The following is a 72,089-nucleotide window of genomic DNA, read 5'->3' as shown; positions in this document are numbered from 1 at the left end:
GAAGCGCGCCGAAATTTTTTTTTACCCCCCCCAAAATTTTTACCCCGGGGGTAAAATTTGATTGGGGAGTTAATTATTGTATTTTTATGTTCTAAAGAATGAGATACTACTATATATTTGAATAGTAGTGGCGCCCTTAGCATCTAAGAACTCGTGTTTTCTAAAGGGTAAAAAGGGAGGAGAAAAATAGCCTAAAACCACTCAAAGGATTGACCTATAATAGTGTGGAACCATCATGGGATAATTACCCCCCCCCAACAGACTTTAGGGGGGGTAATTACCCCCCCTAAAGTCTGTTGGGGGGGGGTAAATACTCCCCCCAAATCTGTTGGGGGGGGGGGTAATTACCCCCCCCAAACTAATTTACCCCGGGGGTAAAATTTTTGGGGGGGGTAATTTAATTATGTAAAAAAAGCACCTACCTAATCTATTAAGTTAATAATTAGTACTATCCTATAACATAAAGTAGTCACGGTTAGACCCTCAGATGTCAAAACTTTATTTTAGTGTTTGGCCAAAATGACTTAGCAATTGTATCTGTAAGTACGTCTAATAACACCCTTTGCTATTTTTAAAATCCTAGAAAATTTTTTTTGCAAGAAAATTGCATAAATTCGCAACCTTTTTTAGAACCACTACATAACTCGAGTTTTAAAACTTTTTATATAAAATCCTTTTTACAAAAAATATCAATATTTACTTAAAATTAAACCTGAAAGAAAAAAAATCTCAGTACACGTGTTAATTTGCATGTTTTAGGTCTTTTTTTGAGGAAAGTATAACTTCCACATTTTTGACAATAATATATTTTTTTAACATTTCAAAGTAAAATATAATAAAACCTAAACGATTTTTCTTGAATTATCAGTTGAAAATTTCATCAAACATGCAATTTAAGTGATGAAAATTTAATAAAATCATTTTTTGAATGTTTAGAATTACCAATTTTCTACATTTAAAACAAAATGTTAACAAAATTTAAAAACATTCTAATATATAACTTTAAAAATCAATAACATTTTATAAAATGATGTTTTAAAAAATAAATCATTAAAAGGTATTAAAATGCATTTTAAGTTGCTTAAAATTAAAACGAGAATATCTTTTTACACTTTATTCTTCGTAATAGAGATTAATCGTCATTTGCTGAAAATGAAACATTTAATAAACTAATTGAATCTTTTTGTGACCATGTTTAAACTTTTTAATTTTTACACTAAGGTGTTTTTTAATGAAAATCTTTGTTGAATTCTCTTTTGCGACAAAAAAAGAAAGGGAATTTTTTACTATTTCTAGGTTATCTTATGTAATTTAAACTATATAATATGAAATAATTTTTAATTGTCTTTCTTTTGAGCCACAAAACACTGTAAAATGTAACATATATACAAAAATAACAATTTTTTTAATGAATATTATAATATCCTTATATGACATTGCGTCAGAGCTTATTCTTTATATCATATGTTCATGAAAAGTAGTCATTAACTTGGAGGGTTGCGCTATTTATTAGAATATTAAATAAACTTGAATGGTAAAAATATTAGCATAGCCTTTGTCAATTCAAATGCTTTAGGTATATTATTCGGAAAGTTAGTTAAAAAAGAGAGAATTTGCTGTGTATACTGTTGAAAGACTTTCAAAAATGTAAATTACAAAGCAATCCTAAAAGATCGGGTCGTAGGCGAGTCTTAGTCGGGGGTTTTCTGATAGCAAATATTGCGTTATACAATGTAAAAAAAAAACATTTTAAAGAAATTCTTTAAATAAAACCCAACGTGTATTGGCAGTACAAACATCTTAATGCTAGCAGACATATGTTTATCAACATTTGCAGAAAACTATTTCCACAAGAAAAATTATTCAGGTTTCTACTTCACAATTTTAAATATTTCTTTCTGATAAAATGTTTGACATATATCGTATAATCATTTACCAAAAAAAATATTTTGATAATTTAGATTTCAGAGAAGATTAATCCTTTCAAAAAACTAAGACGACATTTTGCATCTTCTGTCATGACATTTTAGAAAAAAATATAAAAAAACAAAATTTAGTATGAAAACTATTTTCATTGATTTTTCTGAAGGTATTATCGTATTCTGTGGCTTTCTTATTATCATTTACTTATATCGAAAGTGCCAAACATTGTACCCTAACTTATTCATTTAATAAAAAACTAACCGTGTAGTAAGTAAGGTTTATTTGACTATAGCTTCAGATTTCATTACTTTTAATACTGAGTTCTCCTTTTTAGGAAAGCTTCACATAGATCCCATGATGGTTCCACACTATTATAGGTCAATCCTTTGAGTGGTTTTAGGCTAATTTTCTCTTCCCTTTTTACCCTTTAGAAAACACGAGTTCTTAGATGCTAAGGGCGCCACTACTATTCAAATATATAGTAGTATCTCATTCTTTAGAACATAAAAATACAATAATTAACTCACTAACCAATGAACCAATATGATTATACTTTAAAGTGAAGCGTCTTATAGGTCCTGGTAAGTTTTATAACTAGTTTTGAGACACCCTGACATCCTCCCAAAAGAAATCGCCTATAGAAATTCTTTTTCATTATTTAATGAAATATTTAATTTAGTTAGGTATCTATTTTATGGAATCTTCAGTGCTTTACAATTACATCATAGATCCCCGGGATGGTTTAGGGGGGGGGGGGGGCGGGGATTACTCCCTTCCCCCCCCCAAAAAAAAATTTTCAGTAAAATTTTTTTTTTAAGAACATTCAATTTGGGGGGGGGGTAAATACCACACTATTATAGGTCAAACATTTATTTTGGGGGGGGGTAATTACCCCCCCCAAAATCGTTTGGGGGGGTAAATACCCCCCCCCAAAATCGTTGGGGGGGGTAATTACCCCCCCCCAAAATGGTTTGGGGGGGGTAAATACCCCCCCCCAAAATCGTTGGGGGTGCCTACGGCACCCCCAAGGTAGGGGTAATTTTTTTTTGGGGGGGGTATTGTTCAAAAATTTTTGGGGGTGCCTACGGCACCCCCAAAATCGTTTGGGGGTGCCAAATGGCCCATTACCCCCCCCCTTGGACGCCTATGGTTGGCCCGTCTGTCTGTAACGGATAGCTCTTATTGTCAATTTAGGTATGTTGGAATTGTCCGTTCGATTTCAAACTTTGCATGGTGATCCTGTCATAGTTAGTTACAATTTTGATAGCGTAGCAACTCTATAATCGTTACTAGAATGTTTGTACGTTCATTTAAAACATATTGCTTTTGAATATTTTTTGATAACATTTAATTATCCTTTTGAAATACTGAATCCAAGGACAACAAAGTACAATATTAAAAGCAAAGCATCAAGCCCTAAGAATGTAAGTATGTTCTTAAACAGTAACCTCAGTAGTGCAAAAAATACTCAAAATTTTGTTTAGACTTTTATATCATGCTTATTCAGTTTTGACACTCTACCACCGCTCATGTTTGCTTGTCTACCCGTTTTATAGCTTCATGTTTATGGATCTTGTCATACTTGTTACATTTTGTTTTGTAAATAAAGAGGACTATCCACGAACCAGAGCAAGTGATTCTAAGCATCTTCCATCATTGACCCATAGTATTCTTAAAAGCGAAACTACAAGGTTTATGTTTAATATTTGCTTTATCGACTAAAAAGTTAGGTTTTACCACGGTTTTATATGAAAAAAACTTTGAAAGGTTAAGCATTATTTGGTGTAATATCATCGAATGATGAGTTCAAAAAGTTGTTTAAAAGCTTTGACACATAAGTATATTATTGTGATTAAAAATGTATATTTAGAAAAAAGGTTGGTAACTTGTAAACAGTTTAATTAATGTACTTTTGCAATTTACAACATTTGATGCTTTTCTGCAGTGTTATTTTATTTTGTCCTTTGAACTCAACAAAGCATTTGATGATATTGCTTTAAAAATTGATTTACATTTCAAAGTTTTTTTCATATAAAACCATGGTGATACCTAACTTTTTAGTCGATAAAGCAAATATTAAACATAAACCTAGTATATTCACTAAAAAAATACTATGAGTCAATGATGGAAGATGCTTAGAATCACTTGCTCTGGTTCGTGGATAGTCCTCTTTTGGTTATTTATCTCACAACTTTTATAATTAATCTTTATTAGCGATGCTTTTCTTTTCATAGGGTTGGTCCGTTTGTAAGTATAGTTATTTCTCGTATCGTATTATAAACGGCTTTCCGCGGATATAGAATGTACAATTATAAGATTAAAACTAGTTTTTTTAGCCCCGTGGTGCCGAAGGCACCGGCTAAAAAAACTGGTTTTAATCTTATGATTGTACATTTCTATATTCGTAGAAAACTGGATATAATACGATGCTAGACATAGTTTTTTCGTATGGATGAGAACCGGTTCCTATCCACCGGATTCGAATGAATACGAGAAAAGTACATACAAACTTATAAATTTGGCTATTAAAGAATATCGATTTTAGAAGATGATTAAAGTCCCTCAACAGAATATGACGTCATACGATGGAATAGCCAATGAGAGGCTGGTATACACTGTAATTGACCAATATGGTAAAATTTACGCTGGCCTCTCATTGGTTATTTTATCCCATGACGTCATAATCTGTTGAGGGACTTTAATCATCTACTCGATTATATGGTCAGTTATTTAAAAAACAATTCTGCTTGATAATCTTAAAAAATGAAAAATAAAGAAATTTTCCGCCAATTTTCTTCTATTTGTATGGTATAGTAGTAAGAATTGTTATTTGAACATTAAGATCTGGTTAACCACATCTCCGATTGAGTTCTCCATTTTAGGTAAGATTTACAGGTCTCGGGATGTAATAAACCTATTTTTTTTACATTCAAGTATTAGTATGGTTTTTGGCTATTTTATTCACAAAACGTAAGTAGGTCAGCCGTTATTTTTGTATCATCTTGATCAGTGGCGTGCGAAGCACTTTGTCTAGGGGTGGGCATTTTGAAGATTTTGTAAAATTTTGCCCCCCCCTAAATCAAAGTGCCCCGGGGGGGCACTTTGCTTTAGGGGGGGGCATTTTGATTATATACTAATTTTAAATAAGGGCGTTTTAAGGGGTGGGATTATTTGATTATGGGCCTTCTAGTCCTTATCCCTTCTTCCCCATCCCTATTTCCCATTGATTCTATCCCCCATCTCTTCCCCCCTCTCTTCTCCCCCATCCCTTCTCCCCACCCTGCAATGACCGAAGGGAAGGGAGCTAGAAAGCATCTTCGAAAAAAAAGTACAGAAGATAATTTAACCTTCCACCCCCCCCCCTCACCACAAAACATTTTTATGGGTGGAAGGGGATGTTATAAAATCTCAGCAGGAAGGATGAATAACCCCATTAAAAAAATTTGGGGGGGGGGGGAGATAAAAACACTCATTTTGGAAATAATTTACCAAAAATAAACCTAATATGTAGAACTGATTTTAAATATTTCTTTATTGTATGACAACAAGGATGACAACATCTATAAGTAGCAAAGCACAAAAAATCATTAATAAGAATATAGACAAGAAGATTTAAAGAGCATTAAATAAATATATATTTTAGGTAGAAAAAGTCACAAATCCTTTTTCTTGAATGTTGTGTGATGACAGTCAAAGTAAATTACATACTAGATGCTTGGAACAACAAGAGATTTAATTTTTTTGATATTATAATCCACAAAAAAATTTATTGTGCTATAAAATCCAAAGATATAAAGAACTTTGTAAAAAAATAAAAAAAAATACTTGTCCTTTCATCTACAGATATGAAAATCTCTTAGAAATATGGAAAACTTTGGGGTATAGTCTCTTTTGTGGCAACGCCTCTTAAGGGGCATTTCGTCATATTTTCATGGTAGCTTTTAATAGTTTATTATAGGTTAAGTTAGGTTAGGTGATTTTCCCGCAGGGTTAGGCAATTGGCCCCACAGGGGCTATAAATAGGGGAAAAGCTACTGTGAAAATATGAAGAAATTAAGAGGCAATGTCACGAAAGGGACTATACCCGAAATTTGATTTTGATACCCTTAGCTACAAAAATTTTGTGAATTGGACCAAACAATGGGGGAATTGTAAAAGATACAAAATTGCCAAAAACGTCCTAAAAAGCAGTCCGACCTCCAGAAATTTAATTATACTCCATAATTGCAGTTAAGAAAATTACATTTCCCCATTAGCATTACAAACTGACAGCCATAGTTATTATAGAGAAGATAAAAAGTTATATCAACATATCCTACCCTCTCCAAATGGCAATTTAACAATATGTCAATTTTTCATGAAGTGGTGTTTTCAAGGATTTATTAGGGCAGTGTGCAAAGCGCACCGAAAAATATTTATTTCCTCTTTGAACTAAAATCAATTAACTACAACAAGTTAGGAATATAGAGTGTAGTTAGTTTTAAGGCTCTTTAATGAAAATTGCCATAAAAAAACATGTCTTTTTGTAAGGGTATGTACACAAAAAAATTATAAACTTATCCTGAACATCATATGACATCATATATAGTTATTAATTTAGACAGACATACAATGCAATGTTGAAAAAAAGGCTTAGATAAATATCAATGCTGTTTCATTTTTATTTAAATAACTTTTTGATTAAATATTTGATTTTTACAAATGTTCTTATATAATTTGATAAAAAGCAGAAACCAATTGGAAGGGCGCGAAGCGCAAATTTTTTTCTTCAAATATGCAGGGAGGAGGGAAGGTGTTTTGGGCTATTTATTACACTATTCCCCAATATTTTATATAAACATTTTCTTATTCGTTAGCTCAACATCTTTTGGGACTTAAATGGAATATCGATTGGTTGGTTAATTAAGTTGAGTTTCCATACGTTTCATCCACTAATTGTAATCTATATAAGGGGTAATTTTGTGTATCATCATTGGGGATGTACAAAATTTCTTTGGTAAAAAGTTTATATTATACAAAAAAAAAGATACTTCCTATTAAGGTTAAATGAATAGTAACTGTCTGTTTGGTGCGAAGCGCCAAAAAATTTTTTGGTTGAGTATTTCTTGATCTTTTTTTTTGGAAATTGGGAGAGTTTTGCTTTTTGTAGGGCAGGGGGCAAAAAGGGGCATTTTTGTTTACCAGGGGGGGGCAAAACGGGGCATTTTTCAACATTTAGGGGGGGGCAGGGGGGGCGGTCGCTAGGGGGGGGCAGGGGGGGGGGCGTTTTGGTCGCTAGGGGGGGGGCGATTGCCCCAAACGCCCCCTTCGGTTCGCACGCCACTGATCTTGAAGTTATTTAGAAGAATATTCAATCATAATCCATTGACCTTTCCCTCTATCTTGATACTCATCAGAATTATTTATTTTACATGCTATGATTTTTACAAAGTTTCCAACTATATTTAGCCAAAGTTAATTTACTTTTATCCCAAACTTTTCTAATTAATGTGTCTGCGCATACAAATTAGTTACAATTTTAACTTTGCTGAGTAATTTTTTTTTTTTAATTTTAAGCGAAGCTTTTCTATAATTAGGGTAGGTCCTAAGGTCCGTACATCCGAGATGGATAGCTTTTTTTTTGTTAATTTAAGCATTTTAAAACTTTACATGGTAATTCCTGTAGTAGTTAGGTACAATTTATAAAGTGTAGCAACTCTATAACCATTACCAGAATGTCCGTACGTCCATTTTAAACAAAGTTTAGAACTAGTTAGCCAAAGTTAATTTACTTTTATCCCAAACTTTTCTAATTAATGTGTCTGCGCATACAAATTTGTCACAATTTTAACTTTGCTGAGTATTTTTTTTTAACTTTTAAAAGCGAAGCTTTTCTATAATTAGGGTCGGTCCGTCCGTACGTCCGTTCGGAACAGATAGCTTATTTCGTTAATTTAAGCATGTTAGAATTGTCCTATCGATTTCAAACTTTGCATGGTGATTCTTGTGGTAGTTAGGTACGATCTAGAAAGCGTAGCAACTCTATAATCTTTACCAGAATGTCCGTACGTTCATTTTAAACTTGTTGATTTTTTTTCACTTTTTTAACAACAAATTTTTATACGATCTAATTATCCGATTGATCTGATTAGGTATACTGATTCCTGGGACAACAAAGTACAATACTATAAGCGAAGCAACTCTATAATCAAGTCCTAAAAATGTAAGTATGTCAATAAACATTATCCTGTATCAAGCAGTTATCCAACAAATTTACTTAAAATTTTTTCTTCGACTCTTATACATTTATATTCTGATTATTCAGTTCTGACTATGCAAATGTTAATATCCGTTTGCCCTACCGTTTCAGAGCTTCGCTTTTATGGATGTTGTCATCCTTGTTTTATTAGGTGCGGGGATAAATTTAGAGGCGTTTTTGCTACGCAACTTATGTATACAATTATCCTTGTTAAATTTTAGCGTTGTAATGATTTTTTCCTTATACAGTTTTAAGTCAATAGAATAGTATTAAACACCTAAATTTTCTTTTAAAAATGATGTAGTGCATCAATAAATAGAGAATATGTGGATATATTGACAGGGGAAAATTTGTCATCAATTTAGGTTGCTCATATGGACCTCATTTATTGGTCGTCAATCCAGTAGGAGTTGAGGGATGGGGTAAAGGGGGTGAATGATGTATCATTATTTTAGCCAGCTGCTAGTATCTTATGAAAATCTGGTAGTGCATCTTTGTAAATAAATGTAATTTGATTTTACTCGAAAATTTAAATAAAAAATCAAATTTTTACATATTTTGCATTGTTGCAAACTATTTCCGGAGAAATCCCTTTTCCAGCCAGTCAATCCTTATAACCTCTCCACTATCCTAAGTAGTAAGGATTTTTTTTAGAGTATAAGCTTCTTATAGTTCACTGTATGAGTTTAATTTTTATATCTAAGTTTGGTTCTAGGCTATTTTCCTCTTTTCCTTACTACTTCGAATACAGAGCTCCTAGATTCGAGTAGCACATCCGCCAGTTCTATTTTCTAAAGTAGTAAGGACTACTGAAACTATTGAGTTCTCAATTTTATAGAAGCTTCTTATAGGTCCCAGTATTGTTTTAAGCTATTTCATTTTTATATCAAATTTTGGTTTTAGGCTATTTTTATTTATTAACACAAAATAGCTGAAAAGAACCTGAGATTGTTCGATTTTTTGGAATACTGATTCCTAGGACAACAATGTACAATGTTATAAGCGAAACATCTCTATAATCAAGCCCTAAAAATGTAAATATGTCTTTATACAGCATCCTTTATCTAGGCAGTTTTTCAACAAATCTACTTAAAAGTTTAATACATTTATACTCTGATTATTCAGTTCTGACACTCTACAAGTTTTAATGTTCGTTTGTCCTACCGTTTTTAGAGCTTCGCTTTCATCAAATTCTGTCATCCTTGTTTCATTTAGTTTTGGGGGGAGGGGTAGGGGAGGTTTTTTGGGTGCTCCACTTTGATTGAATGAAAATTGATAATTTCCTTATGGAATTTATTTTTTCTGCACAAACCATGTGCAAATTTCTTAATTCTGCAAGTGGAACATATATACATATTATGAATGTCAAGCAGAAGAAGGCAGGGAAGGGAGGGGACATTAGACTGTTTATTACACTAGTCCCCAAAGTATTATAATAACGTTTTCTTGTTCGTTAGCTTAAAAACTTTGGAGACTTTATTGAATTTTGATGATTTGGTTAAGTTAAGTTGAGTGTCCAAACGTCTTAACCACTAATTTTAATCTACGGAAGGGGTAATTTTATATAACATCATTGGTGATGTACATCTATTTATTGTCCATTGTTTTATCCCTTTAGATCCCTGAGAAGTAGGTGTCATATTTAATCCTTATAATAAAGTAACATGATGTGTGTCTGTGTGTTTGTTTGTACCGAAGGATCTCGCTAACCGCTGAACCGATCGGGTTCTCCTTAACAGGGTAGCTTCTCATAGGTCCCGGGAAGGTTTTTAACTATTTTCTTGGGGAGTGGAACACACCCAATCCCCCCAAAAAATGAAAAATCCCCCCCGAAATTTTTTTTTTTTTTGAATTTTTTTAAAATAAAATTAAAAATGAAGGGGGGGCCTCCCCTCCCCTCCCCCCTCACAAAAAAAAATTTTGCCCCCCCCAAGTGGCCCTAGAGGCCTCTAGGGGCGTAGCCGCTAGTATCTTTAATAGGATTTAAACAAATTCCTACTGTTGGAATACAAGTATTTTGATGACCTCTAGGGGGCTTGGTGTCGCTTTAGGTTCTAGATCTATCCACGCAACTCAAAACATACTCCACGTCTTATATTTACAGTGTTAAGCGTTCATTAAGTCAATGCTAGACTAGGAAATTTGGTAGGATTTGACCTATTGCCCCTATTTGCAGTTTTAAGCGATAAATATAATGGGAAAAAATATCAGTTTTTAACAGGTTTTATGAGCTATTTTCCGGCTTACATAACTAAGTGGTTATGCTTTTCATAGAAGATCTAAAATATTTTATAGATTGTTTTAGTTTATTTCATAATGTGTAGTTTTACATTGTACAAATTACTGCAGCTAAAAAATTGAACAAGGCTAAAATATTTTGCTTTTATTATCCATCTCAAAATATAACAAGATTTGCTGTGTAGTTGCAGTATAGCGAAGCTACTCTTGAATTGTTATGTGTTAGTGCGTCATTGTTATCACAAATTTCTCATCACATCAGTGGCTACAAACTACCCCTAAGCCTAATTTACCCGAAGCTTTGTAAGATAATGTCCTATTTATAATTTTTTCTTGACAAATTTAACATGTTAATGATCTTATGTTGATATTATAACAACAGATCTATAGTATAGATGTATATACAGACAACAACCTCCCTTCCTTTTTCAAAGACCTGTTTAGTCTGCTTCTAAATTATTTTCTGCCACTTGGCTGTGTTAATATATGCGAAGCCATTGGTTGATTTTCAATGACCCAATAGAAAGGTTGCACAAGGTAGTTGCGGTGGGGATATACAATTATTTAACCCTTTCTCCCTCTAGTGTTTTACTCTAATATCATAACAGCACAAATATTTACAGATAATTGCCGTTTTTCTAGGTTATTTGGTTTCTGTATTCGACTAGTCAGTTGGAGGAAAACCTTTGATAGCCAATTGGTTGATTTTTTTTATAGAGTAGCGAAGCTTCTCTATAATTCACTTTGTCCGTCCGTCAGTCAGTCAGGAGAGCTTTAAATCTTGAGGTTGGTATATGAAGGATTACAAAGTTTAAGTGAGGGGAGGGGAGGGGGGTGTGATGCCCCTTTAAACCGCACCCTTTGACGTCTATAGAGCTTTTATAGCTGTCATAAGAATTAAACATAAACTCAAACATAAACATAAACATATTTATTTGGGCATAGAAATTAAAACATAGTCATAAAATCAAAAAAATAAAAGATACAAATACAATCAAAATTACTATAACAATAAACAACCTAAATCCTAATCAGTTCTGCCCGGGTAACCATGAATAGATCAATATGGATCTGTCTACTTTGCCCAAAATATATTAAACAAAGGTATCCTGGATCCCTTTAAACTTATAGAACCTAGGTAGTATCGCATAAATTAATTATTTAAGTAAGTTGTTTAGAGTAATAAGGCTTTAAAAGTTGGGCAACTTTTGGAAAAATTCATCTTTGTTTTATGACTTGCTAAACTTGTGAAATAGTTTTTATATCCTGGCAAAATTTTATCTTTGCATTTACTTTCATTTTCTGCGGAAAAATTGTGAATTTTTTAAGGCGAAGCTTTTCTATAATTAGGGTCTGTCAGTACGTCCGTCCGAAAATCCGTCTGGAACGGATAGATTTTGGTTGATTTAGGCATGTTAGAATTGTCCTATCGATTTCAAACTTTGCATGGCAATTCCAGTAGTAGTTAGGTACGATTAAGAAAGCGTAGCAACTCTAAAATCATTACCAGAATGTCTGTACGTCCACTTTAAATATGTTGATTTTTAAAACTTTTTTTACAACTAATTTTTATATAAAATAATAATCCGATTGATCTGATTTTTGGAATACTGATTCATAGGACAACAAAGTGCAATATTATAAGCGAAGCATCTCTATAATCAAGTACTAAACATGTATGTATGTACTTAAACATTATCCTGTAGTTAAGCAGTTTTTTCAATTTGTTTTGACTGTTAGATATGTAAATTCAGATTATTCAGTTCTGACACTCTACAAGTGTTAATGTTCGTTTCTCCTACCATTTCAAAGCTTCGCTTTTATGAATGTTGTCATCCTTGTTTTGTCATGAATTATGAAATATCAGTAAATCACATATTAGTTAAAGTTAGAAGGACTTATAACCTTTAATTGTATGTGTTGTGTATAGGAATTAGGCCAGCAAATGTCTGTCACTTAATCCAATTAGCTAGCCATCGTGCAAAATTAGTTCAACTGCGAGAATATTATTGAAGTTATGTCCAAGATAATTGATCCTCCCTGTCCTTGTAAGAACAGGGATATGTATTGGTTTAAACTATTTATATGCTGTCTAAATTGCTTACTAGCGGCTACGCCCCTAGAGGCCTCTCGTGGCATTTAATTTTTTATTTTATTTTAAATATCTAATTTAAGAAATAATTTGTCTATGGTCAATCAGCTGTTAAATTCATGCCTCTACGCAGCGCTACTAAGCTAGCGACACTATGCGGCGGGAATATTTCAATTTTTTTTCGATTTTATTGTGATTTCTCTTGGGAGGGTGGTGGTACCCTCCCCCAAAATAGTTATAAACCTTCCCAGGACATTCTACCCTGTTAAGGAGAACCCTATCGGTTCAGCGGTTAGCGAGATCCTTCAGTACAGACACACAGACAAACAGACAAACATCCTGTTACTTTAGTATTTATAAGGATGACATTAATATTTGTATATAACTATTCCTGAACCTATGAATTGTAACCCATTGTAAATGATCTTTAGTTACTTGTGGAAGGTGTGATCAAATACACATTTTTACTGTACATGATCTTTGTTGATCCTTCTGTTGAAGCGAAGCTTATATATACTAGGGAGTCTGTACGTCTGACCGTGCTTCTAGCGTCCATTATAAAAGAACTCGAGTTGTATCCAGCAATACAGGATACTACAATTTCATATAAAATCTCTCTAACTGAAAATGCATTTCCACATTTTATTGTAAAAGTTTTAATATTGACCAACTGGCACCTCCCTCCCATCTTTTCTATAAAGTTTATTTGCAAATATAAACCTCAAAAAATCATACTCATATCATAGTTTTTTTCTTTGATGTTTTTTTCTTTTTTTTCAGGGTGCTTTTGCACAAATTACCATGTTGAGCATTGCTAACCTCTCCTTTTAATTAATTTTGATACAAATAGAAAATAAGGGGTTAGTTTGTTTAATTAATTCAATTAAGAGCTGGATCTTTAAATCGTTTTAATGGCGCGCTGAATTGGGGCGATCCAGAGGTGAACCAGAGGCGCGCTGATGGTGCGCCACAGCTACTGATATAAAACATTGATTTTTAAAAAGGTTTTTGGCGCAGTGTTGCTAGATCGCTGGCGACACTCAATAAAATATCGATCCGCGCCAGTACAACTTTATTACTTAACCCGTGTCAGTACGGTATTTTATATAAAACAATACATAATTTATTTTTAAAATAAATATAAAAATGTTTTCACGATAGTTTTGCAATAAAATATTAAAGTAATTAAAAAAAATATTTATTTATTAAATACAGTTCAACCCGGTTTGGTTCGCCAATGGTACTCCCTGAGTACCATTGGCGCGCTAAATCACCTATGCCATTTCGTTTTAAAGATTGGTATAAATAATCTGATGGTGCGCTAAAATGAATCGCCCCAGTTCAGCGCACCTATAAACGATTTAAAGATCCAGCTCTGGTTAGGTATTGGGTAACCTTTCAGGCTTAGGGCACCGCAGGCATAAGTCCTTACAGTAAGGGCAACCAACAAGGGTTAGTTATCTTCCCCCCCCCCCTGATCACCCCTCCATTACTAATTTTATTTTTAATGATGGGGGGGGGGGGGGGGGTATCATTGAATTTTGATTTGCTGTGCTTCGCTTTTATGAATGTCGCCATCTTTATTTTTGCAGATGCACTGGGGAAAACTTTATTTGTAAAAGATTTATTGTGCATTGCGTTGGATTTTACTATTTTTTTTGACGTACTTGCAATACACAAAAAGAAAAGCAGTAGTCATTTTTTAGTAGCGAAGCTACTCTATAAATCAAAATGTCCGTCCGTTAGTCATGAAGTGGGGGAAATGTGATTTTCTCGGCACCTATAAAAGATAGAATTATAATTTTTTTTGACAACATTCCCATCATTAAGGAGCACAATTAACCATAAAACATCAATAGCGGTCAGACTGCCTTCTTGCAGGTTTTTGGCTATTTTTATATTTTTCACATTTTCCCCCATATCTTTTGTGTTTATGGTCCAATTTTCAAAATTTTTTCAGTTTTAGATATTTAGATTAAGTTTCCTGGTGTTTTAAGAAAGGAAACAATGGCGGTCATATTGCCTTTTAGCAGGTTTTTTGGCTATTTTTATATGTTTTACATATCTTTGGTATTTTTGGTCCAATTTTCAAACTTTTTTGCGATGACAGAATAAAAATATTTTTTTTGATCTATTCTTGATTTTAATAAATTCACTTTAAATCTACTTGTACGTATTCTCATCCAGGATTTTTTGTGCTTCGCTACTTATGGATTTTGTCACCTTTGTTTACTCATAAATAGATCAAACTTTCTTGTTATAAAACCCAATGGATTAGTGACAATTAGAGAAGAAATTTGCTTTAAATAATTATACATTGTCAAGTTCTTTATACTACACTAGAGGCTTCGCCCCTAGCTTTGCCCCAAGAGGTAATAAAAAAAAATTAAAAATATAAAAAAAATTAAGTACTACATACTGGTGCTGCCAGTAGTTTTATATGAACTAACTTCCCCATAAACAAAAAAATGGGGAGAGATTTTTTTTGGGTGGGGTTGGGGGTGTCCCATCCCCCAAGAAAATAGCTTAAAACTACCACAGGACCAATAGGTATTAAGAGATATAAGTTTTCCGGAATTTTAATGTAGGGAGTAGATTTGAAATCTGCATCAAATTTTAAGGATTTTTTATAAAATTCGTTTTTTGTAAAATTCTTTATCTAAAAGCGAAAATACATTTTAAGTTAATTAATTTTGACCAATAGGATAGGTGGAATTTAAACTACCTGCGTTCTAATTGGTTGAATGATGTACGACATCCAATCAGAGCGTAGATTTTTTAAATCCACCAATCACAGATGCCAAAATTAATTAACTTAATTTGTATTTCCGCTTTTAGATAAAGAATTATACAAAAAACGAATTTTATAAAAAATCTTTAAAATTTGATGCAGATTTCAAATCTACTCCCTACATTACAATTCCGGAAAACTTATATCTCTTAATAGGTATATACCCTGAAGAGTAGAATCTGATCAGTTCAGTAGTTACCGAGATCTTAAGGGACGGACGGACAGACAGACGGAAAGACATCAAGCTATTTTGTATTATAGACTAGCGGCTTCGCCCCTAGCCTCTAGGGGCTTTGCCCCAAGAGGTGATAAAAAAAATTAAGGCGAAAATCGTAAAGGACCATGGAAATCTCCTTCAAAAAAAAGGACCAAGGAAATCTTCTACAAAAACAATAACGGACAAAGGAAATCTTCAGCAAAAAAAAAAAAAAAAATGGGGGGGGGGATATTTTGGTTTTTGGGGGGGTTGGGGGTGTCCCATCCCCCAAGAAAATAACCACCACAGGAACACTAGGTAGATACCCTGAAGAGTAAAATCCGATCGGTTCAGTGGTTACCAAGATCTTAAGGGACGAACAGACAGACGGTCAGACGGACAGACATCGTTCTACTTTGTATATGTACTGGTTGCTTCGCCCCTATCCTCAGAAGTTTTGTCCCTACAAGTAGAGGGGGAACCCCCCCCCCTCTTTGTTATTATAATTCAAATACTAATGGAAGATTTTTCAATAGTTATTTTTAAACAAATATAGAATCCTACAATAACCCCTTAATAAATTACCAAAGAACAACCAGATATATATCTACTAACACTCATAAAGAATAGATTCGCCTCCCAAAAAACTATTGACTAATTGATTTATTATTACTTGGATATTACACCAGATTTCATGTTTTATAATAAAGTGAACTCTGCAGTAGGCTAAAATAACGATCTCCCCTATCCCTCTCCTTTACCCCATCCCCTCCCCTACTATTGGATAAACGACCCGACCAATCAAAACGACGGGAAATTGCAATCTAAATTGGCGACCATCTTTCTCCTGTATTATCATCCACGTATATTCTACATCCATTTATAGATTAAGTTATATTTTTAGATTTTTTTGCCAATATGAATGTACACCGATTTTTAACATTATTTTTCTATTAGAAGTTAGATGAAAGTTAGAAAGGTTTACATATTAGAGAAAAACACTCGAGGGGGAAGGGGTTAAAAAACTGTATTTCCATATTCCAATGACCTTATGCCGACTCTTAATTGAGTCTTTAAAGATTAACCAATGGTGTTGATAATATTAAAAATAATATGCTAGCAGACGAAAAAGGTCATTGGAAAAGGGGTGGGAGGTAGTTATCTGTCTATACATCTATACTATAAATCTGTTGTTTACATAAATGTATGCTGTAAAGTCATTTAGAGATTGCGGCAAAAGTCTTTTTGAATGAGTTTTTACCACGTATAAAGTCGATGAATTGAAAATAAATTTTCAATGCGAGTGTAAGCAGCAATGCAGCTTTATAATTCTGTGTCTGTTCTTCCGTCCGTTCTTCCGTCCCTGGGGGAATTGTAATTTACTCATATGCTATGCAAGATAGACGGTTAAATTTTTCTGTGAAAATTTCCATTTCTTGTGCGCATCCAGTATAAAATTCACTTGACATGTAATTTATAAATTATTCAGGGAAAATGTGATTTACTCAACTGTTATCTAAAAAAGACAGCTATTTTTTTTGTAAAGGTTTTGCCGATCATTGAGCTTTAATTATACAATTTTCTTTGATAATATGTATCTGTAATAAGGCATAATTTCCTTAATTTTTCCTGAATTTTTCTCAGTTGTTATAAATGATAGATGGCTGATTTTTGCAGTAAATATCATGCTTATAATTTTTTTCTTTATCAGCCTGTCTGTAAATTTCGTTGTTATTTTAGCTAACTGTTTTCAATTTACGAGCTCGCGACCTCATATTAGGATATTTTCATCCTTGTTATGAATAGTAAAGTAAAAGTCAGGGATCTTAAGGGACAATGGGCTATTAATTTTAAATAAATAATCTTTGCTTTTCTTGTCATGATTATGCGGTAACTCCTAGTGGATAAAAATTGAACTTGAAATTTTCAAATCTAATTTTCTCAAAAACGGCTGCATTTTAGATTTTATTGAAAGGTGAAATGAAGTTGCCTAACCTAGGGTAATGAAATGCACTATGTCCCAATTTAGGTTCTGACACAAAAGTCAAAGTACCTTCATACGCACCGTGGAGAAGCTAACCTGTTAAGGAGAACCCGATCGGTTCAGTGGTTAGCGAGATCCTTCGGTACAAACAGACAGACAACATCCTGTAACTTTATAATAAGGATTAATACACACTTTTCAGCTTATAGAATAGTTATTTCTCGCATCGTATTATAAACAGCTTTACGCGGATATAGAATGTACAATTTCGCCCGTGCCTTCGGCACCTCGGGGTTAAAAACACTGGTTTTAATCTTATGATTGTACATTTTTATATTCGTAGAAAGCTGGATATAATACAATGCTAGACATAGTTTTTTCGTATGGATGAGAACCGGTTCCTATCCACCGGATTCGAATGAATACTAGAAATTGATTTATCACTATATTTGTATTTGTTATTTACCTTTGTATCAAAAAGTGACATTTTGTTTTCTTAGCAATCTACTTGATCATATTTATGATAATAAAGCTTTGTATAGTACTAGAAGCTACCTACTAGCCTCTAGGGGCTTTGCCCCAAGAGGTTTGATCAAACTATTTTTTTGTATTTTAGATTTAAAAGAAATTTTTTTTTTGGGGGGGGGTTAGTCGACCCCACTTTTTTAATTTTAATTTTAAAAAGAAAAAAAAAATTGGGGGGAGGGTATTTTTCATTTTTTGTGGGAGGTTGGGGGTGTCCCACCCCCCAAGAAAATTGTTATAAACCTTCTCGGGACCTATGAGAAGCTACCCTGTAAAGGAGGACCCGAGCGGTTGAGCGGTTAGTGAGATCCTTCGCTACAAACAAACAGACAGACAGACAGCAGTCTACTTTGTATTATAGATTGAATTTCCTTAGCAATCTAAGTATATCATATTAACCTTATAATAAAGTAACAGGACGCTAACAGCTGAACCGATAGGGTTCACCTTTACTATGCAGCTTCTCATAGGTCCTGGGAAGGTTTATAACTATTTTAAGGGATGGAACCACAACCCCACAAGGAGAGATAACCCCTTGATAAAAATCCCCCAACACAAAAACTCTTAAAATTTTAAAATAAGGGGGAGGTAAAGATCTAACTCCCCCTATTTATTCATGTTGTATATTTTCTCAGACGAAGCCAATAAATTTTAATTTAACTACTCTCAGCATCAGTGCAGCCGCTACCTTGAAATCGTCCGCAGACGACCCCTGATAGTTTTATTTTGCTGCTTAAATGATTAAAATGATCAGCTGAAATGGATTTCCTATTCGAGCCCTAGTTTCCTAAAGTGTACAGCAGAAAACCAAATTATTGCAAACGCTATTTTCAGCTACCCCGGTCAAAGGGAAAAGCGATATAATGTATAAACGATTCATACATTATACATTCAAATTTTAATTTTTAAAATTTAGTTTTTTTTTGAAGTTTGAAGATTTTTAGCTAGTAGCAAATTTTGAGATAGGACGCGGACGCTAGGTACACTTTCGGAAACTAAATTTCAGTTCATCATTAAAATACTTTAATCTATCGTTATAAGTGGCGAAGCTACTCTTTAATTCACTTTGTCTGTCCGTCAATCAGTCCGTAACGCTTTAAAAGGAAATGTGATTATCTCAGCTGCTAGTCAAGATAAACGCCTGTTTTTTGTTGTAAAGATGAGTATTCAGTATGTACTTTACTTTGTCCGTCGGTCGTTCTGTCAGTTTTGCTTTAAAAAGTAAATATCAAAGAATACATGAGAAAGGTTTAAAGATCTTTTTCTCCATGATTTTTTTGTGCTTCGGTTTTTTTTGGGTGTTGTCATCCTTGTTTGTTATATTTGAAGGAGCAGAAAAAGACACACATAAGTATATGTGACGTTCCCCTAAAAATGTAAAATTCTATCATAAAAAAATGCTGGCAAATTAGCTGACTACTAAAAATGTAAAATACCAAAGCATTCTTAAAATATAAAATACAAAGCTCCATTAATTCTCACCTCTCCTCCAAGGACGTCAAATGGGGGGGGGGGGGTTAAAGGGTTGATTACCCCCTCAAAATTTTAAAGTTTAAACTTTACCCATCCAAAAAATCAAAAGGCTTGGACGTCCTTGCCAATATGATATAAAGATTACCCCCCCCTTAAATTTTAAATTTGAATTTTTTTGGACGCCCTTGTTCTCCTCTCTTAATTGGACATCATTAATGGCATAATTAAGTTTTATATACAGTAATTATTACATAAAATACCGTGCATATCAAATAGCCTGGTTTCAAATACTACTGTCAACATAGCTGTCAAATAAGCTGCCAGCCAGCCGCTGAGAAGCCGCCATAGAATTAATGTTGTTTGACTTTAAATACCACCTCTTGTAAAAAGTTGTGATTTTTTGTCTTCGGGTGGTTTTAGGCCATATTTTTAACCTCCCCCACCCTCCCCTGGAGGCTAGGGGTGAAGCATCTTGTGTATAATAATGGATTAAACAGTTTTGCTGTAAACCTGGCAAATATAAAACTGCAATGAAAAAATCTTTAAACTCCAACTCAAAATAACAAAAATGCCTTCAGATTGACAACGTTACATTAATACATACAACATACCTATCTACGATACAAAGTAGAATGATGTCTGTCCGTCTATCCCTTAAGATCTCGGTAACCACTGAACCGATTAGATTCTAGTCTTCAGGGAGTATATCTAATGGTACTAGTGTGGTGTTAAGCTATTTCTTGGGGGAGGCTACGGGCGAAGCCGCTAGTTGATATATATAATTTTTAGTGGGGTTTTTGAGCCAGTCTAATGCTTATTTCTGGATTAGTGCCTCCCATGAGATTAAATGAAAATATCCAGGAAATTATTTTTATTTTAAATAAATCCTCATATACACTCAAGCTTCAAAATTTGCATTAAAACAAGGATGGCAACATTCATAAGATAAAGCAGCGTAGCACAAAAAGTAATGGATTGAAACGAAGCGATTTTTAGGGCAGATGTTCATTTTTCATAACAGAGAAAAAAAAGAGTGTATATATATTTTGGGTTTATGTCTTTTTAAGCAGTGACAGACATACGGACAATAGAGTAGATGCGAATTTGTCATAGGAATCTTCACTAAAAGGTCAGCTGTTTAATTTCAATAGTAACCCAGAAAATCACATTTGCAGACGGACAGAAATATTTAACTATAGAGTATGAGAAATACTGTGTACTAACCCACTCCTTGTATATTTTTTTTGTGGGTAGGGGAAATCTTTTTCCAAGGGCCATATTAATCTATTTACTTTATATTCGACTAGCGGCTATGCCCCTAGAGGCCTATAGTGGCATTTAAATGTTTTTTTTTATTAAATATCTAATTTGAGAAATAATTTGTCTATGGTCAATCAGCTGTTAAATTCATGCTCTACGCAGCGCCACTATGCTACGTAGAGACATTCATACGCTAGCGACACTATGCGGCAGGAATATTTCAATTTTTTTTGTTGATTTTATTGTGATTTCTCTTGGGAGGGTGGTGTTACCCTCCACCAAAATAGTTATAAACCTTCCCAGGACCTATGAGAAGCTACCCTGTTAAGGAGAACCTGATTGGTTCAGCGGTTAGCGAGATCCTTTGGTACAGACATACAGACAAACATCCTGTTACTTTAGTATAAGGATATAAAGAAGGTGTATCAACTATTTTTTTTATAGCTAGCCGGTTCTTTTAGTAAGTAGTAGATGTAAAATTTTTCATAGAATTCAGATATGCAATCGTTTTTTTTTGTAGACCTCTTATTTTTTAAGTAATTTAAGTTTAAAAAAAAAAAATTAAGTCGATTTTAAGGTACTAAAATGCAACAAAAAAAGAAAGAAAATGGTCATTATAAACAAAAATAGTAAGATCTTTAATTTGACACCTTACTTTTTCAATTCTGTCAGGTAATTAATGAAAAAATCGATTTTTTTAAACCCACGAGAATAAAAACTTTGAACTTGATTTTATTATTTCACAAATAAAAAAATATGGGTTCATATATACCTTTAGAATCAGAAAAATATTACGAATCCATTGTAAGCAAAATTGAAAAAAAAACTTTACAATATAGTATATAAACTACAATAAAAGGAATTATATGAAAATATCATATTATATTGTACAGGCAACGTCTTAATTCTTCAATTAAGTATAAAAATGGGAAGGGGGTAAAGAGGGGGTAAAAAAGGGAAGACAATAGTGTTGTCTGAACAAAAAATATAATTGGCCATTCGTTTATTTTTTAATTTTTTTACTTTTTTTCAATTTTGCTTACAATGGATTCGTAATATTTTTCTGATTCTAAAGGTATATATGAACCCATGTTTTTTATGTCTGTTTGAGAAAATATTTAGGTCTAAAGTTTTTATTATACCGAGGTTAAAAAAATAGATTTTTTCAATAATTACTCAACAGAATTTTAAAAGTAAGGTGTCAAATTAAAGATCTTACTATTTTTGTTCTTACTGGCCATTTTCTTCTTTTATTTTGTTGCGTTTTAGTACCTTAAAACCGACTTAATTATTTTTTTAAAAAACTTAAATTACTTAAAAAATAAGAGGTCTACAAAAAAACCGATTGCATATCTGAATTCTATGAAAAATTTTACATCTACTACTTACTGAAAGAACCGGCTAGCTATAAAAAAAAAGTTGATACAACTTCTTTAAATATAAATAAAATAAATATAAGAAAGGAAACTAATCTTTACCAGGATTTATACTTTAAGATGAACTTTACTGAACTTTTTAGAGTAGCGAAGCTACTCTATGATTTTCTTTCCACCGTCAGCCCTTCCGCCCGTCAGTTCGTTAGGTAACGGGATTTACTCAGCTGATATTACAGCTATAACTCTAATCCATAGTAATCCGACTGCTTTGAAGCAGCTTTTATTTGTTTTTTTCCCTAATTTTTCGAATATTTTTTATCATTCATCTAGTCTAATGTCTTTATTTTTCTTCCTTACTTTTTTTATGACCGCTGAAAATTAGCCTAATTCACTTTGTCAGTCAATCCATTTTATCGCTAGTTATGGATGTTGTCATCCTTGTTAATATTAACCTTTATACAGTACAAGGCCATTTAATTCGTCACTCATGATGTATTAAAAGTAAAAAATGATCACTATAGTTATCTTTTAGGTTTGTATGCGTGGAATTCTTAATTTTATCAAATATACTCGTTGACTCTATTCATCGGGGTTCAGGAGTTGAAACAATTTATTAAGAGGGGGGGGGGGGGGATAAATTTTCCCAAGTTTTAAGATTTTTTGGATAGAGCTGAAGGCATCCAGGTGGTCTCTTTATAGGCAAAAATCAAAATAAATTTTTTGTTGTTGAAAAGTTAGAGGTCATTTTATATAACAAAATATGCATGTTTTTAAATGTTATTTACATATTTGAAGAAAAAAGATGCATATTTTGTAAATAAGTTGACCTCTATCTCTTAAAAAAACAGTGTTTTTATTTTTACCTGTCCAGAGAAAAACTGGAGGCCCACAGCTCTTGCACCTGAAGGCCTGCAGCTCCTCAACATGGAGGTTTATACAAAAAATCTTAAAACTTGGGAGAATTCATCATATATGAATGATTTGTTCTTTTACAACCTATCATCTCAGTCCAAAGATAAAGCCTATACTCACTGTTTATGCAAATGTGTCAAAACTTCCCCCCCCTCTTGGTCCTCATACAACCTATTATGCGTTTTCGTATAAAATCTGTATCCCCTGAATGCTAGGAGCCGGCCAAAAAAACTTTGTAATTTTACGTAGGGGCGTGTTGGGTGGAAAGGGGGCTGATAGTGTCTAATTTTCTTTACTATAGACTTACTCCCCCCCCCCTTCCTATGGCAAATCTATGTGCACGTGCCTTGACTTGCATAGTTTTGAATTGCAGATATTTATAAGCCTTAGCATGACCCAAATGTAAAATTATATAAATCCTTTATTATAAAGTAGTAATCTTTTTTTTGTCTGTAACGAAGGATATCGCTAACCACTGAACTGATATGGTTCCCCTTTACAGTTAAGATTCTTATAGGTTTAGAGAAGGTTTAGAAAAGATATTTTTTTAGGGGCGGGGGGAGGGTTACACCACCTTTCCTTTTACCTCTAGAACTTTTTACCCCCACCCCCTCCCTAAATTTTTTTGCCTTTTCTTTTTTACACTTAAATTGAATATTGTGGGAGAGGGGTCAACTTCCCCCTTCCTTTAAGTCCCACTAAAATTTCTAGGGCGTAGCTGGAAAAACTATTTTTTTACTTCAATATATATATGTATGTACATTGTACATTATTGTTTTTGTTGTATTTTGATAAAAAGATGAATTGACATGTACATAGAATGAGATAAGAATTGTTGCACAAACAAAAATAATTTTTTGCATTATATCCTTCTTTTCGCAAGCGTAGCTTTCTAAAATTATGATTGTTCTTTACCTTTCACTAGCGGCTACACCCTATACAGGCCTCTAGGGGCACTTGAGGGATGAGGGGTGAGAGGAGTTAGTCGATCCTCCAGTTTTTAAAAGAAAAATGAAAAGAATTTTTTTGTGGAGTGAGGGGATTTTTAATGAAAAGGAGAACCTTCGATTACCGAGATCTTAATATTTTTTTGACTTAAACAAAGCATTTTATCTTACTAAAATACTAAAATATCCTCTAGTAGTACATTATCATATGAAATACAGGTGTTAAAGTCAATTTCAGGTTCCATGTATAATCCTGCAGGTCCTAATCCTCCAGGTCTCCAGAAATCTTTAAAAGGCTCCTGTGACCTCAATTTTTGACTTAGAGACTTCAAATTTTAAACTTAAGCTTTCCTTACATGTCTACATAACGTATTAAAATTTTCCGTTTTCTTGCCGACCGCCGACTGCGGCTGCTGGCAGATGCCAAGTACAGCTGCGGCCGCTGAAATTTATGTTTTGATATTTCTAATATAAAATTTACATAAAGATAAACATTTTCTGTAAAAACATTGTTCTTCTAGCTTCAAAAATGAGAAAATTACAGCCGTTTGAAATTTGTCAGTAAAACAGGACCTAAAAACAAAGGTTGTTAAATAAAGGGGTGAAGGAAGCGAAAATTGACTTTTACTCACTTAAGGTCGGAAATTCATTATCAAACAGACTTGCACAAAATTTTTTAGCCCTCTACCTCTAATAGGAACCAAAATAATAGGGGGGGGGGGGCGTTGAACGCCCCCCCCCCCCCGACTGATTAAGGTGCGGCTAGGTGCCCGACTGTAAAGGGTTAAGCTTCAATCACAAAGATAGACAGACATCCTGTTTCTTTTATATAAGTATTACCGCCTCAAGAGTGGTTGCCTTTATAGGCCCGTCAGTGACATTATTCTCTTACTTTTCAGTATGGCTCCGAATCCGATTCATCTGCTGGATTAAAACCGGTTCTGTGCCATACAGAAAATAAAATATTTATTCTTATTTAGTAGAATTTTCCACAAAAATACAACCAAAATTACAGGTATATTCCCTATTTTGTTAGTAAAATCCACAGAGGGACGGTTGGGTTTAAAATTTCCATGTTACTTTTTTATTAGTCACTATCAACCAGAGGTTTAAGTCGAAAACCCAGGACCTATGTAAAGCTTCATTAAAATGAAGAACTCAATCAGTTCAGTGTTATTGCAATATTAAGCTATAGACAAACCAACTTGCATTATATATAACTAGCGGCTTCGCCCCTAGCCTCTAGGTGCTTTGCCCAAAGAGGTATTAAAAAAAATAAAAAAATTAAGTACTGCTGGTGCTGCCAGTAGTTTTATGTGAACTAACTTCCTCATAATATCATAAAATCCCCCCCCCCCCCCTCTATGTTTTTGTTAGGGGGGGGGGGTGTCCCACCCCCCAAGAAAATAGCCTAAAACCACCACAGAACCAGTAGGTATATTCCTTGAAGAGTAGAATCCGATCGGTTCAGTGGTTACCGAGATCTTAATGGACAGAAAAACGGACGGACAGACAGACATCAAGCTACTATGTATTATAAAATAGGATTATTAGGTTTTTAGGCTTGAGAGAATATTTGTCATTACAGATTCCTGACCTAATTCAAAGCCTCATAGATTTAAAAAAAAGCTACGCTACTATACATATGTGTATGGTAACTTGTTATATATACAATACATCCTAGTGAGATAAATGATTCATTTATATTTTTAAGACTTTGAGACGCCAGAGAGGGGACATTGGGCTGTTTAATACGCTAGTCCCCAAGGTCTTATAAGAATCTTTTCTTATTCGTTGGCTAATCATTTATGGGGAATTTTATTAAATTTTGATTGTTTGGTTCATTTAATTGAGTGTCCAAACGTTTCAACCACCAAATGAACAGAAGGGGTAATTTTGTGTATCCAAACGGATGGTCACAAAACCCAACTAATTTACATAACAGGCCTCGTTTCTAGAGGCCTCTTGGTTTATTTAATGGATGAGAGGGGCGGGCAGGGAGGGGTAAATTTCGACCAAAATGACTTCTTAAAGGCATGTTCTTTAAAATCAGCATCTAATTATTTTAGCTTCGTTTTTGTCAGTAGAGTCATAAACAAGGACATAATAATTGAAAAAAGCGAATTAGATTTCCAATAAAATGATGTATTTGTAGTTTTACAGAAACACAAAGTTAAGCTGTCCTTGGTAATAGAAATATCAGTGAAACAAGGATGAAACAACATCCATAAAAGCGAAGCTCTGAAACGGTAGGACAAACGAACATCAATACTTGTAGTGTGTCAGAGCTGAATAATACAAATATAAATGTAACAGTCGAAACAATATTGTAAGAACTTATAACAGTTTACTTTGTTGTCCTAGGAATCAGTATTTCAAAAATCAGATTAATCCAATTATTACAAAAAAATTTGTTGTTAAAAAAGTTAAAGAAAACACTTTAAAATCGTCGTACGAACATTCTGGTAAAAATTATAGAGTTGCTACGATCTCTAAATCGTTTCTAACTACTACATGAACTACCATGTAAAGTTTGAAATCGATTGGACAATTCTAACATGCTTAAATTAAAGAAAAACGCTATCTGTTCCGGACCGACACTAAATATAAAAAGCTTCGCTTTTAAAATTTGAACAGTTTTAAGAAGAAACAAGGATGACAAAGTGGAAAAGAGACGAGCTCGTAACCTAAAAAAATTAACAACTTACTAATTCGATTTCAAGAATGGCTTCGAAACTGATTAATTTCTGTGTGATTAGAACCGGTTCTCAGCCAAACTAAAAAATCATGTATAGCATCGTATCACAGACAATTTTCCGTGAATATTAAAAATAAAATTAATACTAGTTTTGTTTGTTCGGGCCTTCGGCCCCTCGGTTAAAAAAAAGTGGTTTTGAGTATTATTTATTACGTATTATGATTCAAAAAAGATGTAGTAATATTGGATATAGTATACGTGGATATATTGACAGGGGAAAATTTGTCGTCAATTTAGGTTTATTTAATAGTCAGTTCGTTTATCCAAAAGGAGATGAGTGGATGGTGGGTTTTATCCAGCTGTGAATGTAACTTTTTTAGAGTACTTGAAAATATGGTGCAACATCCAAGTAACTAATTAACAATTGTCGTTATGACGAACAATTCATAATTATTGAAAATCCTCTCATTTAAAAAGATAAGAAAGTAGAAAATATAAAAATTAATATTTTGCTATCTTTACTCAGTTCAATGTTAAATCCTTGGATGTGAAATAATGAAGATTTTTTAAAACGAAGTTTTTCTACACGTTCAGGTCCGCCCATACGTTCGTCTATGTGTCTGTGACGGATAGCTTTGATCGTTGATTTATGCTTTGTAACGTAAGAATTTTTCTTATGTACAATTTAGCAAGTGTAGCTCTATAATCTTTAACAGATAGGTCGTATGTTTAAATAAATCATGTTAATTTTTCACCTTTTTTTACATAAATTTTTAATTTTTTTGCTTGATTTTTGGAACAATGATTCTTAGGACAATTAGGATTTTACATCTTAAAATGAAAGAATGTTCTCATTAAGCATACTTTATAAAAGTAACTAGCGACTGTGCCTCTAGCATCTAGGTGTTCTTTGTTCAAATTTGTATTGAATGGGGTATTCCTATCCAGTTTTTTTTTGTTTAGGAATGAATATTTTTTGCCCGAGAGAATCAATGATGGAGCGATAGCTCATCATTTATTCACGAGAATTAAGTCATGATCGAAATTTTAAGCTACGGAGAAAAAAATCCTTACCACTTTATATAATAGATTTGCGACATATTCAAAGAATTTTGATATAAGTTGAGGCTGTGGTTTTTCGTGCTGTTAACTTTTAGCCATGTTAGGTTAGGTTACAATGGCTCGAGGGTAGCCAACAGGGTTAGTGTCCCCAGAAGAGGTTAGGCATAAGGAATTCTGTGCTCGCTGTGCACTTTGGGGAAAATCACCGTAATTTAATTCAGCTAGTTTGCCTCTGAACTGTTTTAATTATCCTTTGATTATGAAGAGTTGAAAATGTTGGGAAAAAGTGTGGCATGTTTATTTCTTCTATTCTTTATTCCTCAGAGGTATAGTGTTTTTAGCTTTTTTTTTATAGAAGCGAGCTTCTCTTTAACTCACTTTAAGTCTGTCCGTTCGTCTGCAACGCTATGGGAAAAATGTGATTTTCTCAACTGCTATTTAAGATAGAGGACGGAAATTTTAGTTGATTATCAACTGTACCAATAGGTTTCCCACTATATATGTAATTGTCCTTTTGTGGTATTCGCCACCCCTAAGCCCCTAATTGTATAGTAACTTTGCTCCCAACTTGCGGGCGGTCCGAGAGATCTCCCCTAAGTAGGAGGTTGGGCCATTTGAAACCCCCCCTGTATTAAAGTATTCATAGTTTGACAACCCTATTGTGTTTAATCTGATTATCTTGCTTTTACCCACCCCTTTCAGGAATGGGGGATAAATATTGCCTATTATGTTTATTGTATGTATATCTTTAACCTCTGATTTTCGTATTAATTATTCCAATCTATGCATTGACCATTTTGTTGTATTATAAATTAGTATCTTGTAAGCTCTGAATAAAGTAACATCCAAAACTATATTCTGTTTGTTATTTGGTGATACATACAGAAGCACAGCTTCTCTATAACTACACTTGTCCACGTCTGTTCACACCGCCGTAATACCCGGACTCGGGAAGCGGCTGACAAACTCCAGCCGCTACCACACTTTATCGCTTAGAGATGTTTTTTTTCAAAAAGGCGGAAGTGGGGGGGGAAGGTTAAAAGTGGGTTTAAAAGTACATTTATTTAGGTACTTTAATAAATACTAGCGGCTTCGCCCCTAGCCTCTTGGGGCTTTGCCCCAAAAGGTATAATTACATCTTCTACCCAGCAAAAAAAAGTAATGTATCGCAATTTTTTGCGCATAAATGGCGAATTTGCAAAATTCGTAAAAATTCGGGCATTTTGTTTTTGGGGTATCCCACGCCCCAAGAAAATAGCCTAAAACCACCACAGTACCACTAGGTATATACCCTGAAGAGTAGAATCTAATCGGTTCAGTGATTACCGAGATCTAAAGGGACAGACGGACGGACAGACGGACAGACACACGGACAGACATCATTCTACTTTGTATTATAGATATTTAATTCAACATGATAACTCCTCATCTAATTTATTTATTTAGTATTTTGTGTATGAACGTGAAGGTGTCTCCAGGCTCCAAATTACAGGATGTACCTCCAGGAAGATATGACAGAACCAAAGAATTTATTGACAGGAAAACTTTTTACTATTTAAGTCAAGTTTGAATATTCCTTTAGAAATATATATTACTTTGATGGGATGGGTGGGGGGGGGGGGGTTAATTTTTTCTAGAGGTGGTTACTCATGGGAGGGTGGTGGTAGCCTTCCCCAAAACCTTTAAAGCCATTATTTTTTGAACATTGCTTTTCGAAAGATGAATTGCCACTTCCATTAAGACTCACCCCCCCCCCCCAAAAAAAGAGACATAAAGCTTGGACTTCCTTGTCTAGTTTGGAATAAAAAGTATTTTGTTGTTGTAGAACCTTGTATGTTGAATATATGTCCAAAGACTTCAGAGGCCACTGGCTTGGTATAAGACGAGATTTCAGGAAAACAAACACTTTTTTAGTTTTAATTTTTGTAAATGATTTACATATCTTAATAAATGTATAAGTATAGATGTATAACCCAGACAACTACCTGGCCCAAGTGGTGGGGACCTTTCTCGATCGTATGCTAGCAAATTGCTTCCTGCCCAATTGAAAGTCGGCATAGGGTCCCCATCCCCCCGTGTGCATGTAACGTGCCCCCTCTATTCTTTTCTTTAATCATATTCGCTAAAAAACAGATATAGCATTTTTTAATAATCCGCTAATAAAAACGAAATAAAACCAATTTCCAATTCCATTATTTAAAACATAAAAGGAATTAAAAAGGAATGCAGTGTATTAATAAATTGACATTTAATTAAAATTAAACAAATCCACAAAAAAAACGATTAAGTAAACTTAAGATGGATGGTTTTAACCTATTTTTCTAACTGCACTGGTGATGAATATAAGTGTTTTTTTTTTATTTTCAGTGCTGGACATTATGAGGAATTTGGTTTATAAAAATTAATTAATTGCAAATCTTTTTTTTTCGCAAAATTATTCAAAAACAGACTGCTTAGTTTTTATTTATCCGTTTAAAAATTAAAAATACTGAATTTTATTGGTTAAGCAATTGTGTTAATGAATTACACGAATAGTAAGCCTAACGTATTGCAGACAACCAATCCTTTGATTGCACGTCCTTTGCATGGTAATGAGTTGCGCCTTACATACCTCTTCTACTCTTAATATTAATGTCAAGCGCTCGGCATAGAGGCAAAAGATACCAATTTTAACGTTTTTAGTTATGACGGGCTGTTGAGACAAGATTAGAACCTATAATCACTCGCAAACTAACGGATGCGCTACGTGTACTGCCACAGTAGAGGTTGCAAGACTTTGAAAAAAGAGAAATGTATCTGATATTATGCTGTACATATAAGGAGCAGCTGAACCCCCCCCCCAAAAAAAAAAAAAAAATTATGACATACAATATAAAGAAGATGATTAAAGTCCCTCCACAGATTATGACGTCATACGATAGAATAGCTAATGAGAGGCCAGTATACACTGTAATTGACCAATGGTAAAATTTATGCTGGCCTCTCATTGGTTATTCTATCGTATGACGTCATAATCTGTGGAGGGACTTTAATCATCTTCAATACAAATGACCAATAATAGGCCTGTATACGTTTTAATTGACCAATGGTAAAATATATACTGTTCATTTGTATTGACGTCAATTTTTATAAGTATAAGCTGCCTCTGCATAAAAAAAGCTTAATCCAATCTATCCCCAATTTTTATGTGTTAAATTCTGTCTTCGTTAGCTTATCTATAATACAAAGTAGAGCGATGTCTGTCTGTTTGTTTGTGTGTTTGATTGTAGAGAAGGATCTCGCTAACCGCTGAACCGATCGGTCTCTCCTTTAAAGGGTAGCTTCTCATAGTTCCCGGGAAGGTTTATAACTATTTTCTTGGGGGGTGGGACACCCCCAACCCTCCCAAAAATGTAAAATACCCCCCTCCCAAAAAGTTTTCTTTTTAAAACTAAAAATAAAATAGTAGGGTCGACTAACCCCCCCCCCCCCAAAAAAAAAAAAATAGAGCTAAAGGGCTAAAATTTTTTGTGTAAGTCCCCTGTGTTATGATGAATTTCCGACCTAAAGTAAGTCAAGGTCAATTTTCGCTTCCTTCACCCTTTTATTTAACAACCTTTGTTTTTAGGTCCTTTTTTACTTAAAAATTTCAAACGGCTGTAATTTTTTTATTTTTGAAGCTAGAATAAATTTTTTTTTGCAGAAAATGTTAATCTTTATTTAAATTTTATATTTCAAATATCAAAATATAAATATCAGCGGCCGCAGCTGTACTTGGCAGCTGCCAGCCGCCGCAGTCGGCGGTCGGCGGGAAAACGGCGGCGGATCTTTATGAAATTTTAATACGTTATGTAGACATGTAAGAAAAGCTTAAGTTTAAAATTTGAAGTCTCTAAGTCAAAAATTGCGGCCACAGGAGCCATTTTAAGATTTATGGAGACCTGGAGGATCAGGACCTGCAGGATCATACCTGGAACCTGAAATTGTCCTGAACACCTGTATTTAATATGAGGATGTACTACTAGAGGATATTTTAGTATTTTGGTAAGATAAAATGCTTTTTTTAAGTCAAAAAAATATTTTTGCTCTTTACCTGGATGACCTTGCCAGGTTTGCTGGCATCCTGTGCCCGCCAGGATGGATATATTCAAAAAATTCCAACTCTCGGTTATGTGTCATACCCAAACTTAAAAAGTCACGCAGTTTGGGCTCTCTAAGTCAAAAATTGCGGCCACAGGAGCCATTTTAAGATTTCTGGAGATCTGGAGGATCAGGACCTGCAGGATCATACCTGGAACCTGAAATTGTCCTGAACACCTGTATTTAATATGAGGATGTACTACTAGAGGAAATTTAAGTATTTTGGTAAGATAAAATGCTTTTTTTAAGTCAAAAAAATATTTTTGCTATTTACCTGGATGACCTTGCCAGGTTTGCTGGCATCCTGTGCCCGCCAGGATGGATATATTCAAAAAATTCCAACTCTCGGTTATGTGTCATACCAAAACTTAAAAAGTAACGCAGTTTGGGCTCTTTATCTTTCACACACAGAAAATGAGATAGAAAAAACCGGATGGGGACGCCCCCCCCCCCCCCCGACCAATAAGGGTTAAATCTAAAATACGAAAATTGGGTTGATCAAACCTCTTGGGGCAAAGCCCCTAGAGGCTAGGGGCGAAGCCGCTAGTGCCTAATAAAGTAACCAGATGTCTAAGTGTTTATACCGAAGGATTTCGGTAACCACTGAACCAATCGGGTTCTCCTGAACAGGGTAGCTTCTCATAGGTCCCGGGAAGGTTTATAACTATTTTGGGGGAAGGTAACCACCCCTTTTCCCCCAAATTTTTTCTTTTCTTTTGAAAACAATCTATATTAAAAAAAAAGATGTTTTGTGATTCAACTCCCTCCTCCTCAAGTGCCCCTAGAGGCCTCTAGGAGCGTAACCGCTAGTGCTGAATAAACCATAATTAATGATCACACAGACAATGATTCTGCCTGTTCCAGAACAAAATACTTACGTGGACAAACACCTTAGAATTGAGGTAATAATAGATATAAAATATACGTGGATATTATGACAGGAGATAAATTATCTTCAATTTAGGTTGATAACATTGACATCACTTATTAGTAAGTTCGTTTATCAAGTAGGATGGTAGGAGATGGGATAATGGGGATGGATGGGGAGGGGGTCTTTTCTTTAGCCAGCTACAAGTTTCTCTTTATTAGAGTACATGATAATCTGGAGTAGGATCCATGTAATAATAAATCCATTAGGGTAAATTATAATTGGAAAATGTGATTCAACTGGAGGAGTAATGGGTGGGAGAGGAATTCTGCGAATAGTAAAATGAAATATTTTAAGACTAGCGGCTACGCCCCTTGAGGCCTCTAGGGGCACTTGAAGAGAGAGTCGAATTTGATAACCTAGTTTCTTATTTTAGATTTTTTTTTAAAAGTAAAAAAAAAATTTGGGGGGGGCAAATTTTTTTTTTTTTGGGGGGGGTCTTCATTTTTTTGGGGGGAATGGGGGTGTCCCACCCCCTAAAAAAATAGTTATAAACCTTCCCGGGACCTATGAGAAGCTACCCTGTTAAGGAGAACCCGATCGGTTCAGCGGTTAGCGAGATCCTTCGGTACAAACAAACACACAAACACGCAAACACACAAACAGACACACAAACATCCTGTTACTTTTGTATAAGGATTAATTTCAGTTTTGGTATTGATTTATAGTTTTTATTTATTATTCGTGGAATATTTTCACTGGTTTTAATCCAGCGGATATTAATAGATTAGAGGGAGAAAGGGTTAAATTAATGTATCTCCCCATCGCAACCACCTTGTGCAACCCTTCTATTAGGTCATTGATCATTTCTGCTACTTGGCTTATAACAACTCAGCCAAGTAGCAGAAAATGATTTAGAAGCAGACGAAAGAGGTCTTTAAAAGGGTAGGACTGACGGACAGACTTTGTGAATTATAGAGTTGCTTCGCTACTAGAAATGGAGGAGGATAAAATTAGAAGGGGAGTGGAAAATAAAATAAGTCTAATGATCGAATGTGAATCATCATCTGCACAATTACAGAAAGACTTAATGTAGGACACCTGCCTTACTCGGCGAGGCTGAGGTAATAAAGAGTAGGTCCCTTGAGACAGCGGGTCAAGTATATGTACTTGAGCGTGGACCTTGAGCTGGCCCTGGTGCATACAAAAGTGTCTCTATACTACACTAAGAAACTATGGCTACACACACACACACACACACACGACAGTCCGACAAACATATACGAATACTTATGAAGAAGCTTTGCTACTAAAAAATATTGATATTTACAGGCAATTGATTGTGGCGAAGATACAATTTGCTTGAGGTAAGAAATATTATTTCTCGTACTCATTCAAATCCGGTGGATAAGAACCGGTTCTCATCCATAGGAAAAAACTATGTCTAGCATCGTATTATATTCTGCTTTCTACGAAAATACGAATGTATAATCATAAGATTAAAACCAGTTTTTTTATCCCGTGCCTTCGGCACCTCGGGGCTAAAAAAAAGTTTTAGTCTTATAATTGTACATTCTATATCCGCGGAAAGCTGTTTATAATAGAATGCGAGAAATAACTATTAAAACTTAAAAAAAATAATGAGACAACTTTAGTTTGCACTAAAAAAAGGACGTCATACAATAAAGCTGACCAATGAGAGGCCAGTATACACTGTAATTGACCAATATGGTAACATTTATACTGGCCTCTCATTGGTTATTTTATCGTAAGACGTCATTTTTTTGGTGCCACTTTGCGATGTCTTTAATTCATTTATTAATCTTATTTTAAGAATCGCAGCTTCTCTACATATTGGGCTATGTTCTGTTCGTCTGACCTAAAAAAATTACTTCAATTCTGATCCCTATTTATATATAAGTAACAGGATTTCGCTGATCCGATATGTCTCTCCTATGTCTCTCCTTTACAGTATAGGTTCTTGGAGGTCATGGAATTTTTGGGTTATGGAAACCCCACTCTCCCATGAGAAATTACCCTTCGAAAAAAATGAATCCACCAATTTTTTTTCCTTTTTAAAAACAAAATTGAAAGAGGGGGGTGGGGAGGGGTCAATTCGACTAAAGGCCACAAGGGGCGTTGTCGCTACTAATGTATATGGCTCTAGTTATTAACTTAAATTTTTCCAACCCTTTGTCAAAATTAATATTATTCTTATAATAAGTCTAAACAATTGTGCTGTTATTATCATAATTTTCATCATTTCACTTAAATCTTTAACATTGGGTCTATGTTTATAGGAACCGTTTTAGTGAATTTGTTGAAAATGAAAATAACTTTTGGTATCTTATATCCACTGGCGTAGGTGTTACTCTAGGAAATCACAATTTTAATTTTTCAAAATCGTATTCAAAAGCTTTATGTATGACTCGTTAATTCAATTTGGTTGTGAAATATATTATCCTTACTCTGGTAAAACTAAATGTAATAATTAGAGTTGGGCCGGATATCCGACCATTTTCGATATCCGGCCGGTTACCGGATATTGAAACTATCCAGATAACGGATATCCGGCTGATTTTTATTGCCGGATATCCGGTTATCCGGCCGGATATCCGATAATTTGCCGGATATCGAGCATTTGCCAGATATCCGGCCGGATACCGAATATTGAAACTATCCGGATATCTGGTATCCGGCCCAACCCTAGTTATAATTAATGTGCGTCTGTCTCTCAGTCATGCACTATAACTCAATTTCTGCGTTTGTCCCTTTCATGAGAATTTTTGTGCTTTGCTGCTATTGAATGTTGTCATCTTTTATAGTAGCAAGGCTACTCTAAAATTCACGTTGTCTGTCCGTCAATCCGTCAGCAAGCCCGTCAGTAATTCCGCAACGCCCTAAGGGAGATGTGGTTTTCTCGGCTTTTATTTAAGACAAACAGCTAAAGTTTTTAGTGAAGAATCCTATGACATAGTCTGTCTTTAAAAGATGTAAACGTTATTTTTGAAGGTTTCGTGATTTTTTCCTCTAAATTTTGCATGTTCTCTCTTTTTTACATTGTTATGAGAACAAACACCTGCTCAATCTGTCCATTTCATGATTATATTTGTGCTTTGTTGTCAATCCTTGTTTTTGAAAGCGAAGCTTTTCTATAATTAGCAACTCTTTGATCATTACCAGAATGTCCGTACGTTTATTTTAAAAATGTTGATTTGTTTACTTTTTTAACAACAAATTTTTGTATGATCTAATAATCCGATTGATCTGATTTTTGGTTTACTGATTCCTGGTACAACAAAGTTAAATATTACAACCAAAGCAACTCTATAATTAAGTCCTAAAAATGTAAGTATGTCCTTAAACATTATCATGCAGTTTTTCAACAAATTTAATTACAATTTTGCTTCGACTCTTATACCTTTACATTCTGATTAATTCAGTTTTGACACTATATAAGTGTTAATGTCCGTTTGTCTTACCGTTTCAGAGCTTCGCTTTTATGGATGTTGTCATCCTTGTTTTTTTTTTTATAATTTTAGAAGTCGTCATAGCGAGTATGTCGAAAATGATAACAATTATTGGTTCCTAGTTTCGTCTGCTAATCTTCAATACATATGTAAGGCATTCACAATATTTAGATTAATATCGGCTACGCCCCTAGCATCTAGGGGCTCTATATTGGAAGGAATATGGAAGGGCAGACCTACATCCTAAAAGCATACCCAGACTTTTAAAAAATAAAATAGCTTCACCGTAAAGGATTACCATATCGGTTCAGCGGTTAACAAGATCCTTTTGTACAGACAAATAAAGCTTACTACTTTATATAAAAGGATACAGTGTGCCTCTCTTAAATTACATACTAGATGTGCATACCAATGAAAAAATATTGAAAAAATTTGAAAATCGGACCAAAAATACCAAAGATATGGGGAAATATATAAAACATATAAAAATAGCGAAAAACCTGCTAAAAGGCAGTCTGACAGCCATTGTTTCTTTTCTTAAAGCGCCATGAAATTAAATTTAGATATCGATAACTGACAAAAATTTGAAAATCGGACCATAAACACCCAAAATTATCAGAAAAATGTGGAAAATATAAAAATAGCCTCAAACCTGCAAAAGGCAGTCTGACTGTCAATGCTGTTTTCTTTAAACAACAGAAAACTTAATTTTTATATCTTTAACTGAAAATTTTTAAAAAATCTCTTTTGATCATTCTTCAAAAGACAAAAATACTTTTTCGTGATTTTTATGATTTGTCGCATCTTTTTATGACAAATGAACATCTGCTAATATAACTGCAATATTCTGATTGTCCCTCCATTTTTTGCTTTACTATTTGGGAAAAAATAAATGTTGTCAAGACTGAAATATCATAGACTAGTGGTTACACCTCTAAAGGCCTTTAGAATGTTTTCTTTTCAAATGTGTAAGTAAAAATAAGGTGGGGTTTTTTAATGCAACTATCTCGTAATCAGTGAGCAAATGGCACTTAGAATCCGAATTTTGATCTGGAATTTTGCATGAGTAATCCTTGGTAGGTCTATTTTCCCTAAATTGAACAAAAAGTTGGAAAAGTAACGGCTAACGGTTCTAGCCGCTAGTTGCTGGTACTAGAAATCTAAAAATGTTTTTTTTGTATCATTTCACATGATTTAAAGCAAAAATATGTTTCAAAAAGTTGATTCCTACATAATTTATGGCAGATTTGCCTTAAAAATAGCCAAAAAACGGCTAAACGGCTTAGCCGTTAGCCGTACCTATTTCAACTTTTTGTTCGATTTAGGGAAAATAGACCTACCAAGGATTACTCATGCAAAATTTCAGATCTAAAATCGAATTGTAAGTGCCATTTGCTCACTGATTACGAGATGGTTGCATTAAACCCCTCCCCCCTTTGCTAAAAAATTAAAATTGTAAATCGTCCCTAGCCTACAAATCCAGCCCTGCACCTCAGTACAACAATGATTATAAATGGAAGATATACTGCACTAGCATGGAGGTAACTTTTCTTCCTCAGTAAAGCTGCTCTCTGTTCGGTTCTCTCTGTTGTATAACCATAGTTCCTCAGTAATGCTGCTCTCTATTTGGTTCTCTCTGCTGTATAAGTATAGGTAGAAGAGGAAGCATTGTAGCAGGTTATTTACATAAGCGGGTTGTCTTAGTCTTTGTATTTTCGAATCTAAAATGAAACCAACAGAAAACAATTATATTTCCAAACAATATATTCTAATTTTAAGTACAAACATCAGTGATCTAAGGGACAAGACAATAACCGATAAAATTAACATCCACAATGATGATACACAAAATTACCCCTTTGGTAGATTTTTATCTGTGGTTCAAACATTTGGACAATCAAAATTTGTTAAAAGTCCCCAAAGTTTTTAAGCCTAAAAATAGTAAAACATCATTATTAAACTTTGGGGACTATTGTCCATTGTTCCCTCTCCCCTTTCCCTGACAAACATACACAAAATATAGAAACACAGGCCTCTTTGAAGTAGAAAATTAAGTTTTGTATTTGAATGTATGAATACATGTTATTCAGGCGTATTCACAGAAATTTTAAGGGGGGGGGGGGAATGGGTTACATGCTAAATTACTGTGAGGATGTGTATATTTGGCAATTTATGCAAGTTTTTAAACCCCAAACATTTCAAAGGTGGTGTGCACAGGGTTTTGTCAGAGGGTTGTAAACTTGTAAGTGGTGAAGGTATGGAAAAAGGAATTGCATTTCAAAAGGGTGCAACCCCCCCCCTCTTCCTCAACTCATGGCTACGCCCCTAACCTGAAATAATGTTTAGAACACTGATGCCTGCTATATATGTGATATAACCCAAACTGCAGTGAATTCTGAATGGATTTGTCTGTATGCAAATCCAAATAATCTGTATGTTGGTGGCAGCTCTCTTTCCACACAGGTAAGGAATAGTTATTTCTCGCATCGTATTATAAACAGCTTTCTGCGGATATAAAATGTACAATTATAAGAAATCTTGTGATTGTATATTTTTATATTCGTAGAAAACTGGATATAATAAAATGCTAAACATAATTTTTTTTGTATGGCTCAGAACCAGTTTTAATCCACCGGATATTAATCGGTTTCAAATGAATCCGAGAAATAACTTAAAAGGATCTCTGTGTGTCTGTCTGTCTGTTCTGGAGGATCTGAATGACCACTGAACAGATTTGGTTTTCTTCATAATGTATTTACGCAATCTAGTAACAAATTTGTGGGCAATTTTGTTTAGACTTACAAATCAAAGCTCTGCTTATTAAGTTATGACACTCGACAAGAGGCATTGTTTGTTTGTCCTTCCTTCTGATTTTACAGCTTCGCATCAATTTTATGTATGTTGTCATCCTTGTTATATTTAGGAGCACAACTGGCGCATAGTGACCTACTCAGCTGCGGATAACGGCTACGCTGTCAACCATTTTGACCTGTGTAATGACATGCAAGCAGCTGTCTATCTCAACTATAGCTACTGTGTCGGCGTGGAGGTAAGGGGCGCAGCTTTACAAAGTGTTTCAACAAATCAGCCATGTGACTTCATGGAAATTAGGGATTATACATATCTTTTTTAGAGTTTCTCTTCTCCTCTCATCCCTCATTTTTATGACGTCACATGACTTATTTAACTGGGAAGTTTTTTAAAAAATGTTTTAACCCTCCAATCGCTCTTAGAAAAAAGATCTCCCCACAATGCAGGTTTAATTACTTCTACAATGAACGATAAATTGATGCACACCCCAAAGATGATAACAAAATTACCCCTTTTTAATATAAATCATGAGTCAAATGTTTAACAATAATTATTTAGACCCAACCAACAACAATTCAAGAAAAGTACCCAAAGTTTTAAGTAAAACGTGAATAAAACTTTGGGTACCAGTATGATTTACTGTCCCATGTCCCCTTCCTTAATGTATAAAACCTTTTTACGTTAATATGGAACAAGGATGACAACATCCACAAAAGCGAAGCTCTGAAACGCTAGAAAAAACGAACATTAATACTTGTAGAGTGTCAGAACTGAATAAACAGAATATAAATGTTTAATTTCGAAACTAATTTTTAAGTAAATTTGTTGAAAAACTAATTAAATACAGGATAATGTTAAAGGACATACTAGCATTTTTAGGACTTAATTATAGTGATGCTTCGCTTATGACAATGTAAGTTGTTGTCCTAGGAATCAGTATTTCAAAAGCCAGATCAATCGGATAATTATATCACATAAAAATTAGTTGTTAAAAAAAAGTTAAAAATCAACATGTTTAAAATGGACGTACGGACATTCTGGTAACAATTATAGAGTTGCTACGCTTTCTAAATCGTACTTTACTACAACAGGAATCATCATGCAAAGTTTAAAATCGATAGGACAATTCTAACATGCCTAAATAAACAAAAAGAGCTAACCACATTACGAACTAACGGACGGACCGACCCTAATCATAGAAAAGCTTCGCTTTTAAAATACAAGTATACCTTCCCAGTGCCAAAATTTTTTCAGCAAAAATTTATGTTCTTGAACATCAAATATATAGAGACAACTTATAAATAGGTCCTTAGAGATCCAGTAAAACAGAGAAATTTATTCAAAAATGTAATTTTTCTTCAGAAAATTTGCACAATTTTACAAATTATAGACAATCTTAATTATAGCTAAGTTTTAATTCTTGTGCTTTAGGAAAGGAATGAAAAAAAAACGAAAAAAATTCAGACACAACAAAAAAATACTTTTAATGATTGTAGCTTTAATAAACAGGATATGTACCGACTAAAATAACTTAATTGATCCTTAAACAATCTCACAGCTCAAAACCTAGTGCTATTAATTATTTAAGAAGCTTAGTTTTTAACATAACATTGATTTAAACAGTCGGATTATAAAAAAAAGAAGTATTGATAGGTTATTTTAGGTTAAGTTAGGTTAGGTAAATGTTAATAATTGTCCTGCAGGATTAGAGCGCCATGCATACAGGGGCTTGAAATAGGAGAAAAATACAACAAAACCCGCTACTTTGTTTTCTTTCCATGATCCGAACAGTCAAACATGCCAATTTTTCTATTATTCGCTAAAGCTATAATTTTTGCTTTTAAATTAAAAATGTAATATTTGCTTATTTCTGCAATAAAATGGTTACAATTGTCCTTGTTTACATGAAGCATGTCTTTAAATTTGTTTAGGTAGGTAGTAAATATTTCATCATTTATACTATCTTGTCCATTTACATTTATTTACAACTAAACTTTTTTTGATATATATCTTTGGACTATATCATTTTAATCTACAACCATTTCTACCCCCTAATATATTCCAGCTATTAAAACAAAGAATAGATTTGCGATTTATTTTATCACTGAAAAACAATAGAAAACTAACTCTAATGTTTAGGAAATAACAAATTATTTTCAGAAAAAAAATATTTCTGAAAAGGTTTTTTTCACAGAAAAAGAAAATTGGAGAATTTTCTTTTCTTTTATTTATCTATCTATCTATCTTTCTGATGATTGCAGAAGCATGAAACTCTGAGTAAAAGAAAATAAAAATTTAAGATAAAATGTTGTTTTACTTTTAAGTATCTATCTTTATATATATTTTTCTTTTTATCAATCTAGGTGCCCCTAATTTATGGCTGGACTGTAAGCATAACCATGGGTATCTATCTATCTAGATACAACTATTTTCTGGCTGGAGTGTAACCACATCCCTGGGTATCTATCTATCTATCTAGGTACCCCTATTTTCTGGCTGGACTGTAAGCACATCCCTGGGTATCTATCTATCTAGCTAGGTACCCCTATTTTCTGGCTGGACTGTAAGCACATCCCTGGGTATCTATCTATCTAGCTAGGTACCCCTATTTTCTGGCTGGACTGAAAGCACATCCCTGGGTATCTATCTATCTATCTAGGTACCCCTATTTTCTGGCTGGAGTGTAACCACATCCCTGGGTATCTATCTATCTATCTAGGTACCCCTATTTTCTGGCTGGACTGTAAGCACATCCCTGGGTATCTATCTATCTAGCTAGGTACCCCTATTTTCTGGCTGGACTGAAAGCACATCCCTGGGTATCTATCTATCTATCTAGGTACCCCTATTTTCTGGCTGGACTGTAAGCACATCCCTGGGTATCTATCTATCTATCTAGGTACCCCTATTTTCTGGCTGGACTGTAAGCACATCCCTGGGTATCTATCTATCTAGGTACCCCTATTTTCTGGCTGTACTGTAAGCACATCCCTGGGTATCTATCTATCTATCTATCTAGGTACCACTATTTTCTGGCTGGACTGTGAGCACATCCCTGGGTATCTATCTATCTATCTATCTAGGTACCCCTATTTTCTGGCTGGACTGTCAGCACATCCCTGGGTATCTATCTATCTATCTGTCTAGGTACCCCTATTTTCTGGCTGTACTGTGAGCTCATCCTTGGGTATCTATCTATCTATCTATCTAGGTACCACTATTTTCTGGCTGGACTGTAAGCACATCTCTGGGTATGGAGATCAAAGAAGCAGTCGAGAATGATATAATCAAGGTCAGACTTTATTCAAAAAGAAATATTTTATACCTCTTACTTTTCTGCAATTTAATTTGAATAACTATATTCTAAATTCTCAATAATAACATCTAATTTTATAAGAAATACTGTGTAGGTAGATTAAAATCAACAAAAGTATTAAGTTTAGACTGAGTAGATACCGTACAGCAAAACTTGAATTAGATTTCTCTTGGGAGGGTAGTGGTACCCTTCCTCAAACTGTAACTATGAGAAGCTCTTTGTAAAGAAAAAAATCATATCCGTCCTGTTGTTTGAGAGATCTTAAGCTACAGAGAGACATGTACACACACATACAGCTAGACATCCTGTTACTTTCATATAAAGATAATCATTTAATTTACTAGGCTGGGACAACTCATGCAAGTGACTGGACAAATGAGATGTATCATTATCAGGAATTATGTCAGATTCTTTACAATTAATTTTAATTAAAATCTTCAGAGAACAAGGATGACAACATCCATGAAAGCGAAGCACTGAAAAGGTAGGACAAACGGACATTAACACTTGTAAAGTTTCAGAACTGAATAATCAGAATATAAATGTATAAGAGTCGAAGCAAAATTGTAAGTAAATTTGTTTTAAAACTGCTTGATACAAGATAATGTTTATGTACATACTTACATTTTTAGGAAATTATTATAGAGTTGTTTTGCTTATAACATCATACTTTATTGTCCCAGGAATCAATGTACCAAAAATCAGATCAATCGGATTATTATATCACATAAAAATTTGTTGTCAAAAAAGTAAAAAATCAACATATTTTAAATGGACGTACGGACATTCTTGTAACGGTTATAGAGTTGCTACGCTTTCTAAATTGTACCTAACTACTACAGGAATCACCATGCAAAGTTTGCAAAGAATCAATAGGAAAATTCTAACCTATTTAAATTAACGAAAAGAGCTATCTCTCTGTGACGGACGTACGGTCGGACCAACCCTAATTACAGAAAAGCTTCGCTTTTAAAAATGATTATATTTTAATAAAACGGAAGAGCCGTAGATTGAAGTATAAAAAAACATGAATTATGTCTCATGGAGGGTTATTAAAACATAAAAAGTAAAAAACAATTATTCAGTGACAGATTACGCCCTGTCTTACGAAGCAGTACATACAATAGTACACCAGGCTACTGCTTAATTTTTAAACTACTGCACTACTTACCATAAATTGCCAAGTTTAAAGAAACATAAATAATTCCTCAAACCTCAGCTTATTTGCTTGTTATCCTCTGTCTACGGATGAACATACAGACCCTAATTATAGAAAAGCTTCGCTGTTAACAAATTTTAATAAAACGGAAGAGCTATAGATTGAAGTATTAAAAAACATGAATTATGCTTCATAGAAGGTTTTATCTAAAAAAAAAAAATGTAAATTACCCTAAACATAAAATATAAAAAACATCTATTCAGTGACAGATTACGCCCTGTCTTACGAAGCAGTACATACAATAGTACACCAGGCTACTACTTGTTTTTTAAACTACTGCACTATTTATCATAAATAGCCAAGTTAAAAAAAACAGAAATAATTCCTCAAACCACAGCTTATTTGCTTGTTATCCTCCAAGTGTCTACGGATGAACATACAGACATACAGACCCTAAGTATAGAAAAGCTTCGCTTTTAATCAAAAAATCTAACTCATGATGCTATAGACTTGGCTTGAGGAGAAATGCTCCGGAGTTGAACTACCTGTACCTCCCAGGTAATAATTATAGAAGTGCTTTAATTCATTTATGGTAGGGTAGTTACTGGCTATTCTAACGGATGGGAGACTATAAGAATTTGTATTTGAATGGGAATGGATAGGTCAGAAAAATAGTTTTAAGTGAAGCGCGCAGATTTTATTTTTTTTTCACACCCCCCATAAATTAAAAGAGTTTTAATTTTTTAACTTGTTATAACCTCTTGGCTGTTTGACGGGTTGTATCAGGAAGGTTAGACCCTTGTTAAGGGGATTGTAGTGGTGTATATCATCCTCACCCCCAATATTTAACCAGGGTGGTGGATACAACCCCGTCACCACCCTTTTGATAAAAATCAGCTTTAGGCAATTTATATAATTATTCATAGAAAATATAACACGTGCAAAATTTCAGGGATCTAAAGGGATAAGACAATAGCCAATTAATTTATTTACATCTCCAATGATGATGCACAAAATTACCCCTTCTGCAGATTACAATTAGTGGTTGAAACGTTCAGACACTCAATTAAATGAACCAACCAAACAAAATTAAATAAAAGTCCCCAAAGTTGTTGATCCACCAATAAGAATACATACATTATTATAAAACTTTAGGGACAAGTGTAATAAAAAGCCCAATGTCCCCTCCCCTACCTGGCAAAATTTAAGGTTTCTGAATAAAAAAGAATATAAAAAGTAGTACCGCCCTCAAATTAGATGAAAGGATTTGAATGAAAAGAAAAATTGGGAATAGTCCCTTTCGTAACATCGCCACATAAGGGGCGATTCGTCGTATTTTTAAAATGGCTTTTTATAGGTTATTTTAGGTTAGGTTAGGTTATGTTGGGTTAGGTGATTGCCCCACAGGGTTAGGTAATTGGCCCCGCAGGGTTAAAGCCCTCCGCAGGGGCTATAAATAGGAGAAAAGCTACTGTGAAAAATACGAAGAATAAGGTGCGATGTTACGAAAGGGACTACACCCGAAAGATTCTGTCATTCTCTCATTTAGGGTGAATAAAGTTAAATTTTCTATGCATGCATTTAGCTAGGAAATAGCATAATAACAAGGATGATAACAAGTAAGAAAGGAACACCAAGAAATACAGATAACCTGGTGTTGGTTGATCAATAATACGCCCATCCCTCCATTTATTGAATTAAATTGAAGAAAAGTAACAAAAAAACTCCTCACCCCCCCTCCCTCCTACTTTATTATAATTTTTTTTTTCAAAATAAGAGGGGAGTGGGGGGTTATTTAACCCATTTTTTGTAATATGATGTTTTTATTTTGTAGTTTTAAACAGTGCAGTGGTGGAGTAATGGAGATAAAGATAATTATTGTTTTCCATTGTCCTTCGATGTGAATTATTAAATTTTTGCAACTTAAATGGTTAAAGTATATAAAATAACTTGACCCCAAAAAGTTGCAGTTGAACAGTAGATATTTAGACACGGATTGAAAAAAATTGGCTGTCTTTACAATAGTTGTGATTAGGGTTGAGCCGGATACTTTTTTGGCTGGATACCATCTCTTTTTTAGGGGTTTCCTTTCCCACCTCCCCTCTCATCCTTCGATTTTTGTTACGTCACAAAAATAAAAAATTAGACACTATTACTAGGTTCGGATTTCCGGCTGATTTCTTATACCGTCCTGACAAAATACCGGATATCCGACTGGATAACCAGATATCCGGCCGGATATTAATGGAGCAAAAAAATTTCTTCAGAATAATGTAAAAGATTGTATTGCCGGATATCTGTCCGAATAGTTTCAATATCCGGTATTCGGCCGGATATTGAAAATAGCCGGATATCTGGCTAAACCGGATATCCAGCCCAACCCTAGATGTGATGTTTGTCAGGAATCTACAGGGATAAGACAATGGTCGATAAATTGATGATTACATTCATAAAGTTATCTCTTTTGTATAGATTACAATTAGTGGTTTAACAATTGAACACTCATTTTAATGAACCAACCAATCAAAATTAATTAAAAGTCTCCAAAGTTGTTGAGCCAACGAATAAGAAAAACGATATTGTAAATCATTGGGGACCAGTGTAATGAACAGCCCTCCCTCCCTTGAAGTTTGTACAATAGGCTTTAAAACATACAACTCGCCTTAATTATAGAAAAGCTTTGCTATCTAAATGATATAAAGTTATATATTTTGGTAAAAATTTCACTTTAAAGTTTGAACTTGAAAACTATGTATTCATTGTCAAACTTTATTTCAACGTTGTAATGGCCGTACAATATAACAACAGCCTATTTGGATAATTTTTCAGCACTTGAAATCAACTTGTAAACTTTCCTACTCCCTCTAAGCTCTAAAAATTCCCCATGAATTAATTTTCAAAATTGACAAAGCCCCAAATTGTGTTAAAATTGTGTCAAACATTACCTATGTGAGGTAATAAAAATGAGGGATTATCCATCTCTTTTTTATAGGTTTTCTTTCCCCCTTCTCCTCTCATCTCCCACATTTTTATGACGTCACATGGCTGATTTTTGAGACACTCTGTCCCGCTACTTGATTCATGACTCTTACTATTTCTATAAAGGTTGACTTGATTGAATCTTGTATGAGCGACAAATCATTCTCTGAGCTGTATTTCTAACTTTGCATTATAACTAGTTGTGTCTGTCATTGGCCAAAGCAATTCCCCAACTGATATGTGAAAAAAAAATCAATGAATTCATAAGTAGCGGGACACAAGTGACGTCATATAAATGAGGGAGATGAGAGGAGAAGTGGGAAAGAAAACCCTTAAAAAAGAGATGGATAATCCCTCATTTTCATGACGTCACATGGTTGATTTTTGAGACACTTTGTCCCGCTACTGAATTAATTTAGTTTTATTGTGACAACATTTGCATTTTTAAAAAAATATTTGCTTTAGGAAAATTAAATATTTGTTTCGAAATTTTTGTTGTTGTTAGAATTTCTTTAATTTAAGTTTTACTAATTAGATTTTAGAATCCTATAAATAGAAGACTATCTGAATATTTGTCCTCTAAGATCTAGTAAACGGCTGGACTGATATTCTCTCACTTTTCAGGAAAGTTTTAGTATATCATTGAAGATTTTAGGCTATAATAAATAAGGTTCATCACTCTAAAATGAGATACAAGGCTACAAAAAAATCTATTCTTAAGGAGAAATTTACCAATGAAAGAGAGAGGGGGGGGGGGGTAGGTTTCTGGTAAAATCCGTAAAGGTTATGTGTTAAAAGTTAAAAACAGTAGTAGAACGATAAAAATTTATGTTAACTTTTTAAATTCTTTTTTGTCTATAGTTTTTTTCAATAAGAAATACACATACTTAGTGAATATTATCGTTCTACTACTATTTTTAAGCCTTAAAACACACACCTTTACGGATTCTACCAGAAACCTACCCCTCTCTTTTTATCTAATTCAACTATAAGCTCACTGAATTAAAATGGCATAAATAATGAAAGTGTACTATTCCGTATATAGCGTATATATGGATATATTTCTCTGGCATTTAAAGGGATAAGACAACGGCGGATGAATTGACGTACAACCCCAATGGTAATACAGAAAATTATCCTTTCAGCAGATTTCAATGAGAGGTTGAAAAGATTGGATACTCAACTTAATGAACCAACCAATCAAAGTTCAATAAGAAAAATCCTCATAGTTGTTAGGTCAATGAATAAGAAAACATTAATTAAAAACTTTGGGGACTAGTGTATTAACAGCCCAATGTCCCCTTCCTCACTGATAATTCATGGTTTTCATTAATTAACGATAGCTACGCTACTGTTAGCTGTTCATAGTGTCATCCTTGCTTTGAAGATGATTAAAGTCCCTCAACACATTATGACGTCATACGATACAATAGCCAATGAGAGGCCAGGATAAATTTTACCATTGGTCAATTACAGTCTGTACTGGCCTCTCATTGGCTATTCTATCGTACAAACTGTAATTGACCAATGCAATGGTAAAATTTATCCTGGCCTCTCATTGGCTATTCTATCGTATGACGTCATAATCTGTGGAGGGACTTTAATCATCACCCTTGTTTCTATTTAGGACGTCAATCACAGTACAACAGATGACCGCCAGCTACGGACCATTCTTGATCAAGGGACAAAAGTTGAACATCATTGAAACTGATCTTGGCTCCTGTGATACTAAATAGACGTAGAAGCTGTTTATAGTGCTTAAAAAAATGACGTCATACAATAAGAATGAACACAAACTAAATTACCAATGGCACAGTCAGTATACATTTTTATTGACCAATGGTAGGTGATGTCATTTTTTTATAGGCATTTCAAAAATCCTCATAGATGCACTGGCAAAACATTGTCCCCTTTTCGATTCTTTTATTAAAATAGTAGGTTATCTATTCCCCTGAAAAAATTCAATAATTTTACTTTTTGGGAATAAATATTAAAGTTTTAGTCTACATAAATAATTAAAATTAAATAAAATTTAGAAGAATTGTACTTCTTTTAATTTTAAAATATACTCCAAATAATCCAATTTCATAAATAAACATGTTATCAAATTTATTAATTATTAAAACATAAAATATTTTTAATGTTTGTTTATTTTATTAGTCAATTAAATAATCTTTACCTTTGATAATAAATTGCAAAAGTAATAAAAATGTACATATATATTTTTTTTATTAATTAAACAGTAAATTCATTTCAATTATTAAATACTAGAGTTGGCTCGATATAACTATCTCGCTGTTTGCTAGTTTTCTATAGGTACATATCTATTTCTCACTAAATCAATTTTCCTCCCCCGCCATTATTATCTAAAAGAAAGGAGTTAATGTTTAATAATTTAAATGATTAAAAAAAGATTTTTGATTTTTTTGTCCAAATTACCATAGCCAAAAGGTTATTATGATTAAAATATTAGTTAAAATAAAGATTAAATACTTCAATCTAATTCAAATATCGACATGAAGTGAAAAACTTAATTCATTCAATAAACAAATAGAATAAAGATCTTATCGCTTTGGTCAATGGGAGTTAAATTAGGATTATTAGAGCACTATGAGTATTAAACACTCTACCATTGGAAAACTCGAGCTCATTTATAGACGTTTATTTCCTATATAGATCTGTCATGGATCTTGATGCAATAAATGAAGCCGTTTTATAAAAAATCAGTCGAAAATATGTATGGACATAAACATATTTTAAGTTGTGAATAAACAGTAAAACAAGGTTAATCATGTCCATTAATAACAAGCAATCATTGAATCATATGTATATATAACTGACTTCGTAACATACCCTAAGAAACTGTTCATATAAATTACAGACTATAAAAACCTTTCCATTTAATATCTCTGTCTGGTAGTTCTATAACTGTTTATGACAAATGCATTCTCTATCTTTAAATATGTTTTTAATTATGGCAGGGTTTGGATGGAATTTTAGTAGATAGTTAAATAGATTGGAATGATAGATGACCATTTGGGGGGAGTGTTGATGCATCTAGTACAAGTCCTCTCCACGCCAACTTGAACATATTATGCGTGTGGATTACAATGAATATTAAGTAAGGTAACACCCAGCAGACAACCAGCTCTTGTATTGCACGTCCATTGTTTGGAAGGCCTAACTGTGCATGGTAACGAATTACGCTTATTTTGGGCCATGGCATTTCCCATTCTCTAACTATCTGACATGGCGCAGTTATAACCATGTTTAACATCTTTAGTTTTTATACGCGGTGATGATCCTTGACTCGATCCCATCTCTTCCCCGACGATGAGCGGATAAACTACGTGTCGTGGGTTTGGAATGATAGATGGATAACTTTCAAATCCTTATGATAAAGTAAAAGGGCCTCTAGCTGTCTGTAACAAAGGATCTCGCTAACCACCTAACCGATATGGTTCTCCTTTATAGTGTAGCTTCTCATAGGTCCTGCTAACTGCTACGGTTCATAGTTATTTTGGTGAGGGTACCACCACCTTCCCAAGTGAAATCCATAAAAATAAAAAAGATATACAACTAGCGTCGCCTACCGGATATTTTTATGTGTCTCTTGAGGCCTCTAGAGGCGTAGCCGTTAGTTATAAAGATAGATAGATAATTGAATGTCCGGAGAAAGAGAAACAATTGTTACTTGGACAGAAATCAATTTCTCGCTTCAATAAATACTTCTCAAGAGTACAGTAACACAAGGATAATTATGTACAAAGCAAGCAATTTATTTAGACACCAGCGGCTACGCCCCTAGAGGCCTCTAGGGGTACTTGAGGAGGGGAGAGTCAAATTTGATAACCCAATATCTTATTTGTCTGTTTGTCTGTGTGTTTGTCTAAATGTTTGTACCAAAGAATCTCGCTAACCGCTGAACCAATAGGGTTCTCCGTAACGGGGAAGCTTCTCATAGGTCCCGGGAAGGTTCATAACAATTTTTTTGGGGGGGTGGGACACCCCCAACTCCCCCCCCCCAAAAAAATGAAAAATACCCACCAAAAAAAAAAAAAAAATTTCCACCCCCCAAAAAAATTTTAAAACTTTCTTTTCAAATCTAAAATAAGAAATTGGGTTATCAAATTCGACTCCTCCCTCCTCAAGTGCTCCTAGATGCCTCTAGGGGCGTAGCCGCTAGTCCTTATATTAAAGTAACAGGATGTTTGTCTGTGTGTTTGTCTGTGTATTTGTATGTTTGTACCGAAGGATCTCGCTAACCACTGAGCTAATCGGGTTCTCTTTAACAGGGTAGCTACTCATAGGTCCCGGGAATGTTTATAACTATTTTGGGGGAGGATACCACAACCCTCACAAGAGAAATTGCCTCTAGAAAAAAATTCCCCGCCCCTCCCCAAATTTTTTTTTTAAAACTAAAATCCCTCTCCCCCCCCAAAAAAATAACACCCCCTAAATTTTTTATTTTATTTTTTTTTATAAAATCTAAAATATGAAATTGGGTTATCAAATTCGACTTTCCCCTCCTCAAGTACCCCTAGAGGCCTCTAGGGGCGTAGCCGCTAGTAATATATATATAACAATATAGCAAAGTTCATTAAAAGTAAATCTTAAAAAGATAAGGCAAACATTGAAGAGAACAATTGCTATTTACCAACAAAAATAAACAATTTCTTGTATTTGCTCAGGGAGGGATAAAACATTGGGCTAGTGTTTATTACAGTAGTCCCCAAAGTTTTATAATAAGGTTTTCTTTTTCGTTGGCTTAACAACTTTAGGGACTTTATTCATTGAATTTAGATTGATTTTTGATTGCTACATTTCACCCACTGATTGTAATCTACAGAAGGGATAATTTTGTGTATCATAATTGGGGATGTACATCAATTTATCGGCCATTGTCTTATCCCTTTAGATCACAGATAACCAATATTTTTAATTTCTATTTAATTTTGATTGGTTGGTTTATTAAGCTGATTGTATTACGTTTCAACCACTCACTGTAATCTCCGGAAGGAATAATTTTTGTGTATCATCATGGGGGATGTACATCAATTATAGGCCATTGTCTTATCCCTTTAGGTTCCTGATAACCATTTCTAATTTCTATTCTTCAGAAATTTGATGGAAAATTCTTCAATATTCTTTTTTGTCTGATCCCAAACTTTGATCCACATTGAAAATATGCCAGCAATTTTAATAAAATGTTAACAATTTTTCATTTACAATAATTGGTTTCAAGATTATGTAAACGATAGGATCAAGGGGCGTGTTAAGGGGAGGGGGGATATAGGATATGAACCTATCTTTTAATCTAAAAGATTAAAAAACATACCTTTCTGCACTTTTTAAAATGGTCTACAGCTTACCGTTATTAAAACTTAAAAAGCTCATAGATAAGTTAAAAAAGTAAATCATAGAGTAGCTTTTGTACTACCTTTCTGCACTTTTTAAAATGGCCTGCAGCCCACTGTAACTAAAACTAAAAAAGATAAGATAAAAAAGTGACTTATAGAGTAGAGTAGCTTTTGTACTAAATAAATGGATATTTAGAATTAGTTCTTTCTTGACTTTTGATTTCATCCTAGCCCACGATACCTCTTGTAAGGTCGAGTGCATCATGGATATTATGTCAAGTAATACCCAACTGACCACCTATTCTAAATCCTTTGCAGTACATGGTAATGGGTTGCGCCTGTTTAAAGGCAACGTCTCCCTTACTATTTTTGTTCCAATCTAAGGAACTATTTTTGTCATCTTTTGTTATGACACAGTTGGTTGTAATTTGAACAGGAAGATTTAAGAAAAGTTGATGTACATCTCCAATGATGATACACAAAATTATCCCTTTTGTAGATTAGAATAAGGGGTTGAAACGTTTGGGCACACAAGCAATCAAAAATCGATCTGACTTCAATAAAAGTCCATAAAGTTTTTAAGCCAACGAATAAGAAAACCTTATTATAAAACTTTTGGGACTAATTTAAAAATTAATGTCCTACTATATAATTTATGTATCTTGGACATCAACAACGAATTTGACAAAAAATCACTTACCACTATGACGACTGCCGTGAATCAGCCTTCAATTTTACCTTACGGTTTCCCTGCGGTTTATTTGTAGCTTATAAGCAGCAGACTAGGTCTTATATTTAATTCTATAATTAAAACTACGATTTTCTTAGGATCTCTGAAACACCAGGCTAGATCAATCTATAAATAAGCAAAGCTTTATTTTTTTTGTTGTTTAGAAGGAAAAACAATCAACAACAATTAAAAAACTTGAATTAAAATGAAATATTCCCGTGACTAGGGGACAGGGGCGTCCAAGCTTTTTATTTTTTGGGGGGGGAAATTTTTTTAAGGGGGGGGTAATTCGGTTTTGGGGGGGGTAAAATGGCGCGCGAAGCGCGTCGCAAATTTTTTTTACCCCCCCCAAAATTTTTACCCCGGGGTAAAATTTTTTTGGGGGGGGGTAATTTAAATTTTATCATCCCCTGAAATCTGTTGGCAGGGGTAAAATTTGTTTACCCCCCCCCAAAATTTACCCCCGGGGTAAAATTTTTTGGGGGGGTAATTTAAATTTTATCAAAAATTTAGTATTAAAAATTTTTTTTGTTAGAGATTTTCTATTTTTGGGGGGGGGGTATTTAGTATTTACCCCCCCAAAATTGCTTGGGGGGGGGGTAAATACCCCCTCCTAAATGGTTGGAGGTGCCTATGGCACCCCCAGGGTAGGGGTAAATTTTAAATGGGGGGGGTAAAATGAAAAAATTTTTGGGGGTGACTACGGCACCCCCAAATTCGTTTGGGGGGGGGGGGTAATCGCCCCATTACCCCCCCCCCCTTGGACGCCTATGCTAGGGGAGCAGTAACTAACACTATGGGCAAAAAATAGCGATTTTCGTCATTTTTTTCCTGCTATACTTAAATGGATGAAATATGCACTATTGGTTAGCAAAATTCTTCTAGTATGATTCGAACATTTTTAAAAACTTAAAAATATTTCTATTTATATAAAAAAATCGATTTTATTTAATTTTTAAGTTTGGACCATTGACGACGATATTTTAAATTTCATACTTGCCTATGGAGCTTTAAATATTTTAAAGCAGACAGAAAGCAACTTGTAGCAGACAGAGTAAGATTCAGAGGATTATATAAGTAGAAAATCTTAAAGTTTCACTAGTTTGGATTATTTATTCATACTTAAAAGGTGTTAATTCATAAATTAAGCCGCTTATTACTGAATAATGGGCGGGTTTTATTGGGGGGGGGGGGGGGGTTCTTTAATTAAGATGTGTAATAAAATATCAAAGGCGGCAATTTAAACAGTAATGACAGAAGGGACAAAAGGATGCATTAAACCTATTAGAATTACAGATTAAATTTATTAGGGTATAAGTCATTTTCATTAAACTCAATAGCATATCAATTAAAAGTTTTTTTTTAAGGGCCTTTAATAAATCAACATAAAAATAGACATTACAAAATAGTTATGGCATTGCTATGTATTTGCTACAGGAATCATCTTGCTTAGTTTTAAATTGATAGGACAATTCTAATTTCTAAAGGCCTAAATTAATTTTAGGAGCTATCCATTTTACACGGACGGAGCCTATATGTAGAAAAACTTTGAAATAAAAAAAAAAACATTACTTGAATCCATGAATAAAGATAGGCTATATTAACCCTTTCAACCCTTCCCCTTTCTTAGCACTAATCCTATAATTGAGAAGTTTTAAACTCAAGTTTAGACCTATAATAACCTCTTATACTACGGTTAACATTATCTAGGAAACTTCGGTGTTCTTGCAAAACAGCATTTTGTAATTTATCATAGATAGGGTAGAAATCTTGAGTAATCACACACAAATTAACAAAGAAAAGGAAAAACAATATGAATCACAGGTTTCAAACTCATTTTACATTTTATATATTCATGTTTTATATATACTATGAAAAAGAAAAAAGTTTCTAATATTATTTATTCATTAAATTAAGTCTTTGAATTTTATTTAAACAATTGCTGTTTATAAAACTTTGTCACCTTGATTTCTAATAATTAGTAAATGTCAATGTATGTGTAAACAATGAAATACGGATTAAACTTAATAAAGATTTATGACTTTATATCCTACCCTGTGGTGTAAAATGATATTAAGGAATTTATGACCAATCCAGGAGATAAAGAAAGGAAAAGAATTAAAGGATGTAGAATTACGGAAGTGGTGTTCAATCCAATCTGCAAAAATGAATCATCTTTTAAAGTTTGAAATCAATAGAATGATTTATATCAAATGTTCCAATTTTATGATTAAATCTATCCATTACTGAAGGACATATTAATCGACCATTAAAGTAGAAGAGCTCTACTGTTAAAAAGGAAGTATTTGCTTATAATTCTGGTCAATATAAGAGTTTATTTAAGTATTATTATGCATACCTATTTCACATTTGTATTTGCTTTTAAATGATAATTTAAAAATACATACCAAAGTACATATTAGAATATTCATGTATAACGCTAAAATGTCTATTTCTTGCATTATCATATAATGTAAAAATATTTGTCTTTTTTAAGAAACATATAAATGGAAAATTTTAAGAGAAATGAGAACCCCCTTCTCTCCTCTCAGTATGATAGCCACGTTATCAAGTTTTAAATCCCCCTTTACGTGATGACGGTCATCTACATATACATTTATGCAATATGCAGATGTTACGACATACATCGTCTTACTTTTATTTTTCTTACAAAATATATCATTTTAATGAGTATTTTTAAGCACTAATATCTCCGCTAGTCGGCAAAACCGAGAAAAATGACTTAAGTAAAGCTAACTCCTCATAATCTAAGCTACAAAATGGTGTCAAAATTTTTTTGAGAAAATGTGAGAAAAAAAGTTAATGTTTTTGATTTGCCCATAGTGTAATGAATACAAAAAGTACATTTGGGAAAAATTACATAAATACATACATACATACATACATACATACATACATACATACATACATACATACATACATACATACATATATACATACATCATTACATACATACATACATACATACATATATACATTGTACATAAGCTCTTCTTTAAAGAAAATAAATCCATTTGAATTGCAGAAAATCCCATGTAAGAAATTGGTGGGTATATTTTAATAGCAAAGGTTCTCTACATTTAAAGTGTGTCTATCGTGCTCAAACTTATTTAAACAAGGATGACAACATCCATAAAAACGAAGCTATGAAACGATAGGACAAACGGACATTAACACTTGTGTAGTGTCAGAACTGAATAATCAGAATATAAAAGTATTAGAGTCGAAGCAAAATTGTAAGTAAATTTGTTGAAAAACTGCTTGATACAGGATAATGTTTAGGACTTGATTATAGAGTTGCTTCGCCTAAAGCATTATACTTTGTTGTCCCAGGAAGCAATATACCAAAATTCAGATCAATCGGATGATTAGATCACATAAAAATATGTTGTTAAAAAAGTAAAAAAATCAACATGTTTAAAATAGACGTACGGACATTCTTGTAATGATTATAGAGTTGCTACGCTTTCTAAATCGTACCTAACTACTACAGGAATCACATTTAGCATTTTCTAACACATGAACGTAATTTGTATTCTTTTGATACTTATCCAAATATAGATAACTATATCTCTTAATCTTGTTAATTCTCATGTGCTCCAATTAGAAGCTTCACTTAAAGGGAGAACCATATCGGTTCAGCGGTTAGCGAGATAGTTCGGTACAGACAGACAATTATCCTGCTACTTTTATAAAAAGCTTAATCGTCGTTTATTGAATATAATTTTTTAATAGGGTCTTACAAGATGTATCTTCTTTATTTTTTTCCAAGCTTCGCTTTTACAAATGTTATCATTCTTGCTACTATTCACATTTTATTTTTATAGCAGAGGAATTTATCCACCACAATAAGCAATAAAAATTTTAAATTTAAAGTTGTTTCTTTAAAACTTTTTTTTTAAAGAAAGAAAAGTATGACTTGCATTTTTCTCTTTTATACCTAACCTAACATTACATTACTGCTTTTGCAGTAATAATGGTATGTTTACTACTAGATTAAAACACTAGAGGGAGAATGAGTTAAATAACTGTAGTTCCCCATCGTAACCACCTTGTGTAACCTTTCTATTGGGTCATTGAAAATTAACCAATGGTGTCGCATATATTAACACGCCAAGCAGCAGAAAATAATTTAGAAAGAGGTATTTGAAAAAGGAAGGGAGGTAGTTCTAGCTCTGTATATACATCCATACTATAGATCTGTTTGTTTACCGAACTAAATAAATCACCCCTAACCCTCATAAAAAAACTTGAGAATACAAATAACAACTATCGGCTGTACCCCTAGCCTCTAGGGTATCTATATTCTAAGAGAGGGGAAGTGGACTAAAATCAGTGAAAATAGCCCAAGACCATCTCCGAACATTTATAAAAGCATGTAAAATGGAAAACCGGACATAATACCGTGGTTGTTATCCGGCAAACTATAATATAAAGTAGTAAGGTTTTTTTTATGTGTAGCTTAAGTTTTTGATATTTACTGAACCTTTTGAGTTTTTTATTTTATGGAAGCTTCTTATAGGTCCCAAGATGGTATTAGGCTATCAAATTTATATATATATATATTAGCTAGGTTTTAGGCCATTTTCTTACTCCTTCGATTACAGAGCTACTCTAGTAATTTATAATCAGACAAATTGAAGAAATAAATTTACCAATCACCTTAATTTTTTTTTCTTCAAAAGTACATATAATCTCACAGGTCTCCTTAACAAAACCTTAGATTAAAAAAATCTCCAAAGAAACGGACAACGGGGCCTTCAAATAGGGCACAATGATGGTTAGAATCCGTTGGAGATTAAATCTTAGCTGCTCCTTCTTGCCAGATATTTCAATTTGAAGTTTTGCGGTAAAAATGCCTAAAATTACAAGAATTCCAAGGATATATACATACATGAACACCTTAATTCATAAAATAAAAAGGTGAGTTTAACATTTGAGGAGTTTAGATGTCTCTGCATATGTAAACTACACAGTCCCTCCCCATTTAGAAAATTTTAAAACTTTAAAAAAATTATGTTAACAAGAGTAATGAAAAAGGTACAATGTCTAGTTTATAACTTTAAGCTAGAAGCTGTTACCCTGGAACCAGTAGAAAAAACCTCAGTTCAAGTTTACATATAGCTAAAGTTAGTTTTTAAAATACTCACAACCCCCTCCCCCCCTTTAACCCCACCCCTTACAGCCCATAAATTTAAGGGGGAAGAGGGGGGGGGGGCAAAGTAATAGTATTATGTTTTACTCAAAACTACTTGAAGTATTGTGAGAAAAATTTATATGTAAGATTCTTAGGCCCCAAGTTTCTGGAAATATTGTTGACTACCTCCATCCCCCCTCCCTCCTAATGAAATCTAATAGGAAGGGGGTGAAGGGGCAGAGTTCTTTAGATATCAATATATAATATATAAGCTTTAGTACATAAACTTTAGTAGGCATCAAAATCTCTTACAAATATTGATGCAACCAACCCCCTCTATCTGTTAGAAATAGTGGCTAGTGTCATAGGTAAATAATATTTTGCATCATTTAGAAACCTCTAGAGATATTCAGGGTTATTATTTTAACTTATATAGGCCCATATTTACTTTTTAGTAGCGAAGCTACTCTATAATTCACTTTGTCCGTCCGTCAGTCAGTCCGTCCGTCAGTCAGTCCGTCCGTCCGTAACGCTATGGGGGAAATGGGATTTACTCAGCTCCTATAAAAGATAGAATGCTGAAATTTTTTGACAACATTCCTATCATTAAGGAGCACAATTGACTATAAAACATCATTGGCGGTCGGACCGCTTTTTAGCAGGTTTTAGGCTATTTTTATATTTTTCACATTTTTCTCCATATCTTCAGTGTTTATGGTCCGATTTTCAAAATTTTTTCAGTTATAGATATCAAAATTAAATTTCCCATAACTTAAAAAAACATCCATAAAGGCCAGACTGTCTTTTTAGCAGGTTTTAGGCTATTTTTATATTTTTCACAATTTTCTCCATATCTTCAGTGTTTATGGTCTGATTTTCAAAATTTTTCCAATTATAGATATCAAAATTAAATTTCCCGTCTTTTAAAGAAAACAAACATGACGGCCAGACTGCCTTTTTAGCAGGTTTTAGGCTATTTTTATATTTTTCACATTTTTCTCCATATCTTCAGTGTATATGGTCTATTTTTCCTAATTCTTTTAAGTTAAGGTGATAAAAATTAAATTTTCTGTTGTTTTAAGAAAACAACCATGGCGGCCAGGCTGCCTTTATTCAGGTTTTTGGCTATATTAATATGTTTTACATATTTCCCCATATCTTTGGTTTTTTTTATCCAATTTTCAAACTTTTTTGGGATATCAGTATCAAAATAAATTTTCCCATTTTTATGAGCATCTTTTATGTAATTTACTTTGACCATCGTCATCATACATAATAAAACAAGTTTTCATGTTTATTTTATCCATTAAATATATTCTTGATTTTAATGAATACCCTTTTAATCTACTTGTACGTATTCCAATCTACGATTTTTTGTGCTTTGCTACTTATGGATGTTGTCATCCTTGTTAAATATCTATTCCAACAACAACCCTAATATCTATTCCAAATACAATTATTTTGCTGCATAATCTCCTCCAACCTATTGGACTAATAAAAGAAATATTGTCAACCCATTGCTCCTTCCCCAAACATTGAATAGGTAATACATATAGAGCAATTTGGAAATCTAAAAGCTTTATTCCAAAGTTTGCTCCTTAATGCTTTAGCGGTTCCTGAGTAAAACACAGGTGGTGAGATTTTATGGGGGGTAGCTTAAGAGTGAGGGGGAGGGCAAGCAATAATTTAATATTATTTTTATGGGGGTGGAGGAAATTGTGCAGCAATATAATTTTTCTGGATGGGGTTGGTTGAAGTTGGGGAAAGGTCAGCAATATTTGTTCAAGTATGAAGTAATTATGGACCTACTAAAGTTTAAATCCAAAAGGGTATTGCTATACTTGCTTCTATTGTGGTATGCGGCAGCTCTGGCCCATGCAGAAACCAAGACATTATAGTGATGCTACGCACCTAGCTAAATCCTGTTATTCTACAATTGTAAAGCCACCTGGAAATATGTCAGATAACGGTACTGATTTCATCTCTCAGTTGTCCTGCAAATGGAGGGAGGGGTGTTACCCTCCCTCTCCCATCTTAAGCACCGGAACCTTCCCCTTCAACCACCAAGTTATCAGCACCACCTCAACCCTGAGGATAAAGGATCTAAACCTGCCCTCACCTGATAGAATCACCCCCACACAGACTGTTGTTGTCACAAGTAATCATCAAACCTTCCCTCTTTAGTACCCAGACCTACCACTCAACCCCTCTATGCTTATCTACCTATTGTGCTGCTCCATGGGCTATCCTGCCTGCCCCAGACAGGGATAGCCATCTACCTAACCATTGCAATTATCTATGTTTTACTGTATGATTTATCTTTAACTATCTTTATTCCTAATCCATATGTATTTATATTATGGTTAACTGTATTCTTAATTCCCCCCACCCCTTTCCAGGGATGGGGGATCATGATTGCCCAAACTGACTATTGTATATGTATTATAATGCTTTTATGTTATGATTATTTATTCCTATCCATGTAGTTATTGTTTGTTGTATATAGCTTTAGTATCCTTTAAACCTTCAATAAAGTGACAACTGAAATAGATGTTGATTCTTGTCTAGTGAATGCTAGAGAAGCGTAGCTTCTCTATAGTAAGGTGTCCACGTCTGTTCACACTGCCGCAGTCTTTATTCGAACTCTGGTGTCTGCCATTTACCCTAGGCGGATACCACAACTTTTGGTGACAGCTGTGTGAGATTACGGCGAACCACAAGTGTAGAGCAGACGCGCATCTGAGGCTAAGGTACTCCCAGCAGTGAAACTGGCAAAACTGACACAAGCAACCTGAATTACCCACCCTGGACAGCAAGTCTAACTCTGCATCCGGCAGTTGTGGAAGTGAAACTTGACGAAGAACCGCGAGAAGCGCCGACATCTAACGGAGAATTGAGCGCTCAAAAGGCTGAAACAGGCCTGCGGACCGGCTGAAACAAGCCAAATAAGTGTAAACGGCTGAAAATAGGCCAATTTTACTGCAAGAGATAGCAGGATCCGAACCAGTGGCGCTAGCAGGACGGGACATTCCCTGCCGCCATCAGCTGGATTTGGATAAGCGGCGCTAGCAGGACGGGACATTCCCTGCCGCCGATAGGCTGAAACACGCCACATAGCTGCAAGCGGCGCTAGCAGGACGGGACATTCCCTGCCGCCGATAGGCTGAAACACGCCACATAGCTGCAAGCTGCGAGCCAACATACGAGTGTAGTGCACCAGAACAGAGAAAAACTACGTCAACTACAAGTATCCTGAGAGGCTACAACGCAGCCACCCATCTCGAAAAACAGATATTATGTCACATTGCAGGGATTACCACCCTGGTGTGATGGCTAAACAATAGATTTATGAGCAAAGCTTGGCAAACAAATTGTTGTGTTGTGATAAATCTAAAAATAGAACAGGCTTGGATTTATTGTGTATTGTGATAACAGCTAAAAATAGAACAGGGTTAGTAAACAAATCTGTTATGCAATTGTGATAAGGACAAAAATAGAAGCTAGATGTAATATAATAAAGACCCTGATATACAATCAAATCACCTCAAGCCTATAGCACAACAACAATACACCCCTTATTCCAAGGGAAAGGGAGGAGTCCCTCTCCATTGAAGGCAAATACAATCAGGGTGATATAATAGATAAGCCTAGGATTAAGAAGAAAAGGCACTATTACACCAGCACACAGTTACCCCCCTCCCTCACAGGGGGAACGGACGGAGTTACCCCCGTCCCCTCACGCGCTCCCCCCCTCCTACCCACACTAGACTAAGTCCGTCTGTAGTGTGGGGCTAGCGACCGGGAACACAGAGCGCCATTCACGGGTAGCGCAACAGAGTGCGGAAAATATCATAAGTTCAACGGACAAAGCGGACCAACGAGAGAGCGAGTTGAGGGACAAGTGCGCTTTTATCTGTGTGCGCGGATTGACGGTGTGTAAGCGCGCTGCACGGAAAGGAGATTTCACGCACACACACACACACACACACCCACACAGGAGAGGGGCCACTCTATAGCATACAACAGAGATATTTTTTTAGGAGAAAAACTTGCAAGCTCCTCCCTCCCTGTCTACAGTGTGATAAGGAAAACTAAACCAGTTCCTTAAACCCGCTCAGACCCTCAACATCTCCTAGCCCTGCCAACCCTACTTCAAAGCTGAGTGGTTAGTGAAACAAATATATGTATATATAAATACCCAAGTGATAAATAATGTTGTTTTCTTTTGTATCACGAGTGCAAGTAAGTGAATACTAACCTCACCAAACAACACTGGAAACTGATATGGTAACTGAACGAAAGTACGCCCACCCTGTGGACACAGCCTGACTTGCTGCCCCACACTGGGCAGTGGTGGTGTGTACCTGGACCATCGACCCTCATAGTTGTGAACTATATACAGAGGAAGCGTGATTTTTTTTGGAGCAAGGAGGAAAAGCTAGCTAGCTCTGGGGATATTCCTATACCCGTATATATATATATGGGCGTGTAGCCATATATATATATAGATAGCCTACCTATCCATATATCTACTAGCGGATACGCTCCTAGAGACATCTGTGGATACCTAACATATTCCCTGTTACCTTTAAGCTAAGATCCGCTGGTTACCACAGAAATCAAGAGCTATACTGGAAAGGAGAACAACTCAGGCTCAACAGTTAAACAAGGCGCTGGCACCAACAGACCAACCCCCTGCTACTTATCATGGGGGCGCGCCAGCCACAGAAACTCTTGAGCCAGGAGGACCGAGCCTACGGCTACGTGGACTACCACCCTAATTACACAGCTATAGTCTTTATACTAGGGGTGAGCCGGTTCGAACCTCCTTGCGGCGCGGCTACTCTACTCTGCTCCTATATCTACCAGATAAGAACTTGTCAGCCCCTAGCCCGACGTGCGGCAATCGAAGACATTCCTGATTGGGCATTAACTGTGTGCCTAGGCCTGTTGCTGGCACTGTGGTGGACAGAAGTCTTCATTTGGACCAGAACCCCCAACATCTGTACCCCACCACTCTCTGCTTCTTCATACAAGATACTGCTTCTGTTATTACTTTGGCCTACTGTGTTGAGTACAGTGAACATCAAACACATGCCAGGTCACAGACCCCTGGTCCCTGAGATGCCCTTGTCTGGAAGGGTGACTGAATGTCCGCTGCACAGCTCCTGTTCAGTTGGTGCTCAACGCACGAGAAATAGCAATACTGGACTGGGGATTGCTGAACCTGTAGGTGTCCTCCTGGGGGTGTTGAACGATGCAACTGAGCCTAATGAGAAGGTGACAAGCTTCAGAGACTTAGTGGCCAGCCCCAAGATGGGCACTACCACCAGAACTGAGACTCCAAAGGGGCCCAGCCCTAGGGCCAGTACCACCTGTTTCTGGGGTGGAAAGGCCCTCCCTGGCGCTGGCCTCACCAAGCTGGAGGATGGGGAGCTGTCCCAGGGGAATAGGCTCTTCACCCAGATGCCCGACGCGTACCTGGGGGTGGGGGAGCCGCCACCCAAGCCTCCTTGGGAGCCCCCAGGCATGGAACGACTGGGGACCGGCCTAAGGATGGGAACTGGCGACCTGCTGCAGTGGAAGGCTTTACCCAGCACGGAGGGAGCAGGGTTGACCAGCAGCAGTGAGGCTGTTCCCCCACACTCCAAGACCAGATGCCTCTACTCTGTTGAACCACTGCACATGTCCCAGCCAAGTTCCCCCATGCTGCTGAAGATGGAGGCCCACCAGGATGCAGAGCTCCAACTAGGGAAGTCAATAAGAAGGCCACCCCCTGCCAAAACCAGAACCACCGCAGGGGTTCCCCACCAGCGGCTGACGGAGCCTGGCAGGGACGCAATACCAGCTGGCAACTCTGGCCCAACTCAGGTGGCTACCGACAGCCTGCTGGCAGTCCAGAATACAGTTCAGGCTACCATCCGGATGGCATCTTCTGGGCCTTGCTGGTTCAACTGTGGGTACCTGTCCACACACTGGCCACAGGTACCCCCCAGAGATCATAGCCCCCTTTCCGACTGGCACCATCAACGGCCTTTGCTACCAACTACCTGGCGTATCCAGAGGCAGGATCCCTCATGTGGAGAAGCACCTGCAGAAGCTAAGGCCGAGGCTGGCCTCGCCACCCAGGAGAGGAGAGCCGCTGTTGGATGGAAGGGTCTGTGTGTATGGGGAGGAGGCTGAATGTAACCAAGGAGCCACCACAAGCAGCCCAGCACCGCCTGACCCCTAGTAGGGGAGACCCTGTTTGTCAGCTGGTGCCCCAACTGGAGGAGGAGAGACCTGGCAGGTTGATACACCCTGGGGAAGCCGGCCTGATGGGACCCAGCTGGACGAAGGGGCGCTGCCGCTTCAACGGCCACACAGCCGCCAAGTGTAGAACCGGTTGGGACCAGGCAAAGAAGAAACACCAGGCCGCCCAACAACCTGCATGCAACCCGTCTGACACCCAGGTCCACCTGGAGGGAGGTGCCCAGCCGTCACCCCAACCAGCTGCCGCCGCTGGGGCCGCGGCTACCCTGGAGTCTGTATCTCAGATTGGGACCATAGTGGCCAGGATCAACGTGCTGGGAGGAGCGGCTGAACCCAACCGGGTTGGCCTGGACCTCAGCCTCAACCACAGGGGACTGGTGTCCGTAACCCCTGTCACCCCCAGCAAGAGCCGAGGGGCGCTACCCAGCGCCACCGGGACGGTGTACGGGGAGGCCCTGGCGGCCGCCGAGTGGGAGAGGCAAGAGGCGCTAGCCAGCGAGTCTGAGTCGATGTATGGGACGCCAACCGGCGTCGCCACCTGGAAGGAACGAGAGGTGCTCCCCTGCACCACCAAGCTGATGTCTGGGGCGACAACCGTCGCCGCCACCTGTGAAGACTGGGGGGTGCTATCCAGCGCCCCACGCTGGTGCCTGGGGCGACAACCGTCGCCGCCACCGAGAGACCTGGACCCCTGTGAAGACTGGGGGGTGCTATCCAGCGCCCCCACGCTGGTGCCTGGGGCGACAACCGTCGCCGCCACCGAGATACCTGGACCCCAGAATGAGCCCACAGCCCCAGAGGAAGGGGTGACACCCGTCACCCCCGGCCAGCCAGAGCCCTCAGCCAGCAGGGAGAGTCCAGCTGTCCCTCACCCTCAACTGCATCCAGCTGTCTACCTCCCTCAACCAAGCCAGGGTAATTGTATTGCACTGGTGTATCAGGAAGTTTGGGCTGGGCCAAACTTGCCTGCGCCCCCTGCATCTGCCCCAGGAATCAGGATATCAGCCATTACCAGCCAAACTGAAGAAGCTTTGACCGCCGCCTGGGGAGTAACTCAACCAGATGCGCCCAGTGCCGAGCCTAACCATAGAAGTAGAGGATCCCCAACAATTATGTCTACCCAAGATGGAGACGATGTGCCTGGACCCCTTCAGGCTAGGGGAGGAAATCCGGAGCCTTGTGCCTCCAGTCCACCCTTGCAGATCCAAGACAGCCTCCGGCATAAGGGATGGACTGTTACCTTCCCCTACCCCGCAGGTCTGACTGCCATGCACCCCCCTGCCAATGTCCAGGATGAGCCTGAGGAAGGCAACGCTCCTACAGTATGGCAACCACCACCTGCCCGCGTTGACAGAGACCCTGGAAGCCGAATGAACCTGACCAGCCCCGAGGGCGAAGAAACTGCGCCTGCATCCAGTAGCCAGCCTGCCAGCAGCAAGGTGACCAACACGATGGAGACCACCAGCCCAGTGGAGAAACCTGAAGAGGTGTATACCAGGCGGCTGTTGGTCCAAGCCCCCTCATGTGTTGTGCCACCCCTGGAGGTTGCCAGGGTGGCCTCAGAGGTACACATCCAACGGCCAGAACATCCAACAGGACCAGCTACTCCAGCAGATATAGTAGATTCCGTTCGACCTGGGGAGGGCTGGAGTCCACCACCAGCCAGCAGCTGGTATCCTGGCGGACCCATTCCACAAGGACAACAAACTGAAGGCCGCAACCACTGTCGGAAGTCTGGCGGTGCAGACAACCCCTCCAGCCTTCCGAGGGGAGAGTTGTGGTATGCGGCAGCTCTGGCCCATGCAGAAACCAAGACATTATAGTGATGCTACGCACCTAGCTAAATCCTGTTATTCTACAATTGTAAAGCCACCTGGAAATATGTCAGATAACGGTACTGATTTCATCTCTCAGTTGTCCTGCAAATGGAGGGAGGGGTGTTACCCTCCCTCTCCCATCTTAAGCACCGGAACCTTCCCCTTCAACCACCAAGTTATCAGCACCACCTCAACCCTGAGGATAAAGGATCTAAACCTGCCCTCACCTGATAGAATCACCCCCACACAGACTGTTGTTGTCACAAGTAATCATCAAACCTTCCCTCTTTAGTACCCAGACCTACCACTCAACCCCTCTATGCTTATCTACCTATTGTGCTGCTCCATGGGCTATCCTGCCTGCCCCAGACAGGGATAGCCATCTACCTAACCATTGCAATTATCTATGTTTTACTGTATGATTTATCTTTAACTATCTTTATTCCTAATCCATATGTATTTATATTATGGTTAACTGTATTCTTAATTCCCCCCACCCCTTTCCAGGGATGGGGGATCATGATTGCCCAAACTGACTATTGTATATGTATTATAATGCTTTTATGTTATGATTATTTATTCCTATCCATGTAGTTATTGTTTGTTGTATATAGCTTTAGTATCCTTTAAACCTTCAATAAAGTGACAACTGAAATAGATGTTGATTCTTGTCTAGTGAATGCTAGAGAAGCGTAGCTTCTCTATAGTAAGGTGTCCACGTCTGTTCACACTGCCGCAGTCTTTATTCGAACTCTGGTGTCTGCCATTTACCCTAGGCGGATACCACACTATTACTTAATTGGAGGGGGGGGGGGGGAGATTGTAAAGCAATACGGCGGAAAGGGGGGCTTGGAGGGGGGGTTTCAGCAAATTTTGTAAAAGTTGCTTTTGACCTACCAAAGCATATCTCAAAGGTTTGCTTTGCTGCTATAATTCTAGCGGTTTCTTAGTAACACAACAGAGTACTCTTTCAGCTGCAACCCTCCCCCCTTTCTCTCTTTGCAAAATGTTATGTTTTTGATTTATGAGGGGAGGGGAAGAGGTCAGCAATATATGTAAAAGTGCTTTGGGTCCTACAACAATACAAATCCAAAAGCTTATATATATATCTAATAGTTTTTTTAAATGATCTTCTGTCACCCCCCCCCCCCCTCTCCATTATGTTAGGACAAAGGGGAGGGGGGGAAAAGGTGGTCAACACAATTTCTACAAACTTTTGGCCTAAAAACCTTACATAAAAATTTTTCCCACTATACTTCAATTAGTTTTTGAGAAACATAATAGCATTACTATGCTTCCCCCCTCCCTAAAGTTTGTAGGTTGTGAGAGTATGGGGGGGGGGGGAGCAATATTACTAAAAGTAACTTGGGCCATATGTAAACTTAAACTGAAGTTTTTTCTTCTGGTTCCAGGGTAACAGCCTTTAGGATAAAGTTGTAAATTGGACAAAACTCTTTAAGCTTATAGTACCTTATTTACTACTCTTATTGAAGTTAAAAACATCATTTAAAGTAGTAGAAATTGTTTTGAATGGGGATGTAGTGTGTAGTTTACATATGAAGAGATATCTTAACTCTTCAAATGTTAAAATCACCCTTTTTATTTGATGAATTAAGGTGTTCATGTATGCATATATCCTTGGAATCCTTGCAATTTTTAGGCATTTTTACCACAAAACTTCAAATTGCAATATCTGGCAAGAAGGAGCAGCTAAGATTTAATCTCCAACGGATTCTAACCACCACTGTGCCCTATTTGAAGGCCCCGTTGTCCGTTTCTTTGGAGATTTTTTTTAATCTAAGGTTTTGTTAAGGAGACCTGTGATCTGTTTACAATAAAAAATTTAGACAACAAACAGTCAACAAAACATCCTAAATTTTTCAATTACATCATTTCATTATTTTTCAACACCTCTCTTGCAAAGTATGAGAAAATGTTACATTAAGGAGTAATAAATACGGATTAATGTTGCTTTTTATTGAAAATTACATCCTTCTCTTCTTTGTTTGTATTACTCCAAGAGTCTTTATGAAAACAAGGATGGCAACATGTATTAAAGCGGAGCTTAAAAAAAGACAAAAGGAAAAAACAAACATTAAAATTTTTGTCAAAAGAATTGTTTTGAATGTTTTCGACTGGTAAAGAAATTAAAGAATTGGTACGTTTTAAATCTTCCTAAATGTTATATGAATTATCAGGCAAAGTTTAAAATCGAGAGGACAATTCTAAATTAAGTTTTGGAGGATTGGGTTGAAATTTTGTTTTTTGGTCATTTCTCTAGGGTGTACACTCCCTAAAAATTTTCATTAACCTTCCCAGGACCTAGGAGAAGCCACGTTGTAAAGGAGAACCATATCGGTTCAGCGGTTAACAAGAGCCTTACACAAAGACATCCTGTTACTTTCATATAAGAACTAGCGACTACGCCCCTAGAGGCCTCTAATGGCACTTTTAATGTTTTTTTTATTTAAAATATCTAATTAGAGAAATAATTGGTTTATGTTTCGTTCAGGTCTCTTTTTCGGGAGGGGTAATTTTTTTCTAGGGGCGATTTCTCTTGGGAGGGTGGTAGTACCCTCCCCCAAAATAGTTATAAACCTTCCCGGGACATATGAGAAGCTACCCTGTTAAGGAGAACCCGATCGATTCAGCGGTTAGCGAGATCCTTCGGTACAAACACACAAACACACAGACATCCTGTTACTTTAGTATAAGAACTAGCGGCTACGCCCCCTAGAGGCCTCTAGGGGCACTTGAGGAGGAGAGAGTCGAATTTGATAATTCAATTTCTTATTTTAGATTTTAAAAGAAAAAGTTTAAAAAAATTTACGTTTGACGTTTATTTTTCGTTGAACTCTCTTTCTAAAATTGGTAGATTTTAAAAAAAATTAATTTCTCTAGGGAGGGTGGTGGTACCCTCCCTCAAAATAGTTATAAACCTTCCCGGGACATATGAGAATCTACCCTGTTAAGGAGAACCCAATCGGTTCAGCGGTTAGCGAGATCCTTCGGTACACACAGACAGACACACAGACACACAGACATCCTGTTACTTTAGTATAAGGATATGTTGTAGAAACAGGAAACAGTGTAGAAAAGATTTCCAAGAGATAAGAGCGAGTTTTAGATTTGGTTTGTAAATTACAAATTACAAATTTAGCCATCTCTCTCCCATTCTCATTCTCTCTCTCTCTCTCTCTCTCTCTCTCTTTTTTCCTTTCTCTTTTCTCTCTCTCTGTCTCTTTTTTTCTTTCTCTCTCTTTTCTCTCTCTCTTTCTCTCTGTCTCTTTTTTTCTTTCTCTCTCTTTTGTCTCTCTATTTCTCTCTGTCTCTTTTTTTGTTTCTCTCTCTTTTTTATCTCTCTGTCTCTCTTTCGCTCTTTCTCAGTGTAGAAAAGATTTCAAAGAGATATGAGCGAGTTTTATATGAGGTTTGTAAATTACAAAAATAAAATTTCTCTCTCTCTTTCACTATCTTTCTTTCCCTCTCACTCTCTCTCTCTTCTCTCTCTCTCTCTCTCTCTCTCTCTCTCTCTCTCTCTCTCTCTCTCTCTCTCTATTTTCTCTCTCTCTTTCTCTCTGTCTCTTTTTTTCTTTCTCTCTCTCTCTTCTCTCTCTCTCTCTCTCTCTCTCCCAGTCACACACACACATAACAAAAAGTAGAAATAAAACACATATAAATTCCAGCTAAAAGGATATACCAACAAACAGTAGAATGTACAAGGTTTTGCTAGGGGGGGGGGGGGGTAAACTTTGGATGGGTTGAAAAAATAACTCTTTTAATCCCCCTACCGCACCTTCTTACAAGGATATTATTTGGATTATAAAAAATTACTGAAAAGTTATTTCTCGCACGATGCTCGACAAAGTTTTTTTTTCCTATGGATGATAATCAGTTCTATTCCACCGAATATTAATCGGTTTCATATTGATACGAGAATAGTTATTTCTCGTACCGTATTATAAATGGCTTTCCGCGGATATGGAATGCACAATTATAAGATTAAAACTAGTTTTTTTAGCCCCGTGGTGCCGAAGGCACCGGCTAAAAAAACTAGTTTTAATCTTATGATTGTACATTTCTATATTCGTAGAAAACTGGATATAATACGATGCTAGACATAGATTTTTTGTATTCATGAGAACCGGTTCCTATCCACCGGATTCAAATGAATACGAGAAATATTATTACTCTCTTGGCCACGTCTTATTTCAAGAACCTAAAAGTTCCTACTCCTTCCGGCAAAAATAAACTATGCACGCCACCATGGATCTAAAGAGATAAGACAATGGGTGATAAATTTATGTAAATACCCAATGTTAATAGACAAAATTAACCCTTCTATAGATTACAAATAGTGGTTAAAAACGTTTGGACACTAAACTTAATAAAGCAAACAATCAAAATTCTTTTAAAGTCCCCAAAGTTTTTAAGCAAACGAATAAGAAAGGGTTATTATAAAACTTAGGGGGCTATTTTAATAAAGAGCCCATTGTCCCCTCTCTCACTGGACGCCACTAGCTGATTGTATCTCGCGCCGTGCCTCAATGTGAGTCACTGTGAGAGAAAGTAAATATTTTTCATAGCCAGTTCAATTTATTCTTCCACCATGATTAGTTGGTGGCCACAAGTAGGTTATTATAAAGTAGTAATGGTTTTTTGTCTGAAGCTTAAGATCTCAACTAGTTTGAATTGAACTGATTTGGTTCTATATTTTAGGTAAGCTTCACGTAGATCCCGTAATGGTTTCAGGCTATTTAATTTACAGATTTAATTCTTGGGATGATATTAATCCATTTTTCTAACCCATTTGAATGCAGAGCCCCTAGATAAGGGGTGCTGCCTTTAGTAAGTAAATATATAGTGAAAACCTACTATCCTATTATATAAAGAAGTAAGCGTTTTTTGTCTGTCCAGAAGGATCTTGCTAACTGCTAAACCAATATTATTCTCCTTTACAGTGAAGCTTCTTATAGGCCCTGGGAAGGTTTTAAAATATTTTTGGAGGGGATGTCTCCCCCTCCCCCCCAAAAATATTTTTTTACTCTTTTTAAACTCAAATCTAAAATGGGATGAGCTCAACTTTTCCCTCTCCAATCTTAAGTGCCCCTAGAGGCTTCTAGGGGGCGTAGCCGCTAGTATATGTATATTTAGCTAGAGAAAGGACAGTAGACTGTAAATTTAACTGGCACTCAAAGTTTTATAATCATGCTCTTCTATTAGTTGAATAAAAAACGTTGGGTACTTTTCTAAAATCTTTATTGGTTGGTTAAAGTAAATCATTCGTTAAGATTGACCGATATGGTTAGGTTCTAATAGGTCCTGGGAAGGTTTATATTTTATAACTAAAATTGAAAATGGGAGTGTGGTTAACCACTGCACCCCCCCCCCCCCCCAAAAAAATATCTCCTCTCTCCCCAAATTTTTTTCTAAAAAAAAATTGGTTATAAAATTCAGCTTCCTCTCCTTAAGTGCCCCTAGAGGGGCGTAGCTGCTAGTTTTTAAAAACGTATTGTATAACCTGCAAAAAGTGGATTTGTTAATTTGCAATATTTTATGGATATCATAATCCTTAAAGCCAAACTATTATTCTTCTGTAAAATCAAGATTTGTTCATTTTAGATTTTTGTCCTTCTACTGAGTGAGTCAAAATAAACTGCATTTTTCCATTTTCTGACACAACCAATAGGAGTTCTCTGTTAAAGATACTTCAAATTTATTTCAGGGAAACAGTGTATAGTGTCCAATAAAAAATTACATCATACAATACAAATGACAAATGATAGGCCAGTATAAATTGTAATTGAACAATGTTAAATTGTTTTCTTACTGTCCTATCATTGGTCATTTGTATTGTATGGCGTCATTTTATAGGACACTGTTTCTATTTCAGGTCTTTTTAAATATCTTTTAAGATAATGGCACATTTGAGATCTTAAAGATTGCAAAATTTGTAAAATAATTTTTTATAGAAGGTATTAAAAATTTGCCTAGAATAAATTTAATGTATTTCTAAAATAGTTCAAGGATTTATTAACTTCAAAAACTGGAAAACTGGAGTATTTTGACTCACACTGTATGTATATGTAGTAGGAGTCAGCCTTTCCACCACTTTACCTAATCCAGGTTAGATTTATTCAAATATTAGTCCAGCAACCTTTGTTTGTGGGTACCATTTTAAATTTAATGATTAATTTTGTTTTGTTTGGGTAAAAATACAAATAAGGATAATTACATTCAAAACTAGTGAAGCTGTTTGAATGTATAAAAAAAAACATAATGGCAAACATTATTAGAGAGAGAATAATATAAATAATAAAAAAACTTAAATCAAA

The 72,089-nt window shown here is 35.6% G+C and overlaps 2 protein-coding genes across 5 annotated transcripts in view; both read left to right on the top strand.

Annotated features, from left to right (window-relative positions):
- The first annotated feature begins 27,889 nt into the window (after positions 1 to 27,889).
- Positions 27,890 to 48,643, top strand: LOC145325883 (uncharacterized). 4 transcript variants are annotated; one of them, XM_080168862.1, is made up of 14 exons: positions 27,890 to 28,041; positions 29,162 to 29,254; positions 29,541 to 29,609; positions 30,083 to 30,098; positions 32,677 to 32,736; positions 34,035 to 34,069; positions 36,245 to 36,321; positions 37,643 to 37,713; positions 38,519 to 38,635; positions 39,096 to 39,221; positions 42,195 to 42,275; positions 42,644 to 42,694; positions 43,967 to 44,016; positions 48,065 to 48,643. In XM_080168862.1, the coding sequence occupies exons 1-14, from the start codon at positions 27,989 to 27,991 to the stop codon at positions 48,171 to 48,173; spliced, it is 1,008 nt and encodes a 335-aa protein (XP_080024988.1). In that variant the 5' UTR covers positions 27,890 to 27,988; the 3' UTR covers positions 48,174 to 48,643. The 4 variants fall into 4 exon arrangements, with proteins under 4 accessions (XP_080024988.1, XP_080024989.1, XP_080024990.1 ...); XM_080168863.1 differs by lacking the exon at positions 36,245 to 36,321 and adding an exon at positions 35,003 to 35,067; XM_080168861.1 differs by lacking the exon at positions 36,245 to 36,321 and adding an exon at positions 35,003 to 35,079 and having other exon boundaries at positions 27,891 to 28,041.
- Positions 48,644 to 71,382: 22,739 nt separating this feature from the next.
- The window catches only part of LOC145325382 (uncharacterized), a 6,876-nt gene continuing 6,169 nt past the window's right edge, over positions 71,383 to 72,089 (top strand). The window contains exons 1-2 of the mRNA XM_080168377.1: positions 71,383 to 71,395; positions 71,845 to 71,880. The gene's annotated coding sequence lies outside the window, so the exon portion shown is untranslated. The remainder of the gene's footprint in view (positions 71,396 to 71,844; positions 71,881 to 72,089) is intronic.

Source organism: Acartia tonsa, chromosome 8, assembly GCF_053477335.1.
Source record: "Acartia tonsa isolate MP-2025a chromosome 8, ASM5347733v1, whole genome shotgun sequence".
Classification (NCBI taxonomy): domain Eukaryota; kingdom Metazoa; phylum Arthropoda; class Copepoda; order Calanoida; family Acartiidae; genus Acartia; species Acartia tonsa.
The sequence above is the reverse complement of the archived record's forward strand: the minus strand, read 5'-3'. Positions and strand labels throughout refer to the sequence as shown.

Excerpts from the sequence above, each read along its gene's own strand:
- LOC145325883 (XM_080168862.1), top strand. The coding sequence starts at position 27,989 with ATGTTGGGAAAAAGTGTGGCATGTTTATTTCTTCTATTCTTTATTCCT. Across the intron at positions 38,636-39,095 it reads GCAGCTCTCTTTCCACACAG|GAGCACAACTGGCGCATAGT; the intron begins GTAAGGAATAGT and ends TGTTATATTTAG. Across the intron at positions 42,695-43,966 it reads ATGAGATGTATCATTATCAG|ACTTGGCTTGAGGAGAAATG; the intron begins GAATTATGTCAG and ends ATGATGCTATAG.